Genomic DNA, 67,380 nt, shown 5'->3' with positions numbered 1-67,380 from the left:
GTCCCTACGCTAACTCCACATCATGTTGGTCAGCGACCGCCACCCCCACAAAGCGTGCACATGCAGGGAAGGGAGGCCATGGAATGGCCCTGCAACCCCCATGTCACAGGACCAAACCCAAAGTGCCCCCCCCAAAGTCCCAGCCAGCACCACCGGCGGGGAAGGCTGCCCCCAAACAGCACAAGTATGGATATGGTATTACACTCACCAAAACTGCTGCAGACAGAATGGGAAAAACATGGAGGTACTGTCATGTGAGCACAGGTATATGCTCTGCTGACTTAGGTCACATGGGTCTTTTAAAGGGGAGTGCCAGCTGCCCAGAAAGGGGAGAGAAATGCAAAATCCGACATGGAGAGAGAGGAGCAGCTGCACATCACACCTTGCAGGGCCTTTCCATGGGGAGGCGGTCGCTGACTGACACGGTACAGAGTTAGCGTAGGGACCCGTGTAAACCAGGATACCTGCACGTGGTACACAGGGCATATTGGTTTGATCAAATTCCTGGTGTTTTGTTTTTAAAGTAGCTTAGCGGCTTTAGTATCAGCCATAGGTGTGAGGTGCAGCTGCACTCTTCTCTCCATTTCACATTATAGTAGTTATATTCTTGAACATAGGAGGCAGTAAGGAGGTACATTCTGAACTTTACACCATCCCCTCCCTGCATTTGTCCATTGTTGGAATAAACTTTGAGCCAACTTTAAAGTATACCTGTTGTTTAATTTCAATTTTTTTTTGCAGAAATCAACAGTACAGGCGATTCTAAGAAACTTTGAAATTGGGTTTATTAGCCAAAAAATGCATTTTTATGATGAGAAAGCAGTTTGAAGCCCCCCCCCCCCCCCCCCCGTCTTCATTGTTCTCTATGGAGAGGGGAGGGGTGGAGGGAGATGAGGCACCAAAACAGGACAATAAAGAGTTAATTTACAGCTACATCACCGGGTTATCTTCTCTTAAGTCAGCACTGACCTCTCTAAATAGAGGCTTTCACATAGCTTCCCTGTGTAATCCTTTGTTCTCTGCTCTCTGCTGTTGACTAATCTGCCTCCTTCCTCCTCCCCCCTCCATAGAACAGACAGGGGAATGTCTGATGCAACAAGACACAATTTCCTGATAATGAGCAGTGGATGAGAGAGAGGGGAGGGGGGGGCTGGGGAAAGTCTTTTTAAATGCAGATAATGGCATATTTACCTAATAAAGCCAATTACAAAGTTTCTTAAAATCGCCTGTACTATTGATTTCTGGATTTGTGAGTGCTGGAATTGCTCGCGCCATTGTTGTGCATTATAGTAGTTTTATTCTTGCACATAAGGGACAGAAATATTTTTGCTCAATGTTGTCTCCACTTGGCACTAAAGGCATTACCTGTCACAACCAATTCATATCAACCATTTATGCTCTGTCAATACATTAGTGCACACCTTTGTATGCCATTTATGATTGTCAGTAATCTATATGGTATGTATGCACTCTTGTATGTCCCATTAGTGATTACTTATTTCTGCTGATAATCCTGTTCCTATCTGAAGTTATAGCTCTTGCCCTTACATTTTGCATTTAACAAGAGTGTATTGTACAGAAGTTGTGTTTTCCCTGGGGTTGGGCAAAGAATGGACCCTGTATTATATTGACATAGATTTATTAATATATTGGTTATTCTTCATTACATCATAGGGAGGAACCATGTTGGAGATGGGTCAGCATCACTATTCACACACACTTTACTCAGGAAGTTACCATAGCAACACCTACTGCCTCCTTAGTGTACTACCCTAGCTAGGAGAAAGGTCCAGAAAGAGGGCGGAGCTATTCTAATGAGCTTCCTATAAGAGGCAGTTGTGACAGGAATTCTCAGAGTAGGTGAGTGCAGCTGTAATAGGAGTCAGGGGCGTAGTGAGGGGGGGGCAGCTGCCCCGGGTGATAGGCTGAGAGGGGTGCCATCCTCCCCCATACACGACTATGGCGAACAACCTGAAATTGTTTGCCCAATTACACGGAAAGATGATCGTTACTTATGAATGTTCTTGCGGTCGTCCTGTCGTTGCTACAGCGAATGACTGAACGACGTCTTATTACATGCGAATGGTCGTTTAATCGTTGTCTGCTATTACACTAAACGATTATCGTTCAAATTCAAACAATCTAACGATTTTTCAAACCATAATCATTCCGTGTAGTAGGGCCCTAAGTCTAGGTTCAAATTAAAAGCTACAGTTTATACGTCTGTACTTTTGAGTGAAAGTAAAACAGATGTGTCAACAGATGAAAAATAGTTTGTATTTTGCAAAAGCAGTCAGTAAATAATGAGAGTGTATATTATTTACTGCTGTAATTATCAAAATACGGCTGTATTTTCACCTCAGAAAAAAGTGTGAACGTAGCGTAGAAGTTTGTTTTATTTTCTTCCTTGAGTTGCTGGTGAGAGTTACATAGTGGGGTAGAGGGTAGTATTGATGGTAAGTCTTATATAGTGGGGTAGAGGGTAGTATTGATGGTAAGTCTTATATAGTGGGGTAGTATTGATGGTGAGTGTTATATATATTGGGGTAGAGGGTAGTATTGATGTTAAGTCTTATATAGTGGGGTAGTATTGATGGTAAGTCTTATATAGTGGGATAGAGGGTAGTATTGATGGTAAGTCTTATATAGTGGGGTAGTATTGATGGTGAGTGTTATATATATTGGGGTAGAGGGTAGTATTGATGTTAAGTCTTATATAGTGGGGTAGTATTGATGGTGAGTGTTATATATATTGGGGTAGAGGGTAGTATTGATGTTAAGTCTTATATAGTGGGTTAGTATTGATGGTGAGTGTTATATATAGTGGGGTAGAGGGTAGTAGTGATGGTGAGTGTTATATATAGTGGGGTAGAGGGTAGTATTGATGCAGTGGTGTAGCTACCATAGAGGCAGGGTAGGCAGTTGCTATGGGGCCCGTGCAGTAGTGGGGCCCGGGGGGAGAAGGTAAGAGCATGTGTCCTTCAGCTTAACCCCTCATGCACTGCAGTGTGTAAGTGACCCAATGTTTACTTACATGCTGCAACACAAAAAGGGGGTTAACAAGCAGAAGACGGAGATCTCTGCTTCACTGCACTGATAACCTCTGACCTCTGTTATCCAGCTGCAATCAAGTAGGAAAGGAAAATGTGCAGAGCTCCGTGCAGAGGTCAGGGGTTATCAGTGCACCAGCAGTAAAGTATATGTGTGTGTGTATATATATATATATATATATATATATATATATACACATACACAGTGCTTTGTGTTGTGCATAGGGGAGGGGATCCCCTTAAAAACTTTTGCTATGAGGCCCCGTGAATCCTAGCTACGCCCCTGTATTGATGGTAAATCTTATATAGTGGGGCAGAGGGTGATATTGATGGTGGGAGTTACATATTAGGGTAGTGGGTAGTATTGATAGTGAGTGTTATATAGTGAGGTGGAGGGTGATATTGATGGTGAGCATCACATATTAGGGTAGCGGGTAGTATTGATGTGAGAGTTACAAATTGGGGCAGAGGCTAGGAGAGTAAAAAGTAAGGGTAGGGGCGCCAAACTGAACCTTTGCCCCAGGTGCAGGAAAGGCTAGCTACACCTCTGGTAGGAGTGACATCATTCTCTGAGGGGACTACAGCCTGTGAGGGGATTTACTGGAGTCAGAACCACAACTAATGGAGATAGTGCGACATACTAACAGTCACCCATCTCTGGCAGTCGGTCATATTGAGAGATATTAAGCACAAAGGAAACAGTTCCAAGTTATATACTTCTTATGCAAGTAACAGTCACTGTAGTACCTCACTGCCTCAACTCCCTGTTGTCTGGTTTTCTCTGCACCTCATCACCGTCAAGGGCTTCTCCATCACCACCTCAGGCAGCAGTAATAGAGAAGCCCAGGGGTAACTACAAGTACCATCCTCACCAACCACCTAGGCGCAGTCCCCTCTATAACCTCAGTGGCCGTATTTACCTCAGGAAGAGGGAGAGAGTTATTACCACTCGGCCTGTGACAGGATATATCTTCATTTATTCATCATAAACTCCATACTCCCCTCACGCCAGACTGCTACAAGAGAACAACTGTTCTTATAGCACCATCTACTGGTTATCTGTCAGTACTGCAACAAGCTTCACTATGTTTTGAAGCGGCTCTGTACCCACAATCTGACCCGCCCAAACCCCTTGTACCTTTTAAACTTGCAGCCCCGTGCCCAACGGCTGGGGCTTAGATTGTGTATGCATTAGGCTGGCACCACCTCTCTGTCCCTCCTCTTTATTATTAGGAATGCCACTGGAACATTTTCTCCTGTCTGAACATTGCACAAGTGCCTTAACGATCCACCCCATGTTCAGTATTCACACAGGTGGGAAATAGGAGAAAATCTGCCTGGAGCATTCCTAATGATGAGGAGGGCGGGGAGGAGGGACAGAGAGGTTGTGCCAGCCTAAAGGCCATATTCCAGCGCTCGTTTGCTCCTCGTTTCCCGCTCGCTGCCGCTGCCTTTACACGCGTCGGCAGCGAGCGGGTGAGTACGGGCAGGGGCGGTCTTGGCATTTCTGGGGCCCCAAGCAAAGTTATGTCTGGGGCCCCCCCTCGACACGCGTTCCAAAACAATAGACCACTGTGTGTTGCTCCCAGTAGTATATACCCCTTGTGCGCTACCGCCAGTAATATATACTCCTTGTGTGCTGCCCCCAATAGTATATACCCCTTGTGTCCTGCCCCCAGTAGTATAAAGACCCCTGTGTGTTCCCCCAGTTATATATAGCCCCCCGTGTGCTCCCCCAGAAGTATATAGACCTCCTGTGTGCTGCCCCAGTTGTATATAGACCCCCTGTGTGCTGCCCCCAGTTGTATATACCCCCTGTGTGCTCCCCCACTAGTATATCGCCCCCCTGTGTGCTCCCTCAGGGGTATTTAGCCCCCCTGTGTGCTCCCCCACTTGGATATAGACCTCCTGTGTGCTCCCCCACTTGGATATAGACCCCTGTGTGCTCCTCCAGTAGTATATAAACCCCCTGTGTGGTTCCCCCAGTAGTATATAGACCCCCTGTGTGCCCCACCAGTATTATATAGACCCCTTGTGTGCTGCCCCAGTAGTATACAGACCCCTGTGTGCTCCCCCAGTTATATATAGACCACCTGTGTGCCTCACAAGTAGTATATAGACCCCCTGTATGTTCCCCCAGTAGTATATAGACCCCCTGTGTGCCCCACCAGTAGTACATAGACCCCTGTGTGCTCCCCCAGTAGTATATAGCCCCCCTGTGTGCTCCCCCACTTGGATTTAGACCTCCTGTATGCTCTCCAATTTGTATATAGACCTCATTCTGCTGCCCCAAGTAGTATATAGACCCCCTGTGTGCTGCCCCCAGTAGTATATAGACCCCTCTGTGAAGCCCCAGTAGTCTATAGCCCCCCTGTGTGCTCCCCCTGTTATATAGCCCCCCTGTGTGCTTCCCCCATTTATATAGACCCCAGATGTGCGCTCCCCCAGTTACACAGGCCCCTGTGTGCTCCCCCTTCCATATAGTATATAACACAATAAAACAAACACTTATACTCACCTGGGTATGGGCGTCTCCTCTTCTCTTCACTCTTGTGGCATCAGGAAGGGTTTTCCCTGCGATCACAAGAGACCGCACTCCCCTTGTCCTGGTGCCGAAGCTCCAGTGATGTCACTGGAGCGCCAGCACCACAAGGACAAAGCTGCCACTTGTGACCGCAGGGAAAACCCTTCCTGCGGCCACAAGAGTGACTGACAGGAAGGGGGCCAATGTCTCCCGCCCTGTCAGTGCTGCTGCATGTAACCATGATCGCTCATTACGAGTGATTATAGTTACAGTTCAGATGGCAGCAGCGAGCGGGGCAGCGGCCATGTCCAGCGGTCTTGAGCACAAGAGCGGGGCGTGGGGGCCCCCCTGGATGTTGGGGGCCCCAAGCGATCGCTTGGTGTGCTTGGTGCCAAAGACCACCACTGGTCCCAGGCAAGGTAAAAGCAAAAGTTTTTTCCGCTGCTACTCCGTATATGCTTCACTTGCTGCAATATAGCTGGCTATTAGGAATAGGAGTGCAAAGGACCTCACCTGTGGGTGATCAGGCGTTGCAACATGGATAAAAGAAACGTATTCCAGCAGTCCAATAAAATCCAGTATTTATTGTGTTAATTCCAAAAAACGTAGAAAAATACTAGACGCGTTTCGGCCCACTCTGAGCCTTGATCACAGCATATAACAAAATTGTGTACAGACTGACTTATAAGCATGAGAAATGACACACCTTCACCTGCAAACAATTACATCACATGACATAGGGTAACCCAACCTTCCACTGAGGAGGGCGGAGCAATTGCATACATACAGAGAAGGAAAAATAAAGATAAATGCCAAAAACCATACATATAAAACAGAACACAGAGAAAATTTAAAAAAAAAATCCAAAAAATATGATGCAGAGAGCACACTATGATGTGTAATACTATGTTATTCCAATAGTTGTGCTTCACTCCCATCATGTATCATTATAAAGAATCATGTCCCAAAAACTGCACAGTATACTATAATGATCTCACTAGATAAATAAATATAGTATTACTTGTGAAGAGGAAGGTAAACAATTAAATATATAATCATAACACAACTATAAACTGAGGGGGGGGGGGGGGGGATGAATTGATTGAAAAGATTTACCTACCCTTTTGCAGTGTCCCAGTACAAAAGGGTTTCCTCTCTATATGTATTCTACTTGATCTAGTACTGGAAAGGTTAATGGCCACTGCAAAGAGCTCATCTTATGTTGCCCCAGTGTTCATTTTTTTATATTCTTAGTATTCTGCTATGTATATTAATTTGCATATTTTTATGTATTGGTCACATGGTGTGGTGACGCAAACGGTTTAGTGTCACGTGACTCGCCCGGCTGCTATAGCAACCCCAATAGCCATCGAGCTTGTGGCTGGGGTCGAGGAGTCCTCTCTCTACCTTCAAGAGGGAAGGACATGTTTCCTTGCTGCTCCTTAAGGAGAAGGCCGCCTCTCGGTGTTACTCACTCCGTTATCTCTAAGACGCATTCCGGTCCAGTCCAGACCTGTCTTATCCTCAAGATTCTCATCTCTCCTCCAGATCTGGGTACATCCCCTGCGTGTCCATACTCATTTCATCGCTAACAGCAAGTATCCTTCTCATCATTGCTATGTCCAGCATCCTTCCTAAGAGAACTACTACTCCCATCATCTGCAAAAGATACTCACTAACTACCACACCATGGCCTATTGCAACACCACCAATCTCCTCAGTTGTATTTGACTCTGCCTATTCCTGGTTGCATCCAGAGACTGTTGCTATTGGCATCCTCCGTTTTAATAAACATACAGTCCCGTTGTTTCTGAACAGTCTAGTCATTGGTGCCTTGACTAGGGACAACGAAGAATTGCCGGGGCCCCGCAATGTTAGGTTCCCGTGGTCTAGCCGCTTCACCCCTTGTGCCATAACTGTGACCTCTATAACATCTGGCATAGTGGCAACCCGGGGCCTACGCTCTACTACCAACTACCTTGTCCAGTGGGTCACCCCGTTGCAAACTTGGTGCCACAAACAGGATTAAAACTACGTTGTACCCGCTCCAAGTATCCCCAAAGGTGCACTGCAACGCTCAGAAAGACTTTGCTTCAGGTGGTGTTGCTAAAGTAGCCAGCTCACTGTATCGCCATGGGGTTATTGAGATGCCCAGCGCCCTCGTCGGTGAGGAAGATGTCTACTGCACTTTATTGGGGCCTACTGTCCTGGAATTACATGTCCCAGAAAGGAGGGGGTTAACCGCCGCACCGCTAAAGCGCGGGAACCGTCAGGCGCCATAGACTTTGCTGCCGCTGCTTCTGATTGGCTACCCCAGTCTGCTGACGCCATTGTTGCTGGGCAGATTGTCGAGCCGGGCTTCCAGTCTCTATGCTCCTCCCTCATGTTCCTGAAAAGCCCACCAGTGCGTAGCAAGATGGCGACCCACAAGGAACGCATGCCTGCAGCTGCCGCCCCTGTGATACCGGAGCTGCCAGAGAGCTTACCGCCACTTGATCCCGCTTGCCTGCTAGTACCGCTTCCCTCCGACAGCAACAACAGCTGGGGCTCTACCCCTTCGGATGACGGAAGTCGCAGCCGGGCCTCTACCCCAACCCTGCCGACCAGGACGAGGAGCCCGCATCTGACACCAACATCTCACCGGGACCCGGCCGTTCCAGCTCCTCTGATTTTGCCTTCTCTACGGGAGGGTCCACATCCCCGGAGGATGATCCGATTGTAAGTGAACCGACTCCGTTGTCCCTGGCCCCCGGCCTCAATATCTCCTGGCTTGGGGCGGCCTCCAGGGCGTGATTCGCCGCCCCTGCCGCAATGGGTGTTTGGCCGAGAACCCAAGGTCATGCAGCTGATTGAGGACATTTAGCGTACCCTCTCAACTTTGCCACCTGCCACTAAAGCTACAGCTGCAATGTCCACCACCACGCCCGCGGCTTCTACTACCGTGTGGCAGCCTACAGCAGCTACCACTGCCAGCAATTCTTTACCCGCTAAGGTTGGCCTAGCAGAGATGCAACCTCCACGAGTGCCCTATCCCGTCTATGTTCCTCTGTGGAATGACCCCTTCACTCCCTTTGTGGAGTCTAGTGCCGCTTCTGAGCGACTCTTCATTTGCAAGCTAGAGAGGCCCAAGCCAGGTGAGGTTCCCCTGGAGAGGAGACAGGGAACCGTCACCAAATTTGACAAGCAGCGGGGGTATGGTCTCATCATGGACTCTTACACCGGGCTGCTGGTGCTCACCAATCGACGGGCTGTGATGAGGGAGTACCAGCCGGGCTATCTGAACAACCTCACCCTGGGAGAAGTGGTGGAGTACACCCTGGTGGGTTCCCAGAAAGGCCCCTGGGCAGCCGCTGTCACAAGGCCCAAGAATACAGTACAACGGTCTTTCCTGCCTTCCCCATCGGAGCAGTGGGAGGAGGACTGGCCGGATTTCAAGCCCCTGGCCCATCTACTATGGTAGCTAGCACTGCCACTTCCACCGCTGTGGCTAAAGCCGCTAGCTCTACCACTACCGTCACTTACCATGTGGCCCCTATTATCTCCCCCATCACTACTGTAACCCCCAGCATTGTGGTTACCACTGTGTCGGACGACGCTCCTGCTCCAGCCTCTTCCCAGTACCACCCCTGGGATAAGAAAAGAGGGGCAACCTGCGGTCCTCCTGGACGATTCTGCTAAGTCCCAGGAAACTAGGCCAGCATGGCTATCCTGACTGTTCTCATGTTTTTTTCTCCTCCTTTTTCCCTGTTCTTATTGTGTGCTGTGAAAGTTTTCTGCAACGTTCAAGTCTTAGAGCCTGGTCCTCAGACCATGTACCTTACTGCACTTTCACCTGATTTCTGTTCCCTCCTAGAAGCCCCGATCACCCTGGATTAACTTAAAGGGGTAGTGCACCAAAAAAAAATTTCTTTCAAATCAACTGCTGCCAAGAAGTGCTTCTATTAAAAAATCTCAAGCCTTCCAGTACTTATCAGCTGCTGTGTGTCCAGCAGGAAGTGGTGTTTTCTTTCCTGTCGGACACAGTGCTCTCTGTTGCCTCCTCTGTCCATGTCAGGAACTGTCCAGAGAAGGAGCAAATCCCCATAGAAAACCTCTCCTGCTCTCCAGACTGGAAATAATACCACTTCCTGTTGGGCATACAGCAGCTGATAAGTACTGGAAGGCTTGAGATTTTTTAATAGAAGTAAATTACAAATCTCTGGCACTTCATGGCAGCAGTTGATTTGAAAGAAATTTTTTTTTGGTGCCCTACCCCTTTACCCCCTTTCGTTTTTGTGCTTTTGCTTTTTCCATTTTACGTTTAAAAGTCCATAGCGCTTGCATTTTTTCACCTAGAGACTTATATGAGTGCTTATTTTTTGCGAAACCAATTGTACTTTGCAATGACAGGCATTATTTTTCCATAAAATATGCTGCGAAACCGGAAAAAAATCATTTGCGCCTTCAAATTGAAAAAAAACCCGAATTTGTTTTGATTTCGGGGAGTTTTGCATTTACGCTGTTCGCCCTGGGGTAAAACTGACTTGTTATATATGTTCCTCAAGTTGTTACGATTACAATGATATGTAACATGTATAACTTTTATATTATCTGATGGCTTGTAAAAAATTCAAACCATTGTTAACAAATATATGTTCCTTAAAATCGCTCCGTTCCCAGGCTTATAGCGCTTTTATCCTTTGGTCTATGGGGCTGTGTGAGGTGTCATTTTTTGCGCCATGATGTGTTCTTTGTATCGGTACCTTGATTGCGCATATACGACTTTTTGATCACTTTTTATTACATTTTTTCTGGATTTGATGCGACCAAAAATGCGCAATTTTGCACTTTGGAATTTTTTGGCGCTGACGCCGTTTACTGTGCGTGATCAGGAATGTGATAATTTAATAGTTTGGGCAATTACGTGCGTGGCGATACCAAATATGTTTATTTATTTGTTTATTTATTAATTTATATTTATAAAATGGGAAAAGGGGGGTGATTTGGACTTTTATTAGGGGAGGGGATTTTTTTATTAATAAAAACACTTTTTTACTTTTTTTTTTACATCAACTAGAAGCCCCCCTGGGGGACTTGTATATACACAGTACTGATCTCTCATAGAGATCAATGCTGTGTATATACACAGCAAAGATCGCTTAGATCGGTCATAGATTGCTATGGCCTGCTGCAGGCCATAGCAATCTATTGCCGAGCCGGGATCAGTGTCATTGCGACGCTGAGTGCCGGCCCGGCCAGTAGAACGGATCTCCCCCCGAAGATCCGACCCACTAGACACCAGGGATGTTGTGCATGAAGCACTTAATTACTCAAGTACTTAATTAGCCGGCGCCGCATCGGGACCCGCGCCGGCTAATAGAGGCACTGCCCGGCTGCACGTGTCAGCCGGGATCAGCGACGTTCAGAGCTGGGTCCCGGCGGTGCCCCGCTCTGAACACCCCCCGCGGCACCATGACGTACCAGGTACGTCATGGGTCGCTAAGGGGTTAAGGATGCTGTGTCCTCCCTGGCTAAGGGCAAGGCTTCGGGCCCTGACGGGTTCCCTATAGAACTCTAAACCCAATAACAGAGTTTATTACTTCCCCCCCTTCTGCACATCTTCCACTCCTCTTTGGAGCAAGGTATACTACTCACTTCATTCTATGATGCTAACATTATCCTTCTTCTAAAACCAGACAAAGACCCGCTTGACTGTGGCTCATATAGACCCATATCCCTATTAAACTTGGATTACAAAATTCTTACAAAATTATTAGCTAACAGATTGAACATTGTCATTCCCTCGCTAATCCATATTGACCAGTCTGGTTTTGTCCCCAAGTGTAGCACCTCGGACAACCTTCGCAGAGTGCAGTTGATTGCTCAGCGAAGGGTCCTGGAGAACAAGAATTGGGCCTTGGCCTCACTTGATGCGGCCAAGGCCTTTCTTATCGGGGTGCTGGAGCGCCTGGGTTTTGGCCCTAACCTTATTAAATGGATTACCATATTATACAAAGAACCCCGGGCTGCAATAGCAATGAATAGTACGGTTTCTCCCTCTCTTTCCTTGTCCCGTGGAACCAGTCAGGGCTGCCCCCTATCCCCTCTTCTATTTATTCTATCTATCGAACCTCTGGCCTTTCTCCTGCGACAGGACACTGTCCTGTCTGGTATACCCCACTCCACCGGGGAGGACAGGGTGGGTCTCTATGCAGATGACCTAATCCTGTTCCTGTGTAACCCAAAAGAGTCCGTGGCTAGAGCTATTGCCATCATAGATGACTTTGGTGTGTATTCCAGCCTGTCCATAAATTGGAGCAAATCCTCAATACAATTCCTTAGTTCTACCCGTAATTCTATGATAGGTCGGGAGGTGTGCGGACTGAAGGTGGTAGACCACTTTAAGTACCTTGGGATTATTATAACAAAAACTGGATCCCAATCATTGTCCTTGAATGTAGACCCGCTACTTCTTCACTTTAGAGACAAATTTAAGTTGTGGGCCACCTTGCCACTCTCGGTGGCAGGTCGTATTAATTTAATTAAAATGGTGGTATTGCCTATATGGCTTTATATACTACAGCACATCTTTACCTTAATCACTAAATCATTTTTCCGAGACCTGGACTCGCCTATGATTTCCTTTATTTGGGGCTCATCCAGGTCTAAGCTCCAGCTAGCCAAGTTACAGCGCCCCAAACAGGAGGTGGGTATGGCGCTACCAAATATGTACCTTTATTATTTGGCAGGACAGCTCAAATACCTCAGCCCCTGGACTAATGCATCTCGGGTCAGGAAGCCCGAGATACACACCGCAGACTTTATATCCCCGGTGACACTGTGGGCTGTTTTGGAGGCCCCGACATGCCCGAGTACTCCATTGTTACCTGCACACAGGGTGGCACGGAAGACATGGGAGGCCACACGCGATTAACGGACTTTTAGAAGGTCCCAGTAGAGTCACCTATATGGTACAACCCGGCCCTACTCCAGCTTGCTACCTTTGGAGACGCCCACTATTGGTTCCAAAAGGAGGTTTGGTATCTTAGTGATTTATATGAGGAAGGCTCTTTACTACCCTTTGAGTCTAATAGAGACAAATTCTCTATCCCCCACACATATTTCTACCGGTATCTCTGCGATGCCCTGGCCCCTGGGGGCCACTTCCGCAGTGCTGATGTTATGAGCGGGCAATGACCGGGGCAGCTGCAGGGGTTATACTTGTCACGGTATAGGCCTGAGGGCGGCACAGCTGTAGGGCCGGTCTGTGGAATCTGCGGGTGATGATGGGCATGCGATTCTTCGCTGCACCTAGTCAGGGCACCAGTTAGTAGACACCAATGCCAGAAAGTTGAAGTAACTTGTAGTAACGAGTTCCTCCGGTTGCAACCGGGTATATAGCAGGCTTAGACAGTTAGTGCAGGAGTGATGCTGCATAGGCTGCGGAGATACGTGCCGGATGTTGGGAGTAGTAGTATGAGAAGAAACTAGCGTTGCTGGGTGGACGAACTTGGGAGTAATACTTGCTGTGGGTACTTGTAGAGATGAGAGAGATATCCGCACGACACCCAGATGAGAGAGAAGATGACTCCGGACACTTGTATAGGCAGGCAGCCGGTTACTGGAACGCAGCAGCAGAATCAGTCACTCTTCTTATGGTGAAAAGGCTGCAGAGACGCTTCTGTCCCCTTCTGGGGGAGAGGACAGAGCAACACAACCTCCTTGCTTGAAAGCAGGGGCTGAACTACCTTGTCAGCAGGAAGTGGGAAGTCACATGGTTGCTCCTAGCCAGAGCTAGTCGGCCATTGGAGGAACCATGGTTACAGGGCACTGGCACGTGATCCACAGCCTTGCATACCACTGTACAAGGTAATAATAATACACAGGAGTATATATATATACCAAGATATACATGAGAATACACATAACCAGGGAATATCAGGGGGAAAACTAGCAGCAGTAGCAGTGTGCACAGTTACCAGAACCAGCATGGACTAAGTGATAGAAATGAGCACGATAGGAGTAGTAGTCCTTGCGTTCTGGGACACTGCATCTCCAGTTACGACATGCCTTATCAGCCCAATTCCCCCGTCCAGCGGATGCTATATCTTCATACCCATTAATAGGCATTATTAGATCACAGGGCCCAGGTGGCATAATTTCATCTCTGTATACATACCTGATCCAAGCGGTGGTTGCGTCCACTCCTCTCCCTGCACTAGAGAAGTGGAAAACATTAATCCCTACATTAGATGATGAGGACTGTGAAGCAATTCTTCAGTCACACAAATTTGTGTCCCCAGCAGCCAACAATAAACTTATGCAACTTTATTATATTCACCAGGCATACCTTACACCTCTGAGAATGCAGCGTATGGGTCGCTTGGCGACTCCTGCGTGTCCTAAATGCCAATTTACACCTGCCGACTTCTGGCATATGGTGTGGACATGCCCCTCTATTGCCTCCTTCTGGTCGGAGGTGACTCAGTTTCTTACGTTCTTAAAGGGGTGCTCCAGCGCGGGGGCACTTTTTTGGGGGGACCGGGGAGGAGGTGGCTGAAATAAAAGACGTCAAGTTACCTCCCCGGTTCCAGCAGCGGGTCCCGCACCACTGCGCTCCGGTTCCCGGCCGCTTCCGGGTGTCTGACGCGGGCCCGAGACGTGACGTCTCAGGTCCGCTCAGCCACTCAGTGAAGGAGGCGGGATCAGTTTGAAGTCCGCTCGGATCCCGCCTCCTTCACTGAGTGGCTGAGCGGCCCTGAGACGTAGCATCTCGGGCGGCGTCAGGCACCCAGAAGCGGCCGGGGCCCGGGCCCTCTGAGTCTCTCTCCCCCATTTCTCTCCCCCATGCTTTTTCCCCGTTTCTCTCCCCCATGCTTTTCTCTCCTGTTTCTCTCCCCATGCTTTTCTCCCCTGTTTGTCTCCCCCATTTGTCTCCCGTTTCTCTCCCCCATGCTTTTCTCCCCTGTTTCTCTCCCCCATTTCTATCCCCTTTTTCTCCCCCCATGCTTTTCTCCCCTGTTTCTCTCCCCCCATGTTTCTCTCCCCTGTTTCTCTCCCCCATGTTTCTCTCCCCTGTTTCTCTCCCCCCATGTTTCTCTCCCCCCATGTTTCTCTCCCCCATGTTTCTCTCCCCCATGTTTCTCTCCCCCATGTTTCTCTCCCCTGTTTCTCTCCCCCCATGTTTCTCTCCCCTGTTTCTCTCCCCCATGTTTCTCTCCCCTGTTTCTCTCCCCCATGTTTCTCTCCCCTGTTTCTCTCCCCCATGTTATCTCCCCTGTTTCTCTCCCCCATGCTTTTCTCCACTGTTTCTCTCCCCCATGCTTTTCTTCCCTGTTTCTCTCCCCCATGCTTTTCTCCCATTTCTCTCCCCCATGTCTCTCTCCCCCATTTCTCTCCCCTGTTTCTCTCCCCCATTTTTCTCTTCCTCATGCTTTTCTCCCCCATGCTTTTCTCCTGTTTCTCTCCCCCATGCTTTTCTCCACTGTTTCTCTCCCCCATGCTTTTCTCCCCTGTTTCTCTTCCCCATGCTTTTCTCCCGTTTCTCTCCCCCATGCTTTTCTCCTGTTTCTCTTCCCCATGCTTTTCTCCCCTGTTTCTCTCCCCCATGCTTTTCTCCCCTGTTTCTCTCCCCCATGCTTTTCTCCTGTTTCTCTCCCCCATGCTTTTCTCCCTGTTTCTCTCCCCCATGCTTTTCTCCCTGTTTCTCTCCCCCATGCTTTTCTCCCTGTTTCTCTCCCCCATGCTTTTCTCCTGTTTCTCTCCCCCATGCTTTTCTCCCTGTTTCTCTCCCCCATGCTTTTCTCCCCTGTTTCTCTCCCCCATGCTTTTCTCCCTATTTCTCTCCCCCATGCTTTTCTCCCCTGTTTCTCTCCCCCATGCTTTTCTCCTGTTTCTCTTCCCCATGCTTTTCTCCCCTGTTTCTCTTCCCCATGCTTTTCTCCCTGTTTCTCTCCCCCATGCTTTTCTCCCTGTTTCTCTCCCCCATGCTTTTCTCCTGTTTCTCTCGCCCATGCTTTTCTCCCTGTTTCTCTCCCCCATGCTTTTCTCCCTGTTTCTCTCCCCCATGCTTTTCTCCTGTTTCTCTCGCCCATGCTTTTCTCCCTGTTTCTCTCCCCCATGCTTTTCTCCCTGTTTCTCTCCCCCATGCTTTTCTCCCTGTTTCTCTCCCCCATGCTTTTCTCCCCTGTTTCTCTCCCCCATGCTTTTCTCCTGTTTCTCTCCCCCATGCTTTTCTCCCTGTTTCTCTCCCCCATGCTTTTCTCCCCTGTTTCTCTCCCCCATGCTTTTCTCCCTGTTTCTCTCCCCCATGCTTTTCTCCCTGTTTCTCTCCCCCATGCTTTTCTCCCTGTTTCTCTCCCCCATGCTTTTCTCCCCTGTTTCTCTCCCCCATGCTTTTCTCCCCTGTTTCTCTCCCCCATGCTTTTCTCCTGTTTCTCTCCCCCATGCTTTTCTCCCTGTTTCTCTCCCCCATGCTTTTCTCCCTGTTTCTCTCCCCCATGCTTTTCTCCCTGTTTCTCTCCCCCATGCTTTTCTCCCATTTCTCTCCCCTATGTCTCTCTCCCCCTTGCTACTCCCCCCTGTTTCTCTCCCCCTGTGCTTCTCGCCCGTTTCTCTCCCCCCGTGCCTGCTCACCTCCTCCTAGATAGTCGCGGCTGCTGCCCGCTGCTGCTGTCCGCCTCACCTATCGTAGCGCCCGGAGGTGCTCCTACAACTCAATCAGCTCAGAGCTGGAGCGTGGGGCCGCTGCAGTGGGCCGTGGTGCACGCGTTGATTGGATACGTGCACCACGGCCCACCGCAGCGGCCCCACACTCCCGGTCTCCGCTGATTGGATGGAGGAGCGTGTCCGGGTGCTGCGGGCAGCCAGTAGGTAAGGAGGATAGCAGCAGCGGCAATCAGCGAGACAGATGCGGCCATCAAAAGAGCCGCATCTGGCTCGCAAGAGCGGTCAGAAGAGATCCGGGGCAGCAGGCATTTTATTCGGGGCATGAGCCCCGAATAAAACTGCCTAGCGATGCCACTGGCAGCTGTATGTTGTTTTGTTTTGTGTGTACTTATATTCTTCAATTGTATGCTAACTGTATGTAACAGGTTTTATTATCATTGTACACCCTTAATAAAACTGAGTTTAAAAAAAAAAAAAAAAAGGCAACACTGGGCAGAACAGACTTGTGTCTCTCCAGGCCTCATATAAATATCAGACATTTCCTACAATCTAACCATTTACGTGACTTCTCTTCTTAGCCAGGTCTCTGGATTTCTGGTTAAAAACTTTAAAAAATAATTCACATGATTATTGTTTCTTCTCCAAGTGATTTCTAAGATGTCCCTCAAGATACATCGATTTTTGTTAAAAAAAAAACCCTTGCACATTCAGGACATAAAACGGCTTCTATCCAGTGTGAGTTCTCTGATGTTTAACAAGATCTGATTTATCACCAAAACACTTCCCACATTCAGGACATGAAAACGGCTTCTCTCCTGTGTGAGTTCTCTGATGTCTCACAAGACTTAATTTATGACCAAAACACTTTCCGCATTCCAGACATGAAAATGGTTTCTCTCCTGTGTGAGTTTTCTGATGACTGACAAGACTTAATTTCCGACCAAAACACTTCCCACATTCAGGACATGAAAATGGCTTCTCTCCTGTGTGAGTTCTTATATGAGTAATAAGATATGATTTATCACGAAAACACTTCCCACATTCAAGACATGAAAACGGCTTCTCTCCTGTGTGAGTTTTTATATGAGTAATAAGACTTGATTTATGACAAAAACACTTCCCACATTCAGTACATGAAAATGGTTTCTCTCCTGTGTGAGTTTTCATATGATCATTAAGTTGTGATCTCGTACCAAAACACTTCCCACATTCCGCACATGAACATGGCTTCTCTCCTGTGTGAGTTCTCATATGAGCAGAAAGATGTGATTTTTCTCTAAAACACATTACACATTCTGGACATGAAAATGGTTTCTCTCCTGTGTGAGTTCTCATATGAATAATGACATAAGGTTTCTGACGAAAACACTTCCCACATTCAGGACATGAAAATGGTTTCTCTCCTGTGTGCGTTCTCTGATGTTCTCCAAGACTTGATTTCTGACGAAAACACTTCCCACATTCTGGACATGAAAATGGTTTCTCTCCTGTGTGCGTTCTCTGATGTTCTCCAAGACTTGATTTCTGACGAAAACACTTCCCACATTCCGGACATGAAAATGGTTTCTCTCCTGTATGAGTTCTCTGATGTACCACAAGACTCATTTTATGACCAAAACACTTCCCACATTCCGGACATGAAAATGGTTTCTCTCCTGTATGAGTTCTCTGATGTTCTCCAAGACTTGATTTCTGACGAAAACACTTCCCACATTCCGGACATGAAAATGGTTTCTCTTCTGTGTGAGTTCTCTGATGTTCCACAAGACTCATTTTATGACCAAAACACTTCCCACATTCCGGACATGAAAATGGCTTCTCTCCTGTGTGAGTTCTCTGATGTTCTTTAAGATTTGATTTATAACCAAAACACTTCCCACATTCTGAACATGAAAATGGCTTCTCTCCTGTGTGAGTTCTCTGATGTTCCACAAGAATCATTTTATGACCAAAACACTTCCCACATTCCGGACATGAAAATGGTTTCTTTCCTGTGTGAGTTCTCTGATGTCCCACAAGACTTGTTTTACGATTAAAACACTTCCCACATTCCAGACATGAAAATGGCTTCTCTCCTGTGTGAATTCTCTGATGTCTCACAAGACGTGATTTATGATGAAAACACTTCCCACATTCAGGACATGAAAACGGTTTCTTTCCTGTATGAGTTCTCTGATGTTCCGCAAGATCTGATTTCTGACCAAAACGCTTCCCACATTCAGGACATGAAAATGGCTTCTTTCCTGTGTGACTTCTCTGATGTTCTGCAAGATCCGATTTCTGACCAAAACGCTTCCCACATTCAGGACATGAAAACGGTTTCTTTCCTGTATGAGTTCTCTGATGTTCCGCAAGATCTGATTTCTGACCAAAACGCTTCCCACATTCAGGACATGAAAATGGCTTCTTTCCTGTGTGACTTCTCTGATGTTCTGCAAGATTTGATTTCTGACCAAAACGCTTCCCACATTCCATACATGAAAATGTCTTCTCTCCTGTGTGAGTTCTCTGGTGTTCCCCAAGACTTGAATTTAGCATAAAGGATTTCCTATATTCTGGATATGACATTGGCGTTTCATCTGTGTGAATTTCCTCATGCAAGGAAACATCTGATTTCTTTTCAAAATATTTACTACATTCAGTTTTAGAAAAAACTCTGCATCCAGTTCTCTTTTTGCCAATCTGTGACTGATCATCCTTGACTTCATTATAAGAAGAAAAAACATCATGTCCAGGGGATCCTCCCATCCCATCTTCCCCTGGAAAAAGAAACAACATTTATTCCAAACAACAACTTCATTTTTGAACTTCAATATAAAAAAGAAAATCAATAAGCAAAACACAATAATATCAACAAATCAAGATAATAGGTTCTCCTTCTCTAGATAAACACAGAAGTACCAAGTGAAGCCACATCAGTACCTGCAGTCAGCCATATAAAGACCAACAAATAACATCTAATATCTACGAACGGATTTGAAAAGAGGAGAAATCTCAGTCTTTCCTTTATGACCCGTTCTCTGTTTGCAGTCTGTTCCTGGCTTCAAATCTGTCAGGTATCTTTGTGTGTAAAAAGACCCCAAGGGCTGTATTACACGGCCTGATCAGCCCCCAGTGCCCATTTATCTGCTAGATACTGAGCCTATTATTACATGGCTCGATTATCATGCAGTAAGGGCTATATATATATATATATATATATATATATATATATATATATATATAGTTAGTGATGTCCAAGCAGGCTTAATATTTGGGGATGGGGGGCCGATACTAAATAGCAGCATGAGGGGGGCTAAATAAATGGGCACTGGGGGCTGATACTAAATGGTGGCTGTGGGGGGACTGATTAATTAGGGGCTGCAGGAGGGGGCTGATATTAATTTATAAAATCATTCGAGGGCCACTGCACTAAATGTTATACTGTGCAAGGCAGTGACGTAGTGTGGTTTGGCAGCACACAGGGCAAGGCAAAACATTGTTCCCCCTGATGCCCCTGCTATTGTACCTAACCCCTAGTGATGCCCCTGGAAGTTGTAGTCAGGAGGAAACTTTTTATTAAAGTATTGTATTGCCCCCCAAAAGTTATACAAATCACCAATATACACTTATTATGGGAAATGCTTATAAAGGGCTTTTTTCCCTGCACTTACTACTGCATCAAGGCTTCACTTTCTGGATAACATGGTGATGTCACTTCCTGGATAACATGGTGATGTCACTTCCTGGATAACATGGTGATGTCACTTCCTGGATAACATGGTGATGTCACTTCCTGGATAACATGGTAATGTCACTTCCTAGATAAAATGGTGATGTAGCGGCCCGACTCCCAGAGCTGTGTGGGCTGTGGCTGATGGAGAGGATGATGGCAGAGGGATGCTCAGTGTCCCTCCAGTGCCCTGTGTCCCTCAGTGTCCCCCTGCCATCATTCTCTCCAGCAGCCACAGCCCACACAGCTCTGGGAGTCGGGTCGTGACATCACCATTTTATCCAGGAAGTGACATCACCATGTTATCAAGGAAGTGACATCACCATGTTATCCAGGAAGTGACATCACCATGTTATCCAGGAAGTGACATCACCATGTTATCCAGGAAGTGAAGCCTTGATGGAGTAGTAAGTACAGGGAAAAAAGCACTTTATAAGCATTTCCCGTAATAAGTGTATATTAGTGATTTGTCTAACTTTTGGGGGGGGGGGGGGCAATACAATAATAAAAAGTTTCGCCGGACTTCTTTTTCAACCCCCAAAGATTCCCCAGGTAACCTGTTAGCTGTAGGTAACCCCCAGTGACGCCCCTGGTAGTCATAGTTAACCCACAGTGGTTCCCTGGTAGCTGTAGGTAACCCCCCCCCCCCCCAGTGAGGCCTTTGGTAGTCGGCAGTAGACATCTCTCTGGTGGATTTCTACTACTGGATCCATCTATAGGAAATAATCACAGTGACTGAATACATTGTATATATGTGATTATCAGATGATGGGGGATCCAGGAGATCCATTACCCTTGTGTTTCCTCTTACCTGGTGATGTGAGGTGCGGCTGATCCTCCATCATGACGTCCTTATACTGATCCTTGTGTCCTTCTATATACTCCCACTCCTCCATGGAGAAATAGACAGCAGCATCCTGACACCTTATAGGAACCTGACACAGACAGTGATACAATTATCCTCCAGACCCCTCACCTCTTGGTGTTACTGTATAATGTCCCAGCACTCCCAGCAGCATTGCTCACCTCTCTAGTCAGGAGCTCAGTCATCCTGGAGGTCAATGCAAGGATCTTCTGCTCATGTATCAGTGAATGAGGTGGAGGCTCGGTGATGGGGCTCTGGCTGCTGCTCCAGTCTCCTGACCTGTCACCAGGGGGCGCCACACACTCACCAGGTGACTTCTTCACTACTGTGTAATCCTGTGTATGGTGACACTGATCAATACAGAGAGACTGACAATCCTTCACCTTTAAAAATACTTTTTAGTTCTTCATGATTAGAAGTGTTTTGTGCGTTCACAACTATACCAAAGGTATCTTCTTTTTGTTAGTATTGTGGTGTCCCGCCACTGGTGTTTTCTCTTGTGCACCTGACCTAAAGCTTTCCTTCAGGTAAACAGAGTGGTGGATGAAGTATATAATTTCCCCACTGAATATCGCTATTATTTGTATGTAATGCTGCTATGCACAGCTGAAGAGCAATAGGTTACCAATTTTCTATGTCATGTGTTATGTGCTGACCACTAGTAGGTGCTCTTTCTTCTTTATCCTATTCTGTTCTCTCTCTCTTGTACACTCACTTCCTGTAGAACAGGGGTGGGGAACCTCCGGCCCGCGGGCCGCATCCGGCCCCTGAGACCTCCCGATGCGGCCCGCGGCCCGCAGCTCCCCTGTGACACGCGCTGCTCTGGAGGAAGGAAGGAGCCGGCGCACACAGCATCCTCCGGTGTCTGTGACAGCTGCCGTGCTGTCTGTGTCGGCTCCTTCCTCCTCCAGAGCGGCGCGTGTCTTCAGTCTCCTGCGGGCTGCGTGCGATTACGTCATTTCATCGCGCGCCGCCTGCAGGAGAAGACCGGCACAGAGGACCTGGGAGAGAAGAGGACCTGGGCAGCGTGGGAACGGAGGTAAGGTGAGAGGGATGTTTATTTTTTTTATTTGGGGGTTAAATAGGCTACCAGGGACATGACTGATGGGGGGGGGGGGGATAACTAGGCTACCAGGGACATGACTGATGGGGGTTAACTAGTCCACCAGGGACATGACTGATGGGGGGGGGATAACTAGGCTACCAGGGACATGACTGATGGGGGGGATAACTAGGCCACCAGGGACATGACTGATGGGGGTTAACTGGTCCACCAGGGACATGACTGTTGGGTGTTTATTGGTCCACCAGGCATATGACTGTTGGGGGTTAACTGGTCCACCAGGGACATGACTGTTGGGGGTTAACTAGGCTACCAGGGACATGACTGTTGGGGGTTAACTAGGCTACCAGGGACATGACTGTTGGGGGTTAACTAGTCCACCAGGGACATGCCTGATGGGGGTTAACTAGGCTACCAGGGACATGCCTGATGGGGGTTAACTAGGCTACCAGGGACATGACTGATGTCGGTTAACTAGGCTATCAGGGATATGCCTGATGGGGGTTAAATAGGCCACCAGGGACATGCCTGATAGGGGTTAACTAGGCTACCAGGGACATGACTGATGTGGGTTAACTAGGCTACCAGGGACATGCCTGATGGGGGTTAACTAGGCCACCAGGGACATGCCTGATGGGGGTTAACTAGGCTACCGGGGACATGACTGTTGGGGGTTAACTGGTCCACCAGGGACATGCCTGATGGGGGTTAACTAGGCTATCAGGTACATGACTGGGGGGGTTAACTAGGCTACCAGGGATATGCCTGATGGGGGTTAAATAGGCCACCAGGGACATGCCTGATAGGGGTTAACTAGGCTACCAGGGACATGACTGATGTGGGTTAACTAGGCTACCAGGGACATGCCTGATGGGGGTTAACTAGGCCACCAGGGACATGCCTGATGGGGGTTAACTAGGCTACCCGGGACATGACTGTTGGGGGTTAACTGGTCCACCAGGGACATGCCTGATGGGGGTTAACTAGGCTACCAGGTACATGACTGGGGGGGTTAACTAGGCTACCAGGGATATGCCTGATGGGGGTTAACTAGGCCACCAGGGACATGACTGTTGGGGGTTAACTAGGCTACCAGGGACATGACTGATGTGGGTTAACTAGGCTACCAGGGACATGCCTGATGGGGGTTAACTAGGCTACCAGGGACATGCCTGATGGCGGTTAACTAGGCTACCAGGGACATGCCTGATGGGGGTTAACTAGGCTACCAGGGACATGCCTGATGGCGGTTAACTAGGCTACCAGGGACATGCCTGATGGGGGTTAACTAGGCTACCAGGGACAGGCTTGATGGGGCTTAACTAGGCCACCAGGGACATGCCTGATGGGGGTTAACTAGGCTACCAGGGACATGCCTGATGGGGGTTTACTAGGCTACCAGGGACATGCCTGATGGGGGGTAACTAGGCTACCAGGGACAAGACTGATGGGGGGTAACTAGGCTACCAGGGACATGCCTGATGGGGGTTAACTAGGCTACCAGGGACATGCCTGATGGGGGTTAACTAGTCCACCAGGGACAAGACTGATGCGGGTTAACTAGGCTACCAGGGACATGACTGATGGGGGTTAACTAGTCCACCAGGGACATGACTGATGGGGGTTAACTCGGCTACCAGGGGCATGACTGATGGGGGTTAACTAGGCTACCAGGGACATGCCTGATGGGGGTTAACTAGGCTACCAGGGACATGGCTGGGGGGGTTAACTAGGCTACCAGGGACATGGCTGGGGGTTAACTACAATAGCAGGGGCACTAGGCGAACAATACCTTGCCTTGCCCTGGGTGCTGCAAACCCCCGCTACTAACTGCCGCGCACGGTATGCGGCCCTCAAATGATTTTATTAATGCCCGACCGGCCCTCGACATGGAAAAGGTTCCCCACCCCTGCTGTAGAAGAAGTTAGCTCTGTGTGGGGGAAAGTGCAAGGAGTTAGTTGCTGGAAGTCTGAGAGGACAGATGCAGGAGAGACTAGCTCTGACAGAGACTTTCCTTATGCAAGTAGTTACTTTCACTATGCAGTGATAAGCAACTGTAGGGGAGAGTAGCCACCAAGGAATACCCTAGCCCACGCCAGGAACTTTTCTGAAAGTGCAGGACAGCCTCCTGAAACAAGAGGAGCTGATCCCAGTAGGACAAAGCAACCAGATTAAACAGGTCTACGTATACTACTGCGCAGTGCAGGTCGACTGGGAAACCTAGGGCACCTTGCTACACCCAGATAACCATGACTGGGGCTCGTACTACCCACCTAGGACGGGTTCTATGAAACTAGGGGGCAGAATTCGGTCAGTAACCGGCCAGGCTATATAGGGGACCCTTGGGTACTTATCATGGTGGTCCGGAGTGGAGTTATGACCCACCCGGACTATCGGTACCGCCACCCACAGAAAGGGGAGATGACCCAAGGAGGATGCAATGGCTGTGTAGGTGCTTAGCTTAACCACTGAGTCCAATTAAAACAAATAAACTTCTTTACTGCAGGAAGTCTTAATACAGTGATATACAGTAGGATCTTGAATAACCACTGTTATTCAAGTAGAGATCAGATAGAATAACCACAGTTCCAGTAGAGTACAGGATCTACACTGGGCGAGGGCTCCTCTGGCAAACACCTCTCCTCTTGTCTCTACCTACTACTACTTTCACTGTTTACAAGCACCTACTTCAAGCACTAAGTCAGCACTCAAGTCTGTGTGTCTGTCTGCACCTGCACCTATACACACCACCGTACACCTTTGGTTATTTTTCCTCTTCTCTTTGGGTGGTGGTACCGACTTCCAGGGTGGGTCAGTTGCCACTCCAGGTTGCCGTGACAAGAGCCCAAGGGACCCACACAAACCCAGAGGTTACTGACCATTTGGGGACAAAAACAGACCATACACTAAACAGGTACCAACATCACACTTGTGTGCTGAACTAGCACTGGCGTCACAAAAAACAACATCACTGGCTGTGGACCAACCTGAGCCACCACAGGATACCCCTAAATTATCTTTGACTTCTATATATAGTGCACCCCTGCTTGACACTCCATTGGAATTACAATGGATGTGTATGGGAATGTACTATACAGTATGTTTTTGATTGAATACATTTATGGAATCCATCATCGCCGCCTCTCTCCACTGCTCATCGCCACCGCTTACTGCTTCTATCCACTGCTGCTTACTGCCTCTCTCCGCCGCCTCTCTCTGCATACATATACCGCTTCCCGGTCCACACTGCATGCCGGCCGGGGACAGGAAGCACCGGGAGCGCCGTGCTCCCTGCGGGGTGAGGTGCTTCCTGTCCCCGGCCGGCATGCAGTGCGGACCGGAAAGCGGTATGTGCCAGCAGAGAGAGGCGGCGGGGAGAGAGGCAGTAAGCAGCAGTGGATAGAAGCAGTAAGAGGCGGCGATGAGCAGCGGAGAGAGGCGGCGATGATTGGCGTTATAGTTACAAATTGTTCGCTGGGAGGAGGAGGGGGAGCGGCAGAGGGGGAATACTGAAGTGCTGGGCCAAGCAGCTGTGCGGCGGTGGCGTTCGTTATCGGAATAGCACAGGTACTACTCCCCCATTATCTGTTCATACTATGAACAGATAATGGGGGAGTAGTACTGTGCATATGTGGCAGCAGCAGCACCGATCAGGGAGGGAGGGCGGAGGTAGATGCTCTTTCCCTCCCTGCTCGGTGCCCTCCAAACGTACTGGTTAAATACATTTATGGATTACTTTGGGGAGCAAGGAAACTTGCTCCCCAAAGTATTCCATGAATGTATTCAATCAAAAACATACTGTATAGTACATTCCCATACACATCCATTGTAATTCCATAATTGTATACATAGTGCGCCCCTGCTGGAAACTCCATTGTAATTACACCCCCGGTTCGTGACGTCACAGTTTTTTAGAGAATCTGAAGTCTCCCTGATCTACTAAATTAAGGGAAATAGCCCTATATGTGCATTTCCCATAATTAATGTACATTAGAAATTTGCCTAACTTTCCATAAGTAATAACATATTGAAAAATAGTTTTGGCCGGAGTTGTCCTTTAAATGGGTATTCCTATCTTAACCAATATAGTTACACACTTATAGAACTTGTCACACTTAAGGGACTTAGCAAACTTCCCTCCTTTTCCTGATATGCTGCTCTTTCCCTCCCATTGTTTACAGCTCGTTGTCTAGGTTACCGACCACCGCTCTGCTCTAAGAGCAGTGGTCTGGCTGTTATGTGGCAGTCTTAGAATTTACACCAGCTCTGAGCTGCACAAATATACACATTTTTGAGCAGTGGCCGATAACCTAGACAACGAGCTGTCAACAGGAGGTGGGAAAGAGAAGCATATCATGGACGTTATTTACCGTCTACAGATACTTGTTATTAAAAGGGCAAATGCAGATAGAGCTGTGGGAGAATAAGCAAAAACTGGCGTTCTGGGGGCGATTGTTTTATTTTGGCGCAATGTACATTCTGAGAGACAAAAACGTGTCGAACACATTATGTCCCTGCAAAATGCCTGTGTGCCATGCAGGATGTCTGAAGTTGGTACACTATAAAGTCTTTAGGCCATGTTCACACATCCGGTTTTCTAACATGGTGGTAAAAATTGCATATTTTTGCCAATATTTGCAGGGCACACAGCAGCTGAAAAGTACTGGAAGGCTTGAGATTTTAAAATAGCAGTAAATTATAAATCTACATAAATCTGACACCAGTTGATTTGACAGAGACCCTTTAAACCCCCTTTAATTTCGGGATAGTGTGAGCAAAAACGCTACATGTGAACACAGCCTCAGGGGAGGTGTACAGCAACTATATATCCTGATCCCACAGACATGGCAGCTGCAGTAGCTGGATGGAAAGAGGAGGGGTCTGGGTGCTGCCAAGAGAGGTCTGATAGGTGATGATGTCATCCTGTAGCTTACAGGAAGTCAGCTGACCCAGACTACTTCCTCTGACACAGTAAACACTGTGATTTTCTGTGGAGATCACATGACCCAGTAACAGTAATGAAACACATGGATGTAGCTGTGCTAGTATGAAACAGATGGCACTGTGATGGTGCTTTATCAGGGCAACTGGCGCGGCTCTGCCAGGGCCGGGACAAAGAGTAGGCAGGGGTAGGCGATGGCCTAGGGCGCCAAACAGCAGGGGGCGCCACCAGGCCGAACCCGGAAGCAGCATACGGGAGCTGATTACATCAGCCCCATGTCGGGAGATGCACAGCCTGTGAATCTTCAGCTGCTGCTGTACATAGGAGGGGGGAGGGGCGAGGGGCGGCCTCCTGCTGAGGACACTGCTGTGGCTGAGCTCCCACTCCCAGGAGGCGTCTGACCTGGTGCAGGATGGCAGCATGGGGGCAGCATTACTCATCCCCTGCTGCACATCCGCCTGCCTGTGGGAGCTGCTCAGCTGTCGGGCCAGAGAGGAGGAGGTGAAGAATGGCAGCCTGCAGAGACCACACATGGGGACCAGGCAGTGTCTGCAGCTCTGTCTGTCCTGGGCCTCTCATCTGCATTGTTGTCTTCATCACCAGCAGACCTGGTGGACAGCGATCTGCTTAAGTGAGGTGTACAGGGACTGCCAGGGGTTAATTTGTTGGGGTAGTGAGGAGTTAACAGTCCCGTGCCTGTGTTCCCTCCCCTCTCAGTTCTATTGGAGGTTTGGTTGTTAAGGGGTGGTAGTTAAGCCCTGGTCCAATCAGCAGAGGCTTCTGCTCGTTTTAGCTCCTTCCTGTCAGTGCGCTTTCTCTTTCGGTTCAGACAAGCGAGGAAGAGGACGAGGAAGAGGACGTCCCTCCCTCCCACCCTGTTATGGTTGGAATTCTAACATATGTTTTCTGTTACTAGATTTGAAGTTAAGTCACAGCTGTTGGCGGTTATGAGAAGCTAAGCCACGAGGTGAAGGTGGTAGTGCCCGCCGGGAGCGGCGGCTGGCATACCCTGAGTGGAGACCTCTGTTTTCTGGCAATTATAAATGGTTAAAAGAAAAGGTTATAAGAGAAATAAAAGCTGTGGCCCTAGACCGCCCAACAAAAGTTATTATGTCTGTGTTTTTATTATGGGTTATATCACGGGACTAGGGGATGGCAGGGTTAAGTGTTATCCTGGCAGTCCCTCCATGACAGTCCCAGAATGGAAAGAAGGTGCAAGCGCCACACACCTAGATGGGAGGTAGCTGTTTTGTGTGTGTGTGTGTGTATATATTGTACATAAATGTGTGTATCTGTGTGTGTGTATACATAAGTGTGTGCCTGTATACATATATATATATACTGCCTGTCTGTATACATAAATGTGTGCCTGTGTGTGTATATATACTGTACATAAAAGCAGTAGCAGTCTTTGGCACCAAGCACCCCAAGCAATCGCTTGGGGCCCCCAACATCCAGGGGGGCCCCCACGCCCCGCTCTTTTCTTGTGCTCAAGACCAGTAGACAGGGCCGCTGCCCCGCTCGCTGCTGTGATCTGAACTGTAACTATGAGCACTCGTAATGAGCGCTCACAGTTACATGCAGCAGCACTGACAGGGCGGGAGCCATTGGCTCCCTTCCTGTCAGTCACTCTTGTGGCCGCAGGAAGTGTTTTCCCTGCGGTCACAAGTGGCCGCTCTGTCCTTGTGGTGCCGGTGCTCCAGTGACATCACTGGAGCATTAGCGCCAGGACAAGGGGAGCGCGGCCTCTTGTGACCGCAGGGAAAACCCTTACGGCCACAAAAGTGAAAAGAAGAGGAGACGCTCGGACCCAGGTGAGTATAAGTGTTTGTTTTATTGTGTTATATAGTATATGGGAGGGGGAGCACACAGGGGCCTGTGTAACTGGGGGAGCGCACAGCGGGGGTCTATATAAATAGGGGGAGCACACAGTGGGGCTATATAACAGGGAAGACACAGGGGGGCTATATATAACTGGGGGAGCACACAGACGACTATAGACTACTGGGGCTTCACAGAGGGGTCTATATACTACTTGGGTCAGCACACAGGGGGTCTATATACTACTTGGGGCAGCAGAATGGGGTCTATATACAACTGGGGGAGCACACAGGAGGTCTATATCCAAGTGGGGGAGCACACAGGGGGGCTATATACTACTGGGGGAGCACACAGGGGATCTATATACTACTGGGGTAGCACACAGGGGGTCTATATACTGCTGGGGGAACACACAGGGGTCTATATACTACTGGTGGGGCACACAGGGGGTCTATATACTGCTGAGGCAGCACACAGGGGGTCTATATACTACTGGGGAAGCACACAGGGGGTCTATATACTACTGGAGGAGCATATAGAGGTCTATATACTACTGGCGGGACACACAGGGGGTCTATATACTACTGGGGGAACACACAGAGGGTCTATATACTACTGGTGGGGCACACGGGGTCTATATACTACTGGGGGCAGCAATCAGGGGGTCTATATATAATGGGGAGCACACAGGGGGTCTATATATAACTGGGGGAACACACAGGGGGTCTATATATAACTGGGGGCAGGACACAAGAAGTCTATATACTGCTGGAGGAGCACACAGTGGTCTATATACTACTGGGGGAGCACACAGAGATCTATATAATACTGGTGGAACACACAGGGGGTCTATATACTACTGGAGGAACCACACAGGGGGTTTATATACTACTGGAGGAGCACACAGGGGTTTATATCCAAGTGGGGGAGCACACAGGAGGTCTATATCCAAGTGCGGGAGCACACAGGGGGGCTATATACCACTGAGGGAGCACACAGGGGAGCTATATAAAAGTGGGGGAGCACACAGGGGGTTTATATACTACTGGAGGAGCACACAAGGGTTTATATCCAAGTGGGGGAGCACACAGGAGGTCTATATCCAAGTGGGGGAGCACACAGGGGGGCTATATACCACTGAGGGAGCACACAGGGGAGCTATATAAAAGTGGGGGAGCACACAGGGGGTTTATATACAACTGGGACAGCACACATGGGGTCTATATACTTTTGGGGGAGCACACGGGGGGCTATATATAACTAGGGGAACACAGGCATCTATATACTACTGGGGGAAGCACAGAAGGGGTATATACTACTGAGGGGAAGCACACAAGGGGTATATACTACTGGCGGCTGCGCACAAGGGGTATATACTACTGGGGGCAGCACACAGCGGTCTATTGTTGTGGAGTGTGTGTCGAGGGGGGGGGGGCAGACATAACTTCGCTTGGGGCCCCAGAAATGCCAAGACCGCCCATGCATAAAAGTGTATGTATATGCATAAATGTATGCGCATACATAAGTGTGTATACATAAATGTGTGTATATACATAAACATGTCTGTATACAGTATGTAGTTTTTTTGTCTATGTATATTACTGGAAGTTATGTATAAGCTTAGGTTCACACTGCATTTTGTGTTCATGTTTTACAGTTTGAATAGAAAAGCGTAGGTGACTATGCTAGTGTATATACAGTAATATAGGTGACTATGCTATTGTATATACAGAAATATAGGTGACTATGCTAGTGTATATACAGTAATATAGGTGACTATGCTATTGTATATACAGTAATATAGGTGACTATGCTAGTGTTTATACAGTAATATAGGTGACTATGCTAGTGTATATACAGTAATATAGGTGACTATGTTACTGTATATACAGTAGCATAGTCACCTATATTACTGTATATACAATAGCATAGTCACCTATATTACTGTATATACAATAGCATAGTCACCTATATTTCTGTATATACAATAGTAGCACAGTCACCTATATTACTGTATATACAATAGCATAGCCACCTATATTACTGTATATACAATAGCATAGTCACCTATATTACTGTATATACAATAGCATAGTCACCTATATTACTGTATATACAATAGTAGTACAGTCACCTATATTACTGTATATACAATAGCATAGTCACCTATATTACTGTATATACAATAGTAGCACAGTCACCTATATTACTGTATATACAATAGCATAGTCACCTATATTACTGTATATACAATAGCATAGTCACCTATATTACTGTATATAAAATAGCGGTCACCTATATTACTGTATATACAATAGCATAGTCACCTATATTACTGTATATACAATAGCATAGTCACTTATTACTGTATATACAATAGTAGCACAGTCACCTATATTACTGTATATACAATAGCATAGTCACCTATATTACTGTATATACAATAGTAGCACAGTCACCTATATTACTGTATATACACTAGCATAGTCGCCTATATTACTGTATATACAATAGCATAGTCACCTATATTACTGCATATACAATAGCAGTCACCTATATTACTGTATATACAATAGTAGCACAGTCACCTATTACTGTATATACAATAGCAGTCACCTATGTTACTGTATATACAATAGCATAGTCACCTATGTAACTGTATATACACTAGTATAGTCACCTATATTACTGTATATACAATAGCATAGTCACTTATTACTGTATATACAATAGTAGCACAGTCACCTATATTACTGTATATACAATAGCATAGTCACCTATATTACTGTATATACAATAAGTCACCTATATTACTGTATATACAATAGCATAGTCACTTATTACTGTATATACAATAGTAGCACAGTCACCTATATTACTGTATATACAATAGCATAGTCACCTATATTACTGTATATACAATAAGTCACCTATATTACTGTATATACAATAGCATAGTCACCTATATTACTGTATATACAATAAGTCACCTATATTACTGTATATACAATAGCATAGTCACTTATTACTGTATATACAATAGTAGCACAGTCACCTATATTACTGTATATACAATAGCATAGTCACCTATATTACTGTATATACAATAAGTCACCTATATTACTGTATATACAATAGCAGTCACCTATGTTACTGTATATACAATAGCAGTCACCTATATTACTGTATATACAATAGCATAGTCACCTAATATAGGTTACTGTGCTACTATTGTATATACAGTAATATAGGTGACTGCTATTGTATATACAGTAATATAGGTGACTATGCTATTGTATATACAGTAATATAAGTGACTATGCTATTGTATATACAGTAATATAGGTGACTATGCTATTGTATATACAGTAATATAGGTGACTATGCTAGTGTATATACAGTAATATAGGTGACTATGCTAGTGTATATACAGTAATATAGGTGACTATGCTATTGTATATAGAGTAATAAGTGACTATGCTATTGTATATACAGTAATATAGGTGACTATGCTATTGTATATACAGTAATATAGGTGAATATGCTAGTGTATATACAGTAATATAGGTGACTATGCTATTGTATATACAGTAATATAGGTGACTATGCTATTGTATATACAGTAATATAGGTGACTATGCTATTGTATATAGAGTAACACCTTAGTATTCGAAACACATTTCCCTCTGAAGTTTTGTCCGGTACTGGAACATTGCTTTCAGAAAATCAGGGGGGAGAACTGTCAGGTTGTATTAAGTTGTCCAGACACCAAGGTTACAGGTTCTGGATACCCACTGCAAATACAACTGTATGTATTGGGGCTCATAATACAGTGTGGGGGCACTTTCAGGGAATTATACTGTCTGTCTGGGATCGGGGGGGGGGGGGGGGGGGGGGGGCGCCATTTGCCTTCTCTGCCTAGGGCACTAAAACTTCTTGTCCCGGCCCTGGGCTCTGCACTCCATTAAGTAACATAGAGTGGCCGCCATGTGACATCATGTGATCCGCTCACCTCTCCGGTTATCCAGTAGATTATCTGTACAGTGAGGTCTAATATCCTTCCAGCCACGTGGTCTCTGTCCTTGTCCATCCTCGGCCGGTCACTGACCAGAAGCTTCACGTTCTATTTTTAAAAAAGTACAGGATTTCATAGCTGAACATGGAGTCATCCGAGATTAGAAAAAACACAGCTACTTCTTCCAAAAACAGCACTACCCCGTCTTCAGGTTGTGTGTGGTATTACAACTGGGCTCAATTCACTTCAGTGCAATTAACCAGCAATACCACAAACAACCTGAGGACAAAAGTGGCGCTGTTTTTCTATGCCTTTAAGGAACATGAGGTTTAATCTGATCTTAGGTGACCTATAATTTCTCACTTATTATGAATTATTAGGGACTACTGATATGACTTATATATACAAGACTCCTGATCCTATAATAGCTATAGTTGGAGAATCAAAAACAGAACGATCGGGTTTGGCTAATATTGCCGAACCCAAACATTTTGACAGGCTTGTTCAATCTGTTAGACATCTAAAGCTGAACTGGTGGCTGAACTTGGCTACCAGTTATTTCTCACACTCGTTCTCCCCATACATATAAGTGATTACAGTACAGTTACATCCAGTGACTCACCAGGGGCGTCTTTTCTGATCGGAGTTGCTTACTTTTCCTTTTCTTTGACATCTGGTTCAGGCCATCTTGAAGACGTCTCCTGGTCACAACTCGCAGAATCTACCAGACAAACATTTTAGGCTTCTCTTTCATTCAATATATGCCTCCTCTGTGCCCTCAAATAGTAGTTAGGTCCCCTGAGTGTTCCCCATGTAGTAGTTAGGCCCCCTCAGTGCCCCAAATAGTAGATATGCCCCCTCTTTGCATTCATATAATAGTTAGGAGCCTTGCGAACCCCCATATAGTGGTTAGGCCCCCCCATATAGCAGTTTGCAGATAATATCCACCATGTAGGTGTCACTCTGTAGGTAATCACCACTGGTAGTTATCATTTGTCCACCAGTAGATAGTATCCTGTAGAGGGAATAGGTGGTATTCCCCAAGTATTTGGCATACACCCACTATGTATTTCCCCTGCTAGCCCCCCAATAGGTAGTATCCCTGTTCAGTGTTTCACAAAACGGAACTTACTGTAGTTTCCCTCATCTCTACTAGAAGCAAATTAGAATCCATTACATACGAGTTAACAGACTCGATGGACCCTCTTACACGGAGGGATTGTCTGCTGAATATGGTAGATATCGCCCTGTGTAATAGAGAAAGTGATCGGCTCATCAACTGATCGCTGTCTTTCAACTATTTTATAAAACGGTCGCCGGCCGCACAATTCGTGATGCACGGCCGACGGCTGATGGAAGGGGTGCTCCGGTATTTACTAATAAGAGAGATGTTATCCTCACCTCTTCATGTTACCCTCATGTCTTCCTGCCGTATCTCTGCTTTCCCTGCTGACTACCACAGCCACCACCAGATGATATACAGCGTATACTGCACGGCTGCTTTACACCTATACAAAGCTATAGAGGATTTACAGAAACATCAGCAGCTTCATGTACCTGATCACCCAGTGGGATATCTTCCTCCTCCTCCTCTTCACAGTCCTTCATCATGGCGTCCGTATACTGATCCTTGTGTCCTTCTATATACTCCCACTCCTCCATGGAGAAATAGACAGCAGCATCCTGACACCTTATAGGAACCTGACACAGACAATGATACAATTATCCTCCAGACCCCTCACCCCTTGATGTTACTGTATAATGTCCCAGCATTCCCAGCAGCATTGCTTACCTCTCCAGTCAGGAGCTCAGTCATCCTGGAGGTCAGTGCTAGGATCTTCTGCTCATGTATCAGTGACTGAGGTGGAGGCTCGGTGATGGGGCTCTGGCTGCTGCTCCAGTCTCCTAACCTGTCACCAGGGGGCGCCACACACTCACCAGGCGACTTCTTCACTACTGTGTAATCCTGGGGCCGGTCACGTGGTGCATCAAGGGCAAGGAGAGAGGTAAACAAGATAGAGATTTGTAATTTACTTCTATTACAAAAACCACAAGTCTTCCAGTACTTATCAGCTGCTGTATGTCCTACAGGAAGTGGTATATTCTTTCCAGTCTGACACAGTGCTCTCTGCTGCCACCTCTGTCAATGTCCGGAACTGTGAAGAGCAGTAGGAAACCACATAGAAATCCTCTCCTGCTCTCCAGACTGAAAAGAATACACCACTTCCTGCAGAACATACAGCAGCTGATAAGTATTTTTTTAACAGCAGTAAATTACAAATTTCTGCCATCAGTTGATTTGTTTTTCTTTCTTTGTTGGAGTACCCCTCTAATGAAACACATGGATGTAGCTGTGCTAGCATAAAACAGATGGCGCTGTACACCTAGTGATGGTGAGTGCGCTTTATAGGGGCAACCGGGCAATGAGTGCTCGCTGTGGCGTTAATAGAGATAAAATTGAGGTCATGTGATCCTCTCACCTCTCCGGTTATCCAGTAGATTATCTGTACAGTGAGGTCTATTATCCTTCCAGCCACGTGGTCTCTGTCCTTGTCCATCCTCGGCCAGTCACTGACGACAACCTCTATATTCTTATAAAGAAAAGAACAGGATTTTATAGCTGAACATGGAACCATCCAAGATTAGATAAATATGTCTGCTTGTTTCTAAAAACAGCGCCACCCCTGTCCTCAGGTTGTGTATGGTATTACAACTCGGCCCCCTTCACTTCAGTGCAACTAAGCTGCAATACTGCACACAGCCTGAGGACAAGAGTGGCGCTGTTTCTGGAAGAAAGCACATGTGTTTTTTAGCCTGAATTTATCCTTTTTAGGAGGCGTATTAACAAAATAATGGAATCCTAGCTTTTTTTGTCAGCGTTTTTTTTCCCTCCCGTGCTCCAAACAGCCTTACCGGAGAGGGGACTACAATAAACTGCAGGGAACGGTGCCGAGGATGGAGGTAAGAGACATAGCTTCCTCCTTAGCGGCCCGTTCTCTATAGGGACATATCAGCAGGTTAGATTCGTCTGACCTGCTGATAGTTCCCCTTTAGCCTGTATCTGGCTGGTTAAGGAATATAAGGGGGAACCACACTTTTTTCTTACTTTTAATTATATATATAGTATGGGGTCCCCATTTTCTACAATCAGCCAGATACAGGTAAGTTAGTGGGGAGCGGCATTTATATTGGTCCTCCCCAGCCTAAAAATTCTGCCAGTTACCACCCCGGGCACAGACCACCATTTCTGACAGTCCGTGCCTGCCGGTACCTGATTCTTCCCAGTGCCGGGTTGGTGATTGTCTTGTTAGGAACTAACACTAAGCCCTGGCGTCCACTACTAAAAGCTGCGTCCTATCTCCACCGAAGCTCAACTAAGACTCCTCCTTCCCCCAAGGAACTAAATTCCTAACCAGCGTGTAAGGTGCGCTGTGGTTGGGTAGAAAGAGTGCAACAGAAGAGGGGAAAGGAAGGAGGAGATAGGACAAAAGAAAGGAAAGATCCGACTGGTTAACAGAATCTGGTACACACACAATAACCCTTTGAGCTGTGCAGCTTCCATACTTCAGTTATACAATACAGCGACATCTACTGTTCATCTTTAGTAATACTGTAGCTGCAATAAGACCACAAAAAAGTACAGACTTTTACTAAGGGTGTGAATAGGAGCTACACCTGTAGTGGGACACCACATATTCACCTGTTAGCTGTGGGTTAAGGGGGGGGGGGTTACATACTCACAGCAGACTGATTTAGTACTACATAGAGTACATTATGCTGCACCCACTGTACTGGACCAAATCATTCTCCCCTCTTGGCCCCTGCACATGCAGTATGTCCGCCACTGCTCTGTGTCCTCTCCATACCTGGGGAGGAAGGGAACATCTCCTGGGTAACCTGCTGCATATACCATGTAATATACACTACTGCACCCAACATCTCCTGGGTAACCTACTGTGTATAACATGTAACATACAAAAATGCACCCAACATCTCCTGGGTAACCTGCTGCATATAACATGTAATATACACTACTGCACCTAACATCTCCTGGGTAACCTGCTGCATGTAACATACACTACTGCACCCAACATCTCCTGGGTAACTGATGCATATAACATGTGATATACACTACTGCACCCAACATCTCCTGGGTAACCTGCTGCATATAACATGTAATATACACTACTGCGCCCAACATTTCCTGGGTAACCTGCTGCATATAACATGTAATATACACTACTGCGCCCAACATCTCCTGGGTAACCTCCTGTATATAACATGTAACATATACTACTGCACCCAACATCTCCTGGGTAACCTGCTGTATATAACATGTAATATACACTACTGCACCCAACATCTCCTGGGTAACCTGTTGCATGTAACATATAACATACACTACTGCACCCAACATCTCCTGGATAACCTGCTGCATATGGCATGTAATAATATACACTACTACACACAACATCTCCTGGGTAACCTGCTGCATATAACATGTAATATACACTACTGCACCCAACATCTACTGGGTAACCTGCTGCATATAACATGTAATATACACTACTGCACCCAACATCTCCTGGGTAACCTGCTGCATATAACATGTAATATACACTACTGCGCCCAACATCTCCTTGGTAACCTGCTGTATATAACAAGTAATATACACTACTGCACCCAACATCTCCTGGGTAACCTGCTGAATATAACATGTAATATACACTACTGCACCCAACATCTCCTGGGTAACCTGCTGCATATAACATGTAATATACACTACTGCGCGCAACATCTCCTGGGTAACCTGCTGAATATAACATGTAATATACACTACTGCACCCAACATCTCCCGGGTAACCTGCTGCATATAACATGTAATATACACTACTGCACCCAACATCTCCTGGGTAACCGGTTGCATGTAACATATAATATACACTACTGCACCCAACATCTCCTGGGTAACCTGTTGCATGTAACATATAATATAAACTACTGCACCCAACATCTCCTGGATAACCTGCTGCATGTAACATGTAATATACACTACTGCACCCAACATCTCCTTGATAACCTGCTGCATATAGCATGTAATAATATACACTACTGCACCCAACATCTCCTGGGTAACCTGCTGTATATAACATGTGATAATATACACTACTGCACCCAATATGTTCTCATATAACATGTAATAATATGCACTACTGCACCCAATATGCACCCATATAACATTTAATATACAGTACTGCACCCAATATGCACCCATATAACATGTAATAATATACACTACTGCACCCAATATGTTCCCATATAACATGTAATAATATACACTACTGCACCCAATATGCACCTATATAACATTTAATAATATACACTACTGCACCCAATATGCACCTATGTAATATGTAATATACACTACTGCACCCAATATGCACCCATATAACATGTAATATACACTACTGCACCCAATATGCACCTATATAACATGTAATAATATACACTACTGCACCCAATATGCACCCATATAACATGTAATAATATACACTACTGCACCCAATATGCACCCATATAACATGTAATAATATACACTACTGCACCCAATATGCCCCCATATAACATGTAATAATATACACTACTCCGCTTGAAGTCTCTGCACATGTTCCGTAGTGTGAACACACCCTCAGAAAGGGTCAGCACATGGTATCATTATGTCAAGTTCCTCAGAATAAAGATTCCAATCTCTTGTGGTCAGAAATATAACGAATTTAATTCTCCCAAAAATAGGCACAAAAAGTCTATGAGCAGGATATGGTGATAAATAGTAATGCAATAATAATAATAACAACAATGCAGGAGAAATCTTACAGAAGTCTTACAAGTTGTGTGTCCGGATGTGCCAGCAGTAGTAGTAGACAAAGGATCTCTTGGGGTGAATTCCTGAGGTGGGGGTCATGACTCTCAGAGTTTCTTCTTAAGCCCCCCCCCCCCCCCTATGTAAATCGCCGGCCTCATATATCACTTTGATGACCAAACATGGTGAAACCTACAACAACGTATATCCTAAAACCGGGATTTTGGCAGAGAAGTGGATTGGTCAAGCCGGACATGTAGCAACATCTGGTAAAGATCCATATGTTGGCCATGTGATCCTCAAGACACGACCATATTAGGACTTCCAGCCTTCCACCATTTTGTAGGTCAGAAAATTACTGGGTGAAAGTTCGACCCTTTAAGATGAGAGAAGAAGTGATGCTGAAAACCACTATACAGTGAAACCTCCAGGCGCCGACCACCCAAAAAATGTGTATTTTAGGGTAGTGAAATCCGCTATGGATACTTGGCCATTCACTTCAATGGGCTGACATATTTGCAGCGGGATGAGTATGTCAGCCCATTGAAGTGAATGGCCAAGTATCCGCAGCGGATTTGAAAAGAGGACAATTCTCAGTCTTTCCTTTATGACCTGTTCTCTGTTTATAGTCTGTTTCTGGCTTTGGGGCCTATTCCACGGAGCGATAATCGGCTGAATCGGAACGATTATCGCTCCACGGAAAAAAGAGAACGATCAGCCAATGATCGTGTCATCGGCTCATCGTTCATTTAGGTTCAAACCTAAAATAATCGGTCGCCACCTGCGCATCGGTACAGTGGAATAGCGGTGCGTGGCGGCGACCGACGATTTCAAAAGATCATACATTACCTGTCCGGGCTGCAGGTTTTCTTCTCCCGGTCCCGCGCCGCAGCAGCAGCTTCGGAGCGGGGCTGTCTGAACTTACAGACCGCTTAGCCAATCACTGGCCGGAACCGCCGCGGCCAGTGATTGGCCGGGAGAAGAAAACCTGCAGCCCGGACAGGTAAAGCATGAAACAAGGGCTGCAAAGACATCATTAACGATGTCCCTGCAGCTCTTGCTAACGATCATCGGGGCCGTGGAATAGGCCCAGTAAACGTTTGCATCATTGATCGGGCCTTGCTCGCCCCGTGGAATAGGACCCTTTGGCTTCAAATCTTTGGCAGATAATCTGTCAGATAATCTTTCTGTGTAAGTGATCCCTAACTGAAAGAGTAGTAGATACTTGAAACAAACTACCATCAGATGTGGTTGGTAAATGTACAATAACTGAATGTAAACCTTCCTGGTATATACATATAGCTATCCTAAGATAATAAGAAGGGAAATACTAAATGGGCAGACTAGATGGAGCAGGGGGGCTTTTTCTGCAGACAATCTTCTATGTTTCTATGTTAAAGTGTCACTGTCTTTCGATCGGTCCAACTGAGCGTTCAGATGCTGATCGCGAGAACGAGTGGGGAGAGGATCGGGCTACAGCACGTCCTCTCTCCACTCTGTGTACACAGCAAACCTTTTTTTTTTTTTGATTGAAAATATCTTTATTACAATCAGTCGTCGTCAAGCATACATAAACTGCGACGCATCGCAGCCAAATAAATAAGACAATACATACTCAGCGCAATGGTACAACATACAGAACAGGCTCCCTCCGCTATACATCATACCACCCGCTACACTTACATTCCCGTATTCTTAAACATCCTAATAACAACAGACAATAAAACAATACAGACAAGTGATGGGGTAAGGGGGGTGGGAAAGAGGGGGATAGGGAGGGGAAATCACAGGCCCAAAGCTTTATTGAAAGACAACACAACACAAGGGGAGAGGGGGAAGGAGAGGGGTATCAATCAGGGCCGGCTCCAGCTTTTTGTGGGCCCTCGGGCGACAGAGCCTCGGCGGGCCCTTTTGAGGAGCAAATCATGGAGAGACAGGTGAGGAAAGATTTGCAGCAAAAGAAACATGCGGCTGCTGCATATCTTTCTCCTCCTGTATCTCCTCATCTCTCCTGCATGCAGCTCCTGCTGTGTGTGTGTGTATGTGTATATATACAAGCGCACACACACAGAGCAGGAGCTGTATACAGGAGAACTAGCAGCACCAGCATGATTATATATATATATATATATATATATATATATATATACATGGTGAGACCCCTAGTTCTCCTATATACATGTCCTGCAGTGATATACAGTGTATATATATATATATATATATATATATATATATATATATATGTACACACACTGAACATCACTGCAGGACCTGTATATAGGAGAAATAGGGGTCTCACCATGTTTATATGATAGAGACAGAGAGACAGAGAGAGATAGAAGATAGACAGATAGATAGATAGATAGATAGATAGATAGATAGATACAGATATCTAGTTGTTTTGTGTATAGAGGTCCTGCTGTAACATATATATATCCTGCTGTAATAGATATATATATTACAGCAGGACCTCTATACACAAAACAACTAGAAACCAGCACATACAGAACACTTAGTTTGCAGAGCCTACCGTGCTGCCCTCTATCAGGTCAGGTGTCCGATCACATGACCCGTGACATCATCAAAGGTCCTACACACTCAAAGGTCCTTTCCTACTCGGCTGTAGGGAAGATTTGTGAAGGAAGACAGGTGCCCGGGGGCCCCAGTATGTATCGGCGTGGCCCCTAACTGTCACATGCGGCCTCTAAGGGCCCAGTCCCCTTTGTTACTACACTTTTTTTTCTTTTTTACTAACAAAAAAATGTAGTAACAAACGGGAGTGGGCCCCTAGAGGAGCTGTGGGCCCCGGCATTTGCCCTAGTTAGCCGGGTGCTGACGCCGGCCCTGGTATCAATCCTCTTCCTCCTAGTCCGATCTGTCCATGATGGAATAGTCTCTGAGCAAAGGACATCCTCTCCTTCTTCAAAATGAGGCGGTTCCTGGCAAGCCATATAGCGTCCTTAAAACAGTTCATAAGGCGCCAGACCTCCCGGGTTGCCTCATCACCGAAATTCCCAGGGAACAGGCCGTACAGCACCGCGCAGTGCGTTAGCCTGTTCCTGGGCACACTGTCGCTGAATTCAAGTTCCAGGGCGTCCAACAGGCCCTGAGCAAATGGACACTGCCAAAAGAGGTGCAAAGATGTTTCCTCCGTGAAGGGGCACCGACTCCCCATACGACCCTGTAGGTGAAAAAATAAATGCGCTATAGGAGTTACAATAGGACCATTTTAAATATGCCTATTTGCCAAAAAATGTTTTAGGGTGCGTTCACACCTACAGGATCCGCAGCAGATCTGCAGCAGAAAATACGCTGCGGATCCGGTAAGAGTGAACATACCCTTACTGCTAATAAAAATAGTAAAACGTTAGAAAACCTAGTAACCATGCATATCGCTGTGTTCAGACCGACCTATAGAATAAAGAAAAATGCCAGTTTTACCGCAAAGTGGATTACGTAAACATGGAAGCCCCCCCAAATTTGCGGAATCGCATTTTTTGACCCAAGTCCACCCCATAAATAATATTTTAGGGGTTCCGTCATTCATTTAATGGTAGGTTGAAGGATGCCATTACAAAGTACACTGCTCCCGAAAAAAAACTAGCCCTCGCATGGCCCTGTAGGTGGAAAAATTAAAGAGTTATGGGTAGAATATACGTGCGTATATTCGCGGTTCGCACTACGGACGGACTCATACGCAGTGTGAACATAGCCTATGTGTTGATATTTTATCGGGTTCATCTTTTGCAAAGAGGAAAGTGAGGATTTTAGAAGATTGTAGGCAGGAGAAAATGTTAAAGCCCTTGTTAGGGCTACTACACAGCACAGTATATAGCTGCTCCCATTATAGTGGAGAGACTGTCTAGCAGCATATCATATAGTGACACAGTGCTGTAAAACCCAGGTTTAAAGGGAATTGTGCTTGGAGGGAAATCTGAATTGTCCAGAAAGGCAGAGGAAAACTTGTAGGTAAAAATATAGTGTATTAATTCTTCACAAAGGAGGTACAAAAAGACACATGAGCAGGATATCAATCGTAAGAAAAATAAGGCAATAGTCTTACAAATAGCTTAAAAGTGTCTCTGTGGTTGTAAGTCTCAGAGTCCCAAAAATGTTGGGGATGTAGTCCATTTGCAATGGCGACTGAAGATTTGGCTTGAGAACAAAGAACTTCCTTTGGTGAATTCCTGAGGTGGGGGTAGATGGATCCCAGATGTGTGGAGGAAGCTTCATTTGCAGTGATGGTATACAAAAGAACCCCAACCAACTAAATTACTAAGTTTATATATCCTCATGGACGGAAATATATATATACTAATGACCAAATATGGTTACACCAAGTACAACTTATATCCCAAACATGGTATACTGGCAAAGCTCCAAGTGGATTGGTCAAGCTGGACATGTAGCTTTATCTCACTATGATCCATACATTGCCCACGTGACCATCTAGACACGACCATATTAGGACTTCCAGTCGTCCACCATTTTATAGGTCAGAAAAGCACTAGATGAAAGTTCAGCCCTATACTCAATATGAGAGTGGGGAAGAGAAGGAGACTGGAATACAGGGTTTGTATGATCTGGGATGATAATAATTTGATTCCACTAATGCCAAAGATAATATGATCCATTCAGCCATTAATAAGGTTAGATGTTATAGATGGGGTTACAGGTTATTAGTTTTTTACACACAGACAGTCTTGCAGATTAGAATTCTGCTGCGTTTGCTGCTGTGACATATTGAAAAATGTTATATATACAGTCGTGCCTTGGATTACGAGCATAATTCATTCCAGGACCATGCTTGTAATCCAAATCCACTCTTAAACCAAAGCAAATTTTCCCATAAGAAATCATAGAGATGTAGACAATTGGGTCCCCACCCGAAAAATAATGATTCAATATTCTGAATAACATGTAAAACAAACATTCAGAAACAGCAGAATATGTGATATTATAAGTTACTGTACAGTAATGGAGAGGATGGGAAACACAAGGGCGGACAAAGACTGCAGGGGGTATGAAGGAATGAGCAGGGCAGATGTGGGCACATACATACAGCGCTCTCTGTCCGGGGAGAGAGGGGTTACAGCTATGGAGAGATTACCTCCACAGTCCTGTCCCCTGATGCAAGCCCCAGCTTGAACTGAATCTGCTATGGTTTGGAAGGTGAGGGAGACTTCCTGGGTCAGAGTACAGGGCTGTAGACCCCACTATGCAGACCATGCTGCTCCTCAACTTGCGCTCCCACTCAGTACAGGGAGCTCTTAAACCAAAGCAATGCTCTTAAACCAAGTCACAATTTTGAAAAACTGTGAGCTCTTAAACCAAGTTACTCTTAAACCAAGGTACCACTGGTGGTGCCTTGGATTAGGAGCATAATTCGTTCCGGGGCTGTGCTTGTAATCCACTCTTACACCAAAGCAAATTTTTCCATAAGAAATCATAGAAATGCAGACAATTGGTTCTACACCCCAAAAATAATAATTTATTATTCTGAATAACATGTAAAACAGATTAAACAAACATTCAGAAACAGCAGAATATGTGATATTATAAGTTACTGTACAGTAATGGAGAGGATGGGAAACATGCAGGGAGCATGAAGGAATGAGCAGGGCAGATGTGGGCACATACATACAGCGCTCTCTGTCCGGGGAGAGAGGGGTTACAGCTATGGAGAGATTACCTCCACAGTCCTGTCCTCTGATGTAAGCCCCAGCCTGAAGTGGATCAGCTATGATTTGGAAGGTGAGGGAGACTTCCTGGGTCAGAGTACAGGGCTGTAGATCCCGCAATGCAGACCATGCCCCCCCCCCCCCAGTACAGGGAGCTCTTAAACCAAAGCAATGCTCTTAAACCAAGTCACCATTTTGAAAACCTGTTAGCTCTTAAACCAAAACGCTCTTAATCCAAGTTACTCTTAAACCAAGGTACCACTGTATATATATATATATATATATATATATATATATATATATATATATATGTCACGTATCCCCTATTGCAGTAAGTAAAAATTGAAAACACCTACCGTTTCTGCAAAAATTGGTGTACTTCTTTTGGGGTATTAAAGTGACTCTGTACCCACAATCTGATCCCCCCAAACCACTTGTACCTTTGGATAGCTGCTTTTCATCCAAGATCTGTCCTGCGGTCCGTTTGGCAGGTGATGCAATTATTGTCATAAAAATTTACTTTTAAAATTGCAGCTCCGTGCCCTACGGGCGTATCTGTGCCCTAACTTTGCACCACCCCCTCCATCCCTCCTCCCCACCCTCTTCATCATTAGGAATGCTCCAGGCAGATTGCCTATTATTCACCACAGCACATGGGCTGGATCATTAAGACACCTGTGCAGTGTTCAAACAGAAGTAAATGTTCCAGTGGCATTCCTAATGATGAAGAGGGTGGGGAGGAGGGACGGAGGGGTGGTGCAAAGTTAGGGCACAGATACGCCCGTAGGGCACGGGGCTGCAATTTTAAAATTAATTTTTTATGACAATAACTGCATCACCTGCGAACGGACCCCAGGACAGATCTTGGATTAAAAGCAGCTATCCGAAGGTACAAGTGGTTTGGGGGGGGGGGGTCAGATTGTGGGTACAGAGTCACTTTAATCAGTCGCCATAGTCTGCTGTGTTGTGCGACATATTGAAAAATATATATATATATATATTTTCACATTTCGCCAATGGCTGTACGTAAAAGTTGAAAACTCCCACTATTTCTGCCCAAGTTGGCGTATTTCTGTTGGGATATTAAACAGTCACAATAGTCTGCTGTGCAACATTTTTTGGGGAAAAAAAATATTATATTGTCACGTATCACAGCACAGTATATAGCAGCTTCCTTTGCATATTACAGTGACACAGATAGCCAGTTAGTCAGTCAGTCAGTAACACAGCTGGTTGTTTGGGTTCATTGCCTGATAACGATTCTGCGCCTTTCACCTCTGGCCTGTCGACATAATGAAAAACAAAGATATAGAGTAAACGGCTAGTATACAGCCATATACCTGTATACTAATCATATATCCTATTTAGCCATATAGCGGTCAACTTTGGCCTGTCGTCATTAAAGAGGATGTACCACCCGGTACATCCTCTTTAACCTGAACCCACGGATTGATCGGCGCCAGCACGGGGAAGCCGGTGCCACGGTCCTTTTTCGGACCGCCGCTCGGTTCCCGTGCACGGCGCCGTTCGATCCAGCGGTACCGGCCGCTGCTGAAGCACTGGAGGTCGGCCGGGCCGCCCCCAGTGGGAGGGAATTCCGTCCCCTGTATGACGCGGCTCCATTCATTCTAAGCGATCGATCGATCGATCCGTGGGTTCAGGTTAAAGAGGATGTACCAGGTGGTACATCCTCTTTAAAGTCCGACGAAAATTTTTATTTAAGTATTGTATTGCCCCCCCAAAAGTTATACAAATCCCCAATATACACTTATTACGGGAAATGCTTATAAAGTGCTTTTTTCCCCTGTGCTTACTACTGCATCAAGGCTTCACTTCCTGGATAACATGGTGATGTCACTTCCTGGATAACGTGGTGATGTCACTTCCTGGATAACATGGTGATGTTACAACCCGACTCCCAGAGCTGTGTGGGTTGTGGCTGCTGGAGGATGATGGCAGAGGGATGCTCAGTGTCCCTCCAGTGCCCTGTGTCCCTCAGTGTCCCCCTGCCATCATCCTCTCCAGCAGCCACAGCCTGCACAGCTCTGGGAGTTGGGTCGTGACATCACCATTTTATCCAGGAAGTGACCTCACCATGTTATCCAGGAAGTGACATCATCATGTTATCCAGGAAGTAATATCACCATGTTATCCAGGAAATGACATCACCATGTTATCCAGGAATAGAAGCCTTGACGTAGTAGAAATCGCAGGGGAAAAAAGCACTTTATAAGCATTTCACATAATAAGTGTATATTGGGGATTTGTATAACTTTTGGGGGGGGCAATATAATACTTTAATAAAAAATTTGGCTGGACTTCCCTTTTAAGAAAACTTGTGAGATAGTGTATACAGCTGTATAAAGCTAGTATAGAGCTGTTTACAGTATACAGCTAGATTACATAGAGTATACTAAGAAAAATTGAGTTATAGTGCACTCCACTTCATAGGCATCAGGAGAACACCCTCAAAGGTGTGGGACACTTTCATGGCACCCCCTGAGGAAACTTCCACAACTCTGGGGCCTATTGGGAGCAGGAGGGAGAACCTGGCCAACTCCCGATCCCTCTTTGCCCCACAATGAAAGGGTGTCTAAGCTGGACACGTGGCTGGAACTGTACCTCTAGGCCTAGGAGGTGCTGGCCTGCCCCGCTGCCAGTGTTCTCTTGGAGGGGGTATTCAGCACAGCCGGTGGCATTTTCACCGATAAGCTCAGCCGCCTATCAACTTACAGTGCTGCCAGGCTGACATTTATCAAAATTAACAGCCACTTGAATAATCCAGACTTTGTATCTGTAAGGGTGAAAATTAGTAAAACATGAAGTGCCATGTGTGTTCTCAAGCTCTGACAGACTATTCCAATGCACCCCTATCTACCCAACAAAGTGTATTAAAAAAGCATGGTTCAGCTCATTTTCTCCTCCTCAACCTCCAGCTTAATGGGCCATTAACACAAAACAATTTTAAGACAAAATGTCACAAGACTCAACCCAGGGGTGTCCATTTCAATGCTTGGAAGGTTGACCTAAAGGGACTCAAATTCAATTTATGGAAGGCTCAACCCTGGGTTCAATTTTATTTTTTTTTAAATCAACTATGCAGAAACGCCACTTGTGGAGACAGGTCAGAGAAGATGGAGTAGAAGAAATCAGTGACTGCATCCTGTGAGCCGAAGATAACACAATAACTTTGTAAGTTACTAGACTATACAGGGCCGGGACATGACCCCCCCCCCGAAGTTGCGGTAATTGACTTACACATTGCGGGTGCATGAAATTGCTCGAATTCTGAGAAGATTTTTCGAGGTTATACGCCGGAAAATACGGTATATATAATCTGTAGCATTTAGCATAATAACCTGAGGGTTCCTCTTGTATTAGGTATAAAGAACAATGTCTGAACACTCAGAACAAACAATAAGACGTCTTCTTACTTTAATCTCACATAGAAGAAAGTGCACATACAGACAACGTGGATACAGCAGTAATGGTTTCCCGTATTGTAACTGAGCAGCACAGACTCGTGTCTCTCCAGGCCTCATATAAATATCAGACCTTTCCTACAATCTAACCATTGATGTGACTTTGTCTGTAATTCTTTGAATTTCTGGTTAAAACCTTTAAAAATAATTTACATGATTATGGTTTCTTCTCTAGGTGATTTCTAAGATGTCCCTCAAGATATTGTTAAACACCTTCCACATTCAGGACATGAAATGGCTTCTTTCCTGTGTGAGTTCTCTGATGTTTAACAAAATGTGATTTCACAGTAAAGCGTTTCCCGCACTCCAGGCACAAAAATGGCTTCTCTCCGGTGTGAGTTCTCTGATGTTCCACAAGACTTGTTTTACGACTAAAACACTTCCCACATTCAGGACATAAAAATGGCTTCTCTCCTGTGTGAGTTCTCTGATGATTCACAAGATCTGTTTTATGGCCAAAACACTTTGCACATTCAGGACATGAAAATGGTTTCTCTCCTGTGTGAGTTCTCTGATGTGACACAAGTTGTGATGTCTTACCAAAACACTTTCCACATTCCGAACATAAAAACGGCTTCTCTCCTGTGTGAGTTCTCTGATGTTCCACAAGAGTTATTCTATGACCAAAACACTTCCTACATTCAGGACATGAAAAAGGCTTCTCTCCTGTGTGAGTTCTCTGATGTTTCACAAGATCCGATTTATGACCAAAACACTTTGCACACTTAGGACATGAAAATGGCTTCTCTCCTGTGTGAGTTCTCTGATGTTCTGCAAGATTTGATTTATGACCAAAACACTTCCCACATTCCAGACATGAAAATGGCTTCTCTTTTGTGTGAGTTTTCATATGAGCAATACAATGTGATTTCTTACCAAAACACTTCCCACATTCCATACATGCAAATGGCTTCTCTCCTGTGTGAGTTCTCATATGAGCTAAAAGATTAGATTTTTCTCTAAAACACATTTCACATTCCAGACATGAAAATGGTTTCTCTCCTGTGTGAGTTCTCATATGAGCAACGAGATGTGGTTTCTGACCAAAACACTTCCCACATTCAGGACATGAAAATGGCTTCTCTTCTGTATGAGTTCTCTGATGATTCACAAGAACTGATTTCCGACCAAAACACTGTCCACATTCAGGACATGAAAATGGCTTCTCTCCTGTGTGAGTTCTCTTATGTTTCACAAGATCTGATTTTTGAGCAAAACACTTTGCACATTCAGGACATGAAAACGGCTTCTCTCCTGTGTGAGTTCTCTGATGTTCCACAAGATTTGATTTCTGACCAAAACACTTCCCACATTCCGGACATGAAAATGGCTTCTCTCCTGTGTGAGTTCTCTGATGTTGCACAAATCTTATTTTATGACTAAAACACTTTCCACATTCAGGACATGAAAACGGCTTCTCCCCTGTATGAGTTCTCCGATGTTCCGCAAGATTTGATTTCTGACCAAAATGCTTCCCACATTCAGGACATGAAAATGGCTTCTCTCCTGTGTGAGTTCTCCGATGTCTACCAAGATGTGATTTCTGACCAAAACACTTCCCACATTCAGGACATGAAAACGGTTTCTCTTCTGTGTGAGTTCTCTGATGTTCAGCAAGATATGATTTATGTCCAAAACACTTCCCACATTCCGGACATGAAAATGGCCTCTCTTTTGTGTGAGTTTTCATATGAGCAATACGATGTGATTTCTTACCAAAACACTTCCCACATTCCACACATGAAAATGGTTTCTCTCCGGTGTGAGTTCTCTGATGTTTCATAAGATCAGATTTCTTACCAAAACACTTTCTACATTCTGGACATGAAAATGGCTTCTCTTCTGTGTGAGTTCTCTGGTGTTCCCCAAGACTTGAATTTAGCAAAAAGGATTTCCCACATTCCGGATATGATATTGGCGTTTCATCTGTGTGAATTTCCTCATGAATGGAAACATCTGATTTCCCACATTCAGTTTTAGGAAAAAGATCATGTCCAGGGGATCCTCCCATCCCATCTTCCCCTGGAAAAAGAAACAACATTTACTCCAAACAACAACTTACGGTAATTTTTGAACTTCAATATAAAAAGAAAATCAATAAGCAAAACACAATAATATTAAAAAAAAAATCAGGTACCTACAGTCAGCCAAAGATTTTTTAAATATAATATATTTGCACAAACTATTAACCCCTTAAGGACCCATGACTTACCGGTACTCTAATAGGTCCAGAGGGTCTGTGAAGCCAGATCACAGAGCACGAGGATCGGCAGCTATCAACAGCCGGGTCCTTGCTGCCACAGGCAGGCAGGCTCTATGTAATTGCAGGTAACACTGATCAATGCTGTGCAATGGCATAGCATTGATCAGAGTCTGTAATGTAATGGTGGGAATTGATGATTTCTTTATTAAATTTTATATTAAAAATTTTTCTTATAAAAAGTGATCAATTAGTCCGCTCTACACAAATATTATACTAATAAAAACAAGAGATCAAATTAGACTAGAAATTAAAAACTAGAGATTAAACTCTTATTATGGGATGGGATTTTTTTATTATTAAAAAAAAAAAATTTTTTTTTTTTACACACACTGTAACTTTTAGTCCCCCTGAGGGACTTTTATTACTACACTGATCTATCACAGAGATCAATGCAGTATATACATACTGCAATGATCAATGAAATCAGTGCTCCATTGCTGCGGGCTGCTGAAGTCCAGAGCAATCAAACACCGAGCCGGGATCAGCGTCACTGCAAAGCTGAAGCCCAGCTGGGTAAGGGGCCTATTCCACGGAGTGATAATTTTCCGGCCGATTATCGCTCCGTGGAATAGAAGCAACGATCAGGCGATGATCGTGTCATCGGCTGATCGTTTATTTACGTGCAAATCTAAAATCATCAGGCACCGACCACGCATCGCTACGTGGAATAGCGGTGCATGGCGGGTGACCGATGATCTGACCAAGAGCATACTTTACCTAACCATGCTGCAGGGCATCTCCTGCGCTTCTTCTCCCGATCCCGGGCGCAGCAGCAGCTTCGGATCAGCCTGTCTGAGCTGACAGACCGCTCAGCCAATGACTGGCCGCGGTGGTCGCTCCGAAGCTGCTGCTGCACACGGGACCGGGAGAAGGAGCGCAAGAGGAGCCTTGGACCATGGTTAGGTAAAATATGCTGTTTAAACAAGGGCTGCAAGGACATCGGTATTGATGTCCCTGCAGCCCTCGCTAAACGATTATTAGGCTGTGTAATAGGCCCAGTAAATGAGCGTCGATCTAGCAGATCGGCGCTCGTTTACATTATTGATCGGGCCCCCATCGGCCCGTGGAATAGGACCCTAAGAAGCAGGGACCTGTACTATTCAAAGCTTCTGGGCATGCTCAGTGACCTTTATAGAGGTCATTCTACAGGGAGGGGGATGCTGATGATAAGGAGGACACTGCTGGGAACTACTCTGGGAATCTAATCAGGAGTCTGTTTATATAATGGAATAACTCTCACCATTCTCTGACGCTGATATGGAGTTCTCAGGTAAACACATGGTTCGGCCATAACTTTCCTGCAATGATCCCACAATACGGACCTGAAAAGAAAAACCAAAAAACAATAAGAGTCAATTATTTTTTATTTAAGCCAATTTTAAATCTCCTCCAGGGGCGATCACACAGGAAAAACAGTCACATCTACATCTACAGAAATGCGTATGTTATTGTGTCACATGAAATGATGGGAGCCGATCCTGAGTAACATATAATAACATTATATACCACAGCTTTTACAGTAAAGAAGCCTTTTACCGCCCCTGGAGATATGACCTTCTTTCCTCCGCTCAGTGAGTCCTCACTTTTTCCTTACTATGAAAAGCAGCTCCCAGTATTTCCTGTACATATTTAGAAGTCACTTATCAGGTTGTGACAATATAACGCAGGAGTTAAAGGGGTACACCGGCGAAAAAAAAAAACAATGTCAGAAACTTATACAGATTTGTAATTTACTTCTATTGAAAAATCTCTAGTGTTCAAATACTTATCAGCTGCTGTATGTTCTGCAGGAAGTGGTGTATTCTTTCCAGTCTGACACAGTGCTCTCTGCTGCCACCTCTGTCCATGTCAGGAACTGTCCAGAGCACCAGCAAATCCCCATAGGAAACCTGGACAGTTCCTGACATGGACAAAGATGACAGCACAGTGCCAGAGTGGAAAGAATACACCATTTCCTGCAGGTCATACAGCAGCTGGAAGTACAGGATAATAAAAATACAAATGGTTACATATGTTCTACTTATGAGCTTAAGAGTCAATGTTACCTCCTAGTCAGAATAGTGTGAAGAAGAGGCTATTATTCACCTATCAGACAGCTGCAGGGTGGTAGGTATTTGGCAGAAGAACAATATATCTATGGCTCATCTATAACTATGAGAAGACCTTAACTCTTTAGAGGCCAGATAAAACTTTAGCTTTTCAGGATACCAGAATACCTGTGTCTTACTCTCACACTACAGAATCTTCCAATAGATGACAGTATTCTGTTAGCTTTAGACGCAGCTGACTGGCATTGTGCTCTCTTGCGCATTTACACTGCAGAACTTTACATTTATCCACAATGAATCTATAGATCTAAGTGCATGTCTAAAGGGGAGGAATTTCCCCACAATCCTTTGTGAAACCAGGAACAATTTGTAGCCCCAACCTACCACAGCCACCACCAGATGATATACAGCATATACTGCACGGCTGCTTTACACCTATACAAAGCTATGGAGGATTTGCACAAACATCAGCAGCTTCATGTACCTGATCACCCAGTGGGATATCTTCCTCCTCCTCCTCCTCTTTACACTCCTGGGGATATACAGGACGGGGACATCTCTCTGCTGGATTTCTACTACTGGATCCATCTATAGGAAATAATCACAGTGACTGAATACATTGTATATATGTGATGATCAGATGATGGAGGATCCAGTAGATCCATTACCCTAGTGTTTCCTCTTACCTGGTGATGTGAGGGGCGGCTGATCCTCCATCATGACGTCCGTATACTGATCCTTGTGTCCTTCTATATACTCCCACTCCTCCATGGAGAAATAGACAGCAGCATCCTGACACCTTATAGGAACCTGACACAGACAATGATACAATTATCCTCCAGACCCCTCACCTCTTGGTGTTACTGTATAATGTCCCAGCACTCCCAGCAGCATTGCTCACCTCTCCAGTCAGGAGCTCAGTCATCCTGGAGGTCAGTGCTAGGATCTTCTGCTCATGTTTCAGTGAATGATGTGGAGGCTCGGTGATGGGGCTCTGGCTGCTGCTCCAGTCTCCTGACCTGTCACCAGGGGGCGCCACACACTCACCAGGAGACTTCTTCACTACTGTGTAATCCTGTGTATGGTGACACTGATCACTACAGAGAGACTAACAATCCTTCACCTTTAAAAATCCTTTTTAGTACCTTTTTATTAAAAGGGTTCTCCACTCAAACATAACTTTTGATATGTTGCTGCCCACAATGAGACTAACAATTCCTTCCATACTTGTTATTATCTATTCAGTCTCTTATCCCCAGTTCTCAGCTGCTGCTTTCTGCTAAAGACGCAAAAATCTGTGTGTGAGCTTTTCTCTCTGTCTTTCCCTCCTCCCCCTCCCTTCTGGGACGGCTGATGTAATCAAGTCCCTCACTGGCTTTATCTGCAACATTGTAGTTTCCTTGTAATGCTGGGAGAGTGAATTACAGAATAACACTTCCCTGCATTACAAAAATGCTAGAGTGTTGCAGATAAAGCCTGCCAGGGACTTGTTTAGATCAGCCGTCTCGTATGGGAGGGGGAAGGAAGTATGGAATGAATTGTTAGTCTCACCATAGGCAGCAACACGTCAAAAGTTATGTTTGAGTGGAATACCCCTTTAACCCCTTCATGATTAGCAGTGTTTTAGGCGTTCACAACTAAGTGAAAGGTATCTTCAGGTGTTTTTTTTTTCTTTCAAATCAACTAGTGCCAGAGATTTGTAATTTACTTCTATTAAAAAATCTCCAGCCTTTGAGTACTTATCAGCTGCTGTATGTCCTGCAGGAAGTGGTGTATTCTCTCCAGTCTGACACAGTGCTCTCTGCTGCCACCTCTGTCCATGTCAGGAACTGTCCAGGGAAGTAGCAAATCCCCATAGAAAACCTCTTCTGCTCTGGACAGTTCCTGACATGGACAGAGGTGGCAGCAGAGAGCACTGTGTCAGACTGGAAATAATACACCACTTCCTGCAGGACATACAGCAGCTGGAAGACTTAAGATTTTTTTTAATAGAAGCAAATTACAAATCTCTGACACCAGTTGATTTGAAGGAAAATATTTCTTTTTGTGAACAACCCCAATTTTGGGATAATCTCAGTAAAACCAGAAGAATGAGAACAGAGTCTCAGGGGAGGTGTACAGCAACTATATATCCTGATCCCACAGACATGGCAGCTGCAGTAGCTGGATGGAAAGAGGAGGGGTCTGGGTGCTGCCAAGAGAGGTCTGATAGGTGATGATGTCATCCTGTAGGTCACAGAAAAAAGAGATGATGGTTGACCTCAGGGAGATCAACCAAAAAACACCACAGAGACCGCATCACAGGTCTCGACGTGAGAGTATTCTAGGACATTGCCCACTGGGAAATCAAAGCCCGAAACCTACTCCACACTGATCAGGGGCAAATACCCCGAAACACCTGTCTGTGGATGGATACCTTGCTTGTGTGGTTTCATTGACTGGAGACATTCCTTGGCTTGGTTGTTCCTTCCCAGAGGGAAGGTCTGGCTAGCTCACTACGTTGAGACCTGTGATGGTGTCTCTGGAGTGTTCTTTTGCATATTTGTAGTTCACAGGAAGTCTGCTGACCCAGGACTGACTACTTCCTCTGACACAGTAAACACTGTGATTTTCTCTAGTGATCACATGACCCAGTAACAGTAATGAAACACATGGATGTAGCTGTGCTAGTATGAAACGGATGGCGCTGTAAACCTAGTGATGGTGAGTTCGCTTTATACGGCCAACTGGCGCATGGTACGGCTCTGCAGTCCATAACGTAACATAGAGTGGCCGCCATGTGACATCATGTGATCCTCTCACCTCTCCGGTTATCCAGTAGATTATCTGTACAGTGAGGTCTAATATCCTTCCAGCCACGTGGTCTCTGTCCTTGTCCATCCTCGGCCGGTCACTGACCAGAAGCTTCATGTTCTATTTAAAAACAAGTACAGGATTTCATAGCTGAACATGGAGTCATCCAAGATTAGAAGTCTTCCTGACGTAACTCTGCTTTCCCTGCTAACTACCACAGCCACCACCAGATGATATACAGCATATACTGCACGGCTGCTTTACACCTATACAAAGCTATGGAGGATTTACAGAAACATCAGCAGCTTCATGTACCTGATCACCCAGTGGGATATCTTCCTCCTCCTCCTCCTCCTCTTTACACCCCTGGGGATATACAGGACGGGGACATCTCTCTGCTGGATTTCTACTACTGGATCCATCTATAGGAAATAATCACAGTGACTGAATACATTGTATATACAGTGAGTCCAAGAAGTATTTGATCCCTTGCTGATTTTCTTTGTTTGCCCACTAATAAAGACACTATCCTTCAGCACTTTTAATGGTAGATATATTCTAACATGGAGAGACAGAATATCAAGAAAAAAATCCAGAATATAATTTTAAAGAATATATTTTAATTAATTTGTATTTCAATGAGGAAAATAAGTATTTGATCCCTCTTGCCAAACACACTCAATACTTAGTGGCAAAGCCTTTGTTTGCAAGCACAGCGGTGAGACGTTTGGGGGAATTTTGGCCCACTCTTCTTTGCAGATTCTCTCTAAATCATGAAGGTTGGTGGGCTGTCGCTTGGTAACTCTGACCTTCAGCTCCCTCCATAGATTTTCCATCGGATTGAGGTCTGGCGACTGGCTGGGCCACTCCATGACCTTAATGTGATTTTTCTTGAGCCAATCCTTTGTTGCCTTTGCTGTATGTTTAGGGACGTTATCATGTTGGAAGACCCAACCACGGCCCATTTTCAGAACCCTGGCAGAGGGGAGGAGGTTGTCCCTCAGGATTGTGCGGTACATGGCTCCATCCATCTTCCCAGTGATGCGGTGAAGTAGCCCTGTACCCTTGGCAGAGAAACACCCCCAAAACATTATGCTTCCACCTCCATGCTTGACGGTGGGCACAGTGTTCTTGGGGTCATAGGCAGCATTTTTCTTCCTCCACACATGGCGGGTGGAGTTGAGGCCAAAAAGTTCAATTTTGGTCTCATCTGACCACAAAACCTTCTCCCGATAACTTGGTTCATCTTTCAAATGATCATTGGCATATTTGAGGCGCGCCTCCACATGTGCTCTCTTCAGCAGGGGTACCTTTCGGGCACTGCAGGATGTGAATCCATTGTTGTGCAAAGTGTTGCCAATTGTTTCCTTGCAAACTGTGGTCCCAGCTGCCTTCAGGTCATTTGCTAACTCCTGCCGAGTGGTTGCAGGGCGATTTCTGACTGTTCTCAGCATCATTGCCACCCCACAAGGCGAAATCTTCTTTGGAGCACCGGGCCGAGGTCTGTTGATTGTCATGTTATACTCTTTAAACTTTCTGATAATTGCACCAATAGTTACTACTTTCACATCCAACACCTTACTAATCTTTTTGTAGCCCATTCCAGCTTTGTGAAGGTCAACAATTCTGACTCTGAGGTCCTGTGACAGCTCTTTGGTTTTACCCATGTTGGAGACTTGAAATCTGTGTGATCTGTCTGATTCTGTGGACAGTTGTTTTTCACACAAGTGATTAGTGAGAACAGGTGGCTTCAGGTCAGGTAACAAGTTGATTGGGAGTGTCTAACTGGTCTGTAAAAGCCAGAACTGCTAATGAATACTAAGGGATCAAATACTTATTTCACTCCATGAAATACAAATCAATTAATATATATTCCTTAGATTTATTTTCTGGATTTTCTTTTTAATATTCTGTCTCTCCATGTAAGAGTACATCTACCATTAAAAGTATAGAATGATCATGTCTTTATTAGTGGGCAAACAAAGAAAATCAGCAAGGGATCAAATACTTCTTGGACTCACTGTATGTGATGATCAGATGATGGGGGATCCAGTAGATCTATTACCCTAGTGTTTCCTCTTACCTGGTGATGTGAGGGGCGGCTGATGCTCCATCATGACGTCCGTATACTGATCCTTGTGTCCTTCTATATACTCCCACTCCTCCATGGAGAAATAGACAGCAGCATCCTGACACCTTATAGGAACCTGACACAATGATACAATTATCCTCCAGACCCCTCACCCCTACTGTATAATGTCCCAGCATTCCCAGCAGCATTGCTTACCTTTCTAGTCAGGAGCTCAGTCATCCTGGAGGTCAGTGCTAGGATCTTCTGCTCATGTATCAGTGAATGAGGTGGAGGCTCGGTGATGGGGCTCTGGCTGCTGCTCCAGTCTCCTGACCTGACACCAGGGGGCGCCACACACTCACCAGGCAGCTTCTTCGCTACTGTGTAATCCTGTGTATGGTGACACTGATCACTACAGAGTGTCTCACAATCCTTCATCTTAAGACTATGTTTACACACTGTCTTTTTTGGCCATTTGACAACAAGCAACATCAGTTTCATTTTTGCACTTTTATTTTTTCCTCCTTGTGTTTATCCCCCATGCCTCTGCCACCTAATTTGGCCTTAAATCAACTCTGTACCCACAATCTGACCCCCCAAACCACTTGTACCTTTGGATAGCTGCTTTTAATCCAAGATCTGTCCTGGGGTCCGTTTGGCAGGTGATGCAGTTATTGTCCTAAAAAACAACTTTTAAACTTGCAGCCCCGTGCCCTACGTCCGTGGCCTAGATTGTGTATGCATTAGGCTGGCACACCCTCTCTGTCCCTCCTCCCCGCCCTCCTCATCATTAGGAATGCCCCAGGCAGATTGCCTACTATTCATCAGCTGTGTACGCCCGGCACATGGGCTGGATCGTTAAGACACCTGTGCAATGTTGAGACAGGAGAAAATGTTCCAGTGGCATTCCTAATGATGAAATGGGTGGGGAGGAGGGACGGAGGGGTGGTGCAAAGTTAGGGCACAGATACGCCCGTAGATGACGGGGCTGCAAGTTTAAAAGTTGTTTTTTAGGACAATAACTGCATCACCTGCCAAACGGACCCCAGGACAGATCTTGGATTAAAAGCAGCTATCCGAAGGTACAAGTGGTTTGGGGGGGTTAGATTGTGGGTACAGAGTCACTTTAAAAGGAACTATCAGCAGGTTAGATAAATCTAAGCTGCTGATAGCCCCCTTTTGTGCAGGAGGCACCAAGGATGAAGGTATGGCTCTTACCTTCATCCTCGGCACTGTTACCATGTAGTTAGCTGTTCACTCCTTGGTCCAAAAAAACAAAAACGTAAAAGTGAAAATTGCCGCCTGGTCATTAAAGAGTAAGTATCAGCAGGTTTTACTAATCTTACTTGCTGATAGCCGCAAGAGGCGCCAAGGAGGATGGCATGTCTCTTACCTTCATTCTTGGCACCGTTCCCAGGCAGTAAGTCTTTTACTCCTCAGTCCAGTAAGGCCGTTATGAGCACTGCCCGCCCCCAGAGCGCCGTTCCATCCATTCTAAGTATTATCAGAGGGGGCTGGCCAGGGGTGGGCCAGATTGGTGCTATGGGGGTGGTAGCCCCGTCCCGTGCAGGAATACACTTTAAATTGCACGGGAACGGCACAGAGGATGAAGGTAATAGAGAGCTATCAGCAGGTTAGATTAGTGTAGATTGGTCTTTTAGGACGGGATTTTTATATATTAAAAACTGTGCTTTTTTTCACTTATTTGAAGTCCCCCTGGGTAAATTCTTTGAGCAATGCCATGACTGCTTATAGGGGTCAATGCAGAATGCACCAAATAACATTAAAGGGGTACTTTAGCAGGAAAAAAAAATATTTCAAATCAACTGGTGTCAGAAAAAGCCAGAGATTTGTAATTTACTTCTCTTAAAAAAACAACTCGTCTTCCAGTACTTATCAACTGCTGTATGTCCTGCAGAAAGTGGTATATTCTTTCCAGTCTGACACAGTGCTCTCTGCTGCCACCTCTGTCCATCTCAGGAATTTCCCAGAGCAGTAGAAAATCCCCATAGAAAACCTCTCTTGCTCTCCAGATTGGAAAGAATACAGCACTTCCTGCAGGACATACAGCAGCTGATAAGTACTGGAAGATTGGAGATATTTTAATAGAAGTAAATTACAAATTACTTTTTGGGACCACTTGATTTTAAGGAAAGTGTTTGGGTTTTTTGCTGGAGTACCCCTTTAATGAAACACATGGATGCAGCTGTGTTAGTATAAAATAGGTGGCGCTGTACACCTAGTGATGGTGAGTGCGCTTTATAGGGGTAACTGGCACAAGGAGCGGCTCTGAAGCCTATTAGTAACCATAGAGTGGTCGCCGTGGTGTTAATAGAGATAAAAGTGAGGTCATGTGATCCTCTCACCTCTCCGGTTATCCAGTAGATTATCTGTACAGTGAGGTCTAATATCCTTCCAGCCACGCGGTCTCTGTCCTTGTCCATCCTCGGCCGGTCACAGACGACAACCTCTATATTCTTGTAAAGAAAAAAAAACTGGATTTTATAGCTAAACATGGAATAAACCAAGATTAGAAAAACATGTCTGCTTGCAAAAAAAAGCGCCACACCCGTCTTCAGGTTGTGTGTGGTATTACAACTCGGCTCCATTCACATCAGTGCAACTAAGCTGCAATACTGCACACAGCCTGAGGACAATAGTGGCGCTGTTTCTGGAAGAAAGCAGATGTGTTTTTCTTAGGCTACGTTCACACAGAGCAAAAGGAGCGGATTACGCAAGGAAATATTTCCGCCTGAAATCAACTGACACTGAATTCCGAGCAGAATATAAGCAGAATGCAAGCAGAATCCCTGCGTATTCTGCTAGGAAAGTGTTCAGCTCGTAATCAGCTCTTGACAAATTCAGCGCGGAATACTCGAGGAATCCGCGCTGAATCCGCATGCATTCAGCGCTGAAATTCAGCGAGTATTTGGTGAGTAAACTAGACTATACCAGAACATATACTAGAATCCTCCTCCCCCCCCTTTTCCCCATTTCCGCGCTGATTCAGCGAGTAATTTCCGCTTGTATTCCGCGCTGAATCCGCGCTGAATCCGCGCTGAAACAGAAAATCAGAGCCCCATTGATTTGTATAGGCTTCCGCTAGCGGAAGAATGAACATGTTCATTCTTCTGGCGGAAAGCGGATTAGTTCAGTGCGGAAATTCCACTGTGTGAACTGCAGAGCAGAATTTCCATTCAACACAATGGAAATTAGCTCTGCACCTATTTTAACGGCTGAAATTTCAGCGCTGATTCAGCGCAGAAATTCAGCTGCTTTTGCTCAGTGGGAACGAGCCCTTAGTCTGAGTTCATCTCTTTTTTGGGAGGTGGAATCCTAGCTTTTTACTATCATAGTTTTTTTAATGGGTAATCCATCAGCCGGGTTGTGAATTTCCCCCAGGATGTGATGTTGCAGGAAGCTGGGGGAAAACGAGTTTCTGCCTATGTCAGAGAGCTAGTGACGCAGCTCTGGCGGGGCACGTGGACGTTAAGTATACCCAACCCCTGCCTGCACAGGATTTTTATCGGACAGACTTTATTTCTTGGCGGACTTCTCCTTTAAAGTTGTTATTCTTTCTTAGTTTCATGTGGCTTACAGCGTCCATTACTAAGCTGGGGCTTAGCATTAGCCCATAAAATGGCCAATGCGCCTTATTACTCTAGTACCCACCACCACAAGGGTACTGGGGAGAGTGGATTATCAAAAATGGCTCTTCACACCCTGGTTTTGTCAGGATATTATTACTTAAAGGGTATGTCCACACTACAGAATCCAGGCGGACGGTGGAATCTGCCAAACTATAGTATGAAGCCTATGGGACCAGCAGAGATGCATGCAGCCGCTTGCCATAGTGTGGACATACCCAAAGGGGAGGCCCAGCGCTCTGGGGGCGGGGCAGTGCTACAAACAGCCTTACTGGACAGAGCCCAACAATAAACTGAAGGGGAACGGTGCCGAGGATGGAGGTAAGAGACATAGCTTCCTCCTCAGCGCCCCGTGCTCTATAGGGACATATCAGCAGGTAAGAGTCATCTGACCTGCTGATAGTTCCCCTGTAACCTGTATCTGGCTGGTTACTAAATATAAGGGGCCCCCATTTCCCACAATCAGCCAGATACAGGTAAGTTAGTGGGGAGCGGCATTTATATTGGTCCTCCCCAGCGTATAGATTCCGCCTGTTACCACAGACCCCCATTTCTGACAGTCCAGGGCCCCTCTGTGCTCAGGACTATGGGCAGTGACTAGTGGATGAGAGCTGTGCCCATGTGTACAGCCTCACTGATGGAACATGTGTAGTACAGAGGCTACAGAGGAGCCCAGGAAGTGTCAGGGACATCAGGGTGTGAGGGGGAGAGCTGCCCCTACTTCTCCAGGTACTGACCCTATGGAGCTCCAGTCCAGTCCCCTGCAGCTGGCCATCACAACCCTCAGGGTAGAAGAGAGGCTGCTATTGTAGAAAGTAGAATAAGAACCGGCTAGAATGTAGTTGGTAGATGTGGGTCTAAAGGACCTTTGATGACGTCATGCCCATGTGACCAGTCTCATGTGTGGGAGGAGCTATCTTCCCACTACTGTTTCCCGGGCTTTTTATGAGGTGGCAGCTTAGTGAGTGTACAATCAGCAGGAGGGAAAGCCAGGTGGAGTGCAATGCTCTGCAGGGTGAGGGGTGTGTACAGGTGGCAGGAAGCAGCCTGCTGTGGGGGGAAGTACAAGCTGTGAGCTCCCCCATGTGTGGGTGAGGGACAGTGAGCAGTGCAGACTGCAGCATGACTGATTATTACATGGGACTGTGTGCTGCATGTGGCTGAGGGCTGGAAGATGTGTATTTATATGGGATCGTGTTGGATGGACTGAGGAGATGCTGTTACATGGGACTGTGTGTTGGACGGGCTGAGGAGATGCTGTTACATGGGACTGTGTGTTGGACGGGCTGAGGAGATGCTGTTACATGGGACTGTGTGTTGGACGGGCTGAGGAGATGCTGTTACATGGGACTGTGTGTTGGACGGGCTGAGGAGATGCTGTTACATGGGACTGTGTGTTGGACGGGCTGAGGAGATGCTGTTACATGGGACTGTGTGTTGGACGGGCTGAGGAGATGCTGTTTTCATGGGTTTAGGGCTGGGCAATATGGCCAAAGAAATAAATCTTGATTTAGGGTGCCTTCACACCTACCGGATTCACAGCGGATCTCACTTCTGCGGATTCGAAGCGAGAACCGCTGCGGATCCGGTATCAATTCACCCCTATGATAGCACATATTTGCAGCGGGATTGACATACCGCTGTGAATATGTGCTTTAACTCCCTGGTGCCCGCAGCCCCGCCGTCGCATCCCCCATCCCCGGCGGCGGCACATCCTCCCCCCCCCCCCCCCCCATCCCGGCCACATTCACCCATCAGCCCATCTCCGGCCCGCCGCCATACATTACCTGCTCGGCGGCGCGGCTGCAGTGAGGCTCCCGGCTCCGGTCCCGCTTAGCTGATCTGAGCGGGACCGGAGCCGTCAGCCTCACTGCAGCCGCGCCGGCAAGCAGGTACTGTATGCTCTCGGCGGCGGGCTGGGGGTGGGCTGATGGGATGTGGCCAGGATGGGGGGGATGCGACGGCGGGGCTGCGGGCACCAGGAAGTTAAAGCACATATTCACAGCGGTATGTCAATCCCGCTGCGAATATGTGCTATCATAGGGGTGAATTGATACTGGATCCGCAGCGGTTCTCGCTTCGAATCCGAAGAAGTGAGATCCGCTGTGGATCCGGTAGGTGTGAAGGCACCCTTAAAACTTTTTTGGGGATGATTCTCTTTTATATCTCGATTTATTTATTTTTTGCTAAATAAATAACATATTTCTATCTGCAGGATCAGATAGGTATAGTGGATAAGGGGTGTAGTAGTAGTAGTAGTACAAGTAAAGATGAGGGGTGTAGTAGTAGTACAGGTAAAGATGAGGGGTGTAGTAGTAGTACAGTGTTAAGGTTAAATTTATATGTTGACCTCTCTCTATGGAGAGAAGCCAAAAACCCAGGTAAAGGATGGTTTTTTAATTATATCTAGAGTTGGAATCCTGCAGTATTACCAGCTCGTTACTTATACGTCATGGACACAGATAAGACAATGTATCATGATTATAAGCCTGGAGAAAATGGCCCAAGTTTTATTATGGTCATCACATTTTATAGACAGATAAAATATAGGGTGGTAACAAATGCTAATAAGACATAGATGAGGCGGTGCTAGTGATTTAGATATTCAGTCATGCGCAATGGCATCTATATTAGTATTCATTATTATTATTCAAAAAGGTCAAAAAGGTTAGAACAATACATTCTGTGCAAAGATACTTTTTCATGAATCCAAGAGCACAATGTATTTGTTTTCCATAAATTGTTTATAGATAAGTGTCTCTGGGTCCTTGGGGATTGTGTCTACAAATGATAACTTTCCAGGAGTTGTTCTCATTGACGTGCTTCCAGCATTCCTCTTCTTCATCCAGAACATCTCTCTGTCACCCTCTGATCATGCTCTCATCACGCTCTGATCATCTCCAGTCTCTTAAGAGGGCAATATATATAGGTGTAGTCATATAGGTACGGTGCAGGTAGGTAAAATCGTATCGCTGGCCTTATCATTCCCCCATTTGACATCCGTGGAGCATGGATATGGTTCATCACTGGTGGTTGGGTCGTAGCCGGAGGTTTTAAGGACTCTACCCTCAGTCGCAGGTTGATCAAGGGACCACAGGTGAAAACATCCTCCAAGTACTAGTACAGCATCCAACCTCCAGAAATGTCCAGGCGGCACAGATTCAAGAGAACCGATAAGAGAAAGAAAGCATAGTAACGTTAGTCTCTTATATGAGGGTGAAGCTTCTTCCTGTTTGTCGAGGTTTTATACGAGAGAAAATACACATGAACACTTTTACTGAAAAACAGATCAGTATTATGCATAAGACCACTTGGAAGAGACCCTGAAGGACTCCCATTAGTTTAGGGGCATCACCATAGGATAGACAAAAATAGTACCATACATTTTATTGAAAGTTATAGATGGCAGAACAAACTTACAGCAGATGAGGTAGGTAGATCTGCAATAACCGAAAGAAAATACTAAACAATGGGTGAGTCTGTACAGTATACATCAATATACAGCTTAGTTACAACAAAACAAATAAAAGCTTATTATCAATACTCAAACAATCATATATATATGACAAATACCTCTCCGGATTTTATCAAAATAACCAAACCTTATTGTCTCATCACTACTGTCCCTAAGATTTGTCCCTAATCTTGACTACAGATGTAGCCCCCTTCTCTAGGTCCCTTTACCGTAGGACTGCTTTAAAGGTAAGACAATCCTCCGTCCCGAACCTAACCTAGTCTCCTGTCACTCCTACGTCGCCCTGTGACACTGAGTGATCAGACAATAAGTTCTTCACTGTATATAATAGACGTGACTCTATCACAAGGACTCTACCACTTAGGCATCATGTGGGTATTGGAAAGTCACAAAAACTAACTTTAAAAAGTTTCTGAAAATAAAAAGTTTTGATGTGAGCAAATCTTATCTCATGGCAAAAGCAAAATGAAAAGTTGATTGATACATAAACCAAAAACAGCATAACAGGTAAATGCAATAAAATCTCCACAATGTGACCTACTATGTAACCACTAGATTCACTTATAATAACCAATTAGTGAATTCACAATCTTCAGTAAGGGATTCTCAAAATTTCCACTTCTTTTTAGTCTTTTTACTTCATTTTGTACCTAGAAAACGTCTTTATGATTAGATCACACAGGTCTAATGATTGGTCACATCTCTTCCTGTAAATAATCATATAATATAATACATACACCAATAATATGAAGTAATTGGGCGCTTATTACCGATATAATATTTGGATCCTACTGAATTGTCTCTTGTCTGACTGAGATCATCACATATTACACATAAAATAACCACCATAGAAATAAAAGCAAAGTGTAAACCATACATCACCTAAAGTTTCAAAGCCTTTTTATGAGAATAATATATCATATGATCCTTTTTGTAATAGTAGCATTGGTATGGATCCTTTATCCTTAAACCCATCTTTTGACTGACAGGCCTCTTTACAGACACTTGGACTCTTGGCCTCAGTTATATCGCTTCTTTTAAGGCCACTAGTATCACCTCAGACATTGGCTTTGTTCTCTCCCATAGCTTTGGCTGACCTGTAAAGAAGACACCAATACAGACAAGGACATACTTATATAGGCCACCTGTGGCAGGTGGATGACGTCCACTTACATTCCCTGAAACAGGCAGGAAGATGACAGACTATGCAGACAGGCACTTTATGGTGTTACTTACAGCAGGTTATGACAGGTGTAGATAATACAGCCGTACACAACCCTCTCTGCTATATTTGTTGTCCCCTGGGCCGCCCAATGTGAGGATACTACATCACATTGCACATGGCTGCCTTCTGCTGGTTTTGTCAGATAACTTACAGTGGGATACAAGGCGGTTGGCAAAAACAGTTACTTACTTACTGTCTGCATGCCATCTTCACCCTGTACCTCCTCTCCATCCGCTGGTCTCTCAGCTTGTTGCTGATTGTCTCTGGAAAAGACTTAAAAACAAACAGATCCACATCTCCCCCTCCACCTGTACACTATGTACGGTTACCTCAGGAAGAGACTGGAAGCATCTCCCCGTTCCCTTGTACGCTTTGTACGCTGTTACCTTGGGAAGAGCACAGAAACCACCGCATCACCAGCTTTATCCATCATCCATCACCCTTTTTGGCATCAGGGTTTGTCTGCGTGAACGTTGCGTCAGCCGCTCTTATGGCAGCTTTTCTTCTTCTTTGAACAGTTTTTTTTTTTTTTTTTTTTTTTTTTTAAACAAGTGTTTTTGGTAAGCCCAGGGACCAAACAAATCTCTAATTTGCCAATTAACCCATAATAGTGGGCTTCATATAGACATCTGCACAGTTACCCTCAACCATCTTACATGTCTCAGTGATTGTCCTCACCTCCAGCTTATGGCAGGAGTGGTTTCTGCAGTGGAACATCACTCTGCATGGCGGTCACCATATATCCTTGCGTCTTGTGTCATCCATCTTTGAAAAGTCTGGTCTAATCTACAATGAAAACTTTTAAACTTTCATTAATATTTGGGCTTTCAATTACATTTTCATCTTTTACAATTTAAAATAACAAACACAATAAGTAACAAAAACATCCTTATTCAAAAATATAAAGTTTGTACGGGGTTTAAAAAAAAATTTTTTAAAACATTAAAATTGGCTACTTCATCGGAATGGGCAGCTCCCATTTTCATTTACCTCTATCCCCTCCCCCATTTGAATCCACATCAAGAGTCAACAGATATGCTGGATTCAATGCACTTAGCACAAGATATATATATATATATATATATATATATATATACATTGGGGGGGCATAAGGAGTGCAGACTGGAGCCATGGATATGGCTGTGGCTTTACTAGTGATAAGACAATATATAAATATAGTCATGAGCCAGTTTGCTATAATCATCACAAAACTGTTACCCCTAAAAATAACAAATAAAAATAATTAAACATTGTACACTCGTCCCATATTAACCTTCTTTTGAAAAAAAAATTAAATAAAACACACCTTAAAGATGAAATGTAAAACATACGGTATATAGAATAATTCTTTTTATCAGAATTCTTTTTGTCAGAACCTTCAGCTTAATTTGTACCATTATTAGCTGAAATGAATCCATTCCTCTAGTAAGCGTCTCTTATCAGTAAGCAGAACGCTCTGTACCTCACTTCTAACCTTGAGCAGTGAGCAGTAAAATCATAGATACAAGAGTTAAAACTTCTTGGAAGTTTTTTTTTTTTTTTTTTTTTTTTTCTAACATCCTTGAATTTACAGAAGATATCAGCGCTGTGCTCCTATACACCAGACTGTAACCTTGGACAGTGACACACATACTTATAACTTAGTAGAATAAAAAAACTATTTGCGTAGAACTTATTAGGATAGTTGTGTACACATATATACACATATATATATATATATATAAACACTTGTTAAATAAAGTTACATAGAAATATATATATTACAGTAGTAAGTTACTACTCCTTAGAAATATATATATTTTACTGTAGTAAACTACTTCTTCTTTGAAATATCATACGTTGGGGACACACACTTAAAGAAAATATGCTTACAATATATATTGGGATACATATATATACCTACAACATACTTTTTAAATACAAATGTGTAAGTTACAGTAATAAGTTACTACAGGCTCCTTATACCATTGGGTTCTTAATAAGTGCACAAAATTCTGCGTTTGATCTTTACCAATTATCACTTTTCTCTTGACATTACTAATAAAACGTACTTTTTCTCTCTGACTCCTCCTACTGACACTTCCGTATAACAATCTTATACACTAACAGGTCTACTAAACCGGACTTCTTCAAACAGTCTCATTGCTTTTCCTTTCAACAAACCTTTGTCTAACTTTCCTCACCCTCAGGTAATAA

At 45.3% G+C, this 67,380-nt stretch overlaps 1 protein-coding gene across 1 annotated transcript; it reads right to left on the bottom strand.

The window, feature by feature from the left end:
- Nucleotides 1-16,947: 16,947 nt before the first annotated feature.
- On the bottom strand, nt 16,948-61,328 carry LOC138801836 (zinc finger protein 850-like). The gene is made up of 22 exons (XM_069984936.1): nt 61,222-61,328; nt 59,204-59,314; nt 57,054-57,227; nt 56,850-56,973; nt 55,082-55,188; nt 54,776-54,886; nt 52,875-53,048; nt 52,660-52,783; nt 52,458-52,561; nt 51,166-51,247; nt 47,876-49,684; nt 46,914-46,974; nt 45,456-45,462; nt 41,498-41,680; nt 35,120-35,230; nt 34,432-34,605; nt 34,197-34,322; nt 33,262-33,360; nt 32,637-32,747; nt 20,960-21,133; nt 20,745-20,868; nt 16,948-18,980 (listed from the first exon to the last, which is right to left on the bottom strand). Exons 2-22 carry the CDS (start codon nt 59,279-59,281, stop codon nt 16,948-16,950), a joined length of 6,090 nt encoding a protein of 2,029 aa, XP_069841037.1. The 5' UTR covers nt 59,282-59,314; nt 61,222-61,328.
- Nucleotides 61,329-67,380: the final 6,052 nt, after the last annotated feature.

This window comes from Dendropsophus ebraccatus, chromosome 9, assembly GCF_027789765.1.
Source record: "Dendropsophus ebraccatus isolate aDenEbr1 chromosome 9, aDenEbr1.pat, whole genome shotgun sequence".
NCBI lineage: Eukaryota > Metazoa > Chordata > Amphibia > Anura > Hylidae > Dendropsophus > Dendropsophus ebraccatus.
This window is presented reverse-complemented; position numbering and strand designations above follow the sequence as displayed.

What these genes read in the sequence shown, in the direction of transcription:
- LOC138801836 (XM_069984936.1), bottom strand. Translation starts at nt 59,281, where the DNA reads ATGGACAAGGACAGAGACCGCGTGGCTGGAAGGATATTAGACCTCACT. An exon ending in CTGAGCTCCTGACTGGAGAG is followed by an intron (nt 52,784 to 52,874) that starts GTGAGCAATGCT and finishes TGTCTGTGTCAG; the next exon opens with GTTCCTATAAGGTGTCAGGA. An exon ending in GCCGCACCTCACATCACCAG is followed by an intron (nt 18,981 to 20,744) that starts GTAAGAGGAAAC and finishes TTCTTTTTCCAG; the next exon opens with GGGAAGATGGGATGGGAGGA.